We start from the raw sequence: 72,089 nt of genomic DNA on the forward strand, positions 1-72,089 counted from the left end.
GGTGATTTTTTCTTGGTTGTTTGTTTTGTTTTGGGGTTTTTTGTGTTTCTTTTGGCAAGACTCAAGTGGAAAACAGCTAAAGGTAAAAGTTTAGCCAAGGGACAGCTTGGTCAGAGTTTGCTTAAGGGAGCAGTTGGCATTTTCCATTTTCCCCAAAGACTGGAGGCATTAGGGAATATTTAGAGGCATCAGGAAATATTTAGAGACTTAGCCAGTAGTTGGGTCAGGGAGAGGCAAAGTCTGGACTATTGCTTGTCTGGATGGAAGCCAGCAGACCAAAGTGAGGAATTGGTTTCTGTAAGAGCTGCTGAGATAGAAAGTAGGCTTTCTTGGTGTGGAAAATGCCTATATCCATCCCATGAAGGTGTCCTCAAGCACCAGCAAGTATCTGTACCTGTGGACAGTTGGTATATGGGTGAAATCAATTTGCTAATCTACTTCTGGAAGGTTACCTTGAGCCTGATGGGTTGGGAAGGAAGGTGACTTCACATTAGTATTTGCATTTGCCCTTTGGCAGGTTTATGGCAGCGGCATGAGGAATTGTTAGTCAGCAGGGGTTAGGGGAAGGCACTGTTGTAGGAACTCCCTTAAGGCCCCTATCAGGGGTGGAAAAGATGGTGAAGGTATTTAACGATGTCTTGCCTAGAGGGAGAAACAGGATCCTCTGTTATTGGCAGTGTTATTGTCTATTGATTGATGATATAGCAACTCACTTGACAGTTTCATTGGCCAGGTTGTTTCCCCTGGTTCTTACTGAGTCATCTGACCTGTGGCCCCTGCAATGAACTACCCATGAACCTTCCCAGAGGAAGGAGCTACCATAAGTAAACCAGGTAAACTGGGAGTCCTTTAATGGCCTCTCACTAATGTGGTCTGGGTAAAGTAGCAGGTCCTCTAGGGTCTCCACACTGGGGTGTGTGCTGGCAAGGTCCCTGAATCTGGAATGGGTAATAGGGTAGAGGGGTTTAATGGAGGGCAGGACTAGAAGGTTAGTAATGGGGTCCTCTACCAGCAACACCTGAAGGAAGAGAATATGGGAGGGAGACATAGTTTGCAACCCCTTATAGGTTAGTAACTCAGAGAGGTTATGTTGGGAGAGGATGGTAAAGTTTGCACCAAAGGTTAGTGTTTTGACTCCTGTATCAGGACAGAAGAGGTAGCTATAACTCAAAGGCAAAGAGCCCAGCCCCTAATGATGAGGTTTAGGCATTTCAACAAATAAGCAGCCAGTGCAAATGAAGGTCCAATCTGTTGACCTAAAACTCCTAATGCAAAAACTCTTGTTTTCAGTTATATACAGAAGAAACAGGTGTGAAAAATCTGGCAGCCTGAGAGCCGGGCCTGTAATAAGGCCCATTGGAGTATCCTAAAGGGAGGAATAAGAAAGAGGGGGATAAAATGGTCCTTCTGGTGGCCCTTTGGCTGCTTCATATAAAGTGTGTGTTAGAAGGGAGTAGTTAGGAATCCAAGACCTGACATAGCTGGCTAGACCCAAGAAGGAGAAGAAGAGAAGCTCTGACATAGTGGGGTGATTAGGGTAGTTAGTAATCAGTTGTTTCCTGGGGATAGTGATAGCCTTGTGTGTGGGAGTAAGTTGAACACCCAGATAAATCACTGTTGAATGAGCTGTATCTTTGTGGGTGAGATTCAATATCCCAGGAGGCCAGAAAGTTAAGAAGTACCACCATATGGTTTTAACACAATTGTTTGGTGGTACTCCAGAGGAGAATATCATCTACATATTGAATAAGGGTGGATGGTTCTAAAGTTATGTCTCTTAACTCCTTTGCTAACGCTTGGCCAAACAGATAGAGACTATCCCGGAACCCTTGAAGCAGCACAGTAAGATGAATTGAGGTTTGGGTGACTGGGTCGGTACATGTAAAGGCAAAAAGGTCCTGGGAGGAAGTGGCTAAAGGGATATTTAAAAAGACATCTTTTAAGTCCAATACTGAAAAAAGGCAACTATTGCTGTGGTGGTGGAAAGCAGTGTATAAGTGTTGGACACCACAGGGTGTAGGGGGATAACAGCAGCATGTATAAGCCAAAGGTCCTGTACCAGGCAGAATGAGCCATTATTTTAGGCTACTGCTAAGATAGAGGTATTATAGGGAGAGTTAGTGGGGGCATAACAGCCCTTTTCTTAGTAAGTTTTTTATAATTGGGTGCAGTCCCAGAAGAATGTGGTAAGGGAGGGAGTACTGTATTTGTGAAAGGACACAATGGGTTCCTAAGAGAGATATGAATAGGAGGGTGGTGATTAACAATAGATGGGAAGTGGGAAAGTTTATTCCCAGTTGTTCTCCTAATTGAATGAGCTGCAAATCCATATTCATTTATCAGATCTTGAGGAATGGCAAACCAAATTAAGTTATCTTAATCCTAAGACTTCTGTGGGCTGAACCACTGATTCTGGGGATCATTTATTACAAGAAATACTTGTTCTTATTGTTTTTATTTCCTCCTCAATATTCTTTTTTCCCTTATATATATTTTTATTGTAAAAATACTGTAGAGAGGGGTTACAGTTACATGAGTAAGGAAATCAGTACATTTCCTATGATGCATTGTTACCTCCTCCTTTGTATTTCTCCACCATCCCTTCCCTCCCCTGCTCCCCAAATCTTCCCTTCCCCTCCAAAATTTTAAAAGTCGCTTTAAACATACTGCCTTGTACATCTCATTGTTAAAATGTGTTAACCTGTACCTTGTTTCAGCATTTTGTTATTTCCCTTCCCCTCCCCAAATTAGAATATTGTATTTACAAGATGCAGAGTACCAGCAACAAATACAGTGAAAACAGGGGTTATACCGGGGTGGGGGGAGGGTGGGAAGAACATACAAAACAAACAAAATCACATGGCACATTATAAATATGTTAAAACATCACCAAGAAAGATAAAAACCACTTGTGGGTATTAAGTGAAGAAGCAGTCCCAAAGAAACATAGGTTTCCCTTATTTGTAAGAACAAAATATGTCTTTGACAAGCAGAAAGCATCAAAAGCTATGTTACAACTTTCGTGGGGGAGGAGAGTTGAGTGGGAGGGATGGGGGGGAGGAAAGAAAGGGATGGGAAGGGGAAACAAAGGAGGAGGCTACAATGCTTGATAAGAAATGTGCTCATTATCTTGCCCATGTAATTGTAACTCCTCTGTACACTGTTTTCACAATAAAAAAATACAAAAAAAGCTATGTATATATGAGCATATAAGATGATGCTAAGTGAAATGAACCACAAGATAGGGGCACAAGGGTTTTTCCCTTCCCCTCCACAAATTATACCAACATAAAACACATTGAAAACAGGAGTTATACAATGGGGGAGCGATATACAAAGCAACAAAGAAATCATCTTATAAATATGTTAGAAACAATCGCAAGAAAGAAAAAACACTTGGGTCCTTATCTTGGGGTTCATTTTGCCTAACATCAACTTATCTGACCATTTCTGCATGTCTCAGACATATACTAGTTATTACAAATAAGGGTAAACATGGGATCTATATTTCTCTGGGCCTGGCTTACTTCACTTAAAATAATTTTTTCCAAATCTTTCCATTTCCTAACAAATGGGGCAATGTCATTCTTTCTGATGGAGGGATAGAATTCCATTGTATATATGTATACTACAATGTCTTGATCCATTCATCTATTGAGGGGCATTTGGGTTGGTTCCATATCTTAGCTATAGTAAATAATGCTGCAATAAACATAGTTGTGCTGGTACCTTTAATATGGTCTTGTTTGTGATCATTTGGGTAAAGGCCCAAAAGTGAGATTATTGGGTCATAGGAGAGCTCTATTTGGAGTCTTTTGAGGAACCTCCATATTACTTTCCAAAGTGGTTGAACAAGTTTACACTCCCACCAACAATGAAGTAAGGTTCCCTTCTGTCCACATCCCCTCCAGCATCTGTTGTTAATAGAGTTCTTGATTCTAGCCATTCTAACTGGGGTGAGGTGGTATCTCAATGTTGTTTTGATTTGCATTTCTTTTTTTTTTATTGTGAAAACACTGTACAGAGGGGTTACAATTACATGGGCAAGATAATGAGTACATTTCTTATCAAGCATTGTTGCCTCCTGCTTTATTTCACCTTCCCATCCCTTCCCATCTCCACTCCCCCCTACTCCCCCCTTTCCTCTCCCCCCTTCTAAGTTATAAAGTTCATTTTTTTACATAACGATTTGTACATCTCATTGTTGCAATGGGTCCACCTGTATCCCTATTTAAATGATTTGTTTTTTTCCCTTCCCCTCCACAAATTATACCAACATCAAATACAGTGAAAGCAGGGGTTAAACTGTGGGTGAGGGACATACAGAGCAACAAAGCAATCATCTTATAAATATGTGAGAAACAATCACCTGAAAGCAGAAATATTTGAATACTTATTTTGGGGTTCATTTTGCCTAACATCAACTTATCTGACCTTTTCTGTTTTTCTCAGACATATACTAGTAATTGCAAATAAGGGAAACCATGGGACCTATGTTTCTTTGGGCCTGGCTTAGTTCATTTAATATAATTTTTTCCGAGAGTCTTTCCATTTCCTAACAAATGGGGCAATGTCATTCTTTCTGATGGAGGCATAAAATTCCATTGTGTATATATGCCACATTTTCTCGATCCATTCATCTACTGAGGGGCATCAGAGTTGGTTCCATATCTTTGCTGTAGTAAATAATACTGCAATAAACATAGTTGTGCTGGTAGCTTTAGTATGGTCTTGTATGTGATCATTTGGGTAAAGGCCCAAAGGTGGGATTATTGGGTCATAGGAGAGCTCTATGTGGAGTCTTTTGAGGAACCTCCATATTACTTTCCAAAGTGGTTGACAAGTTTACACTCCCACCAACAATGCAGTAGGCTTCCTTCTGGTCACATCCCCTCCAGATGCGCTTATTACAGTTCTTGATTCTAGCCATTCTAAAGGGGGTGAGGTGGTATCTCAATGTTGTTTTGATTTGCATTTCTTTTATGGCTAAACAGATTGAGCATTTCTTCATGTGTTAATTGGCCATCTTTCTTTCCTCTTCAGAGAAGTTTCTTTTTAAGTCTTTAGCCCACTTATTTATTGGGCACTTTTTTCAGGATTTCTTGTTGGAGGATTTAATTTTTGGATTTCCAGGTGTATTTTAGGCATGAGACCCTTGTCTGTTGTATGGCTAGTGAATATCTTCTTTCAATCCGTGGGCTTTCTATTGATCTTGCTAGCTATTTTCTTTGCCATGCAGAAGCTATGCACTTTCATGCAATCCCATTTGTCCAACCTTTCTTTGATTTGTTGTGTTTCTGTGTCTGTTTTAAGAAAATTTCGGACTGTGCTAAGGAGACCTAGGGTTTCTTCTATTCCTTCCTGTAATGTATTCAGAGTGTCTGCTTTGACTCTGAGGTCTTTGATCCATTTGGAGTTGATTCTGGTGCAGGGTGATATATAAGGTTCTAGCTTTAGTTTTCTACAAGTGATTAAGCAATTTTGACAGCACCATTTACTGAAGAGGCTTTCTTTCATTCTATTTTTTTAGCTCCCTTATTGAAGATTAGATGACTATAGGTCTGTGGGTTCATTTCTGGGTTTTCAATTCTATTCCATTGATCCTGAGGTCTGTTCTTGTGCTATTACCAAGCTATTTTGATTACTATGGCTTTGTAGTAGAGTTTGAAATTTGGTATTGATATTCCTTCAGCACTGTTCTTTCTGTTAAGGATCTTTTTTGCTATTCAGGGTCTTTTATTGTTCCATATGAGTTTTTGGATTGCCTCTTCTATTTCCTTGATGAATGATGTTGGGATATTGATATGTATCACATTGAATTTGTAGATAGCCTTGGGAAGTATTGCCATTTTCACAATGTTGATCCTTCCAATCCTGGAGCATGGGAGCTTTTTCCACCTTCTAAGTTCTGTTTTGATTGGAAACAATTTCTTATACTATGTATCAAAAGCAAATGCAACAGGCAGACTTTGTGAAGGAACTTTTAGTTGAGAATGATCAGTCAGCTATCTGGAATTCACAAATGCAGAGTGAATGAAATCTGATGTGTATAAGATTAAAGGACGGTTTCAAAATTTAATAAAAATGTATAGCAAATGTACATAATTAAGAAAGCCCTAATTAAAAATAAGGGCTATAAGGATTGGGGTGTGAGAATGAAGAGCAATATTAAAGTACTTACTTATCACTTGAGATGCTCTAGGTTTAATCTCTAGCACAAAACAAAAAATAGAGTTTGTTAACTTTGACTGTGAGGTACTTACTTACCCAAGTATCCACAACATGTATTTGTTTCCTTTTTTTTCATGGAGCTCTGAGTCTCAAATGAGTTGTTTGCTTAATGAGTATTTCTCATTGGCTTAATGAGTTTATGCAACAGAGGAAGGGAATTCTAATAAGTTTTCCTTGACATTACCTTGATAATGAATGCTTTCTTTTAGCACAAGTATAGTTCACATCAAGTGAAATAAATGAGATTTCATTAACCTAAAAATGTTAGGAATATCAATGAAAATAATTAGCAACATTATTTATAGGTGACTTGAAGAGCAGTGAAAGTGTTTACAAACTACTTAGATGATACTGGTAAATTTTGCCAATATAAAAGGAATTAGTCAATTAAAAAATAAAATGAAAGAAATAAAGCAAAGATCTAAATACTACAAGATGTAATTCCACACCAACAGGCTTCCATCAAAGAGAAAATAAGCATTATTGGTGATGAAAGAAAAAGAAATGGAAAAGGAAGTCCAAGTTATGGAAACAATAGGTTTCTCTTTATTGTAGTTTTTAATGTATCATGAAGATCTTTTTCTTATTTTTTCCCTATCTTCCTTGTTGTCACTGTACTTGATATGATACCCTGTATTTTGTATATAAGTTCATCTGAAAAAAGGAAAGGGAAAAACAAAATGGTGAGACAAAGGACAAAGAGTGAACTGATACAAAAGCAATACCGAAGACAACATGTTCGAAATAATCTTTAAAACTAGGGTAGGATATTGGGGTGGAGGGAAATTGGGAGAAAAATGAGGGAGGTGGTAAGTGTTTGACAAGACCTGTGCTCACTACCTGAAGTACCTAACTGTAACCCCTCTGTACATAAAATTAAATAAAATTAAATTAAAAATATAAAAATAGCTGGGTGCGGGTACCTCACACCTGAAATACTAGCTACTCAGGAAGTGGATAACTGAGGATTGTAGTTGAAAGCCAGCTCTGGCAGGAATATCCATGCAACTCATCACCAATTAATCACCAGAAAATTGAAATGGCTCTGTGGCTCAAGTGGCAGAGCACTTGACTTGAGCTCAAGAGCTCAGGGAAAGCAACCAGGCTCAGATTCAAGCAAAAACAAACAAACAAATAACTAAATAGATACAAAATTATAAAAACAAAAAGAAACATACTTTGGAAATCAACTGTGCGAGTGCAAATGGCTTTGGTACTGAAATGAATGCCATGTCACCAATATAGCAATACTACTCACAACAGACTATGCTGATCATGGGCTTTTGTGCTCAGAGCTACTACACTACCATATGTGCCAAAGGGCCATTTCTGGCTTCTTGGGCTGGCATCCAACCCCAAACCCAGTTTTCATCCTTCTTAGTAGCTAGGCGTGAGTCACTAGTGCCTGGGTACATTCATCCTTTTGAAAAGACATATATGATGATTGAAAAAAAATGAAAAAGCCTATGATACTTAAAAAGACATAGACACAAAATGTCACATATTCTAGATATTATCAAGTATTCAAAACACACTATATTGGTCATTGCTTTGTCCTCAGTGGAACGGTAAAACTAGACATTATTCATTAATGGAAATATGGTATACTGGGATTGATAATATTGGAAACTAGAGGAAGATGATGGTTAGTATATAATACTGGAAAATAATGTCACTGCTTGTTTTACATTAGATATCTTTCTAAACTATGTAAAATTATATTCAATTTTTCTAAAGGTTTGAATTTTCTAAATAAGGGACTCCATCAGGCAGTGATTACTTTCAGTGCACCATGTACCTGGAGACTAATGGATTAGAAGGACTTTGATCAAATAAGTGCAACCTCAATATGGCTGAGAAGACACACAATCTAGGTGTGAGTGACTTATTTACCAGATACCTTAAGACACCGCAGGGCCATACTAGTAGGACATCCCTACTAAGGTTATACAGACACTCTGAGAAGAGCTAATACTCAGTATCAGAGTACCCAATTTCATGTAACACATTCCATGAAAACAATCCATGATGCTGAACCTATCTCAGAGAACTACAGAACACAAGATTTTAGTTCAAATCACAATCACACCACAGTACACTCTTTCTTCTCACAGAAAGGTACACATAATGCCCTTGGTACTCCTGCTTTAATGAGGAGGTCCTCATACCAAATCCTGGGAAGCCAGTCTCACTCAACAGAAGAGATCCTGGGTGCAGGAGCACTTGACTTCCATATGTAAGGCTGCAGGTTCCAGTACTGGAAACATAATACAGAGAGTGGCAACAGTAGAAACCCACTTCATTCAACTCTGCAAAACATGAGATCCTGTTTAATTAACATATACTATATTCCTAGAGAGCCAGCATCAGTGGCTCATGCCTGTAATCCTAGCTACAGAGGAAGCTGAGAGCTAATAATTCAATTCAGGGCTGGGAAGGTGGCTCAGTGGTAGAGCGCTTGCCTTGCATGCCTGAGGCCCTGGGTTCGATTCCTCAGCACCACATAAGCAAAAAGAAAAAAGCCAGAAGTGGCGCTGTGGCTCAAGTGGTAGAGCGCTAGCCTTGAGTTGAAGAGCTGAGGGACAGCACCCCGGCCCAGAATTCAGGCCCCAAGACCTTATTTCCAATTAGCTCTCAAAAAGCCAGAAGTTATTGGCATAGCCTCAAGTAGAAGGACACCAAACTTGACCATAAAAGCTCAGGGACATCTCAAGAAGAAAAGAAAGAAAGAGCCAAAGAAAGAAAGAGAAAAGAAGGGAAGATAGAGGAAAGAAGGGAGAGAAGGAGGGGAAAAGAGTGGGAAGGAAGGAAGAAAGAAGGATCCAGGTGCTGGTAGTTCATGTTGGTAATCCTAGCTACTCAGGAGGCTGTGATATGAGGATCAATGTTCAAAGCCCATGAAATTCTTTTTTTTTTAAATTCTTATCTCCAATAAACCACCAGAAAACCAGATGTGGTGCTGTAGCCCAAGGGGTAGAGTGATAACTTTGAGCTGAAGAGTTGAGGGACAGCTCTTAGGCCCAAAGTTCAAGCCAGGTGACTGGGAACAAAAAGAAAGAAAGAAAGGAAGAAAGAAAGAAAGGAAGAAAGAAAGAAAAGAAAGAAAGGAAGAAAGGAAGGAAGAAAGGAAGGAAGAATAAAAGAGACAGAAGGAAAGAAAGAAAGAAAAAGAGTTAAAGAGATGATTGAGGACAGGAATTTGGGCACTCTTAGTTTACATCTATAACCTTAATATCTCATGAGATAGAGATCAGGAGGACTGTTTCCAAGCAGACTCTGGGAAAAATTATCCTGAGACCCCTATCACAGCAGAAAAAGCTGGGTGTGCTGGGATAGGCCTACCAGCTCAGTGATAGCAGTGTAAATATAAGGAGGTTCACAGACTACACCTTCTCTGGTTGAAAGCAGAACACTATTTCAACAATAATCAGAATAAGAGGATTGTAAATGTGTTAGAGAGTGTTGTTGGAAACTGTAAAGATTTAATTTCTAACTCCAGCAGCACCAAAAATAAAAAGATGGATATCAAACAAGCCAAAGGCCCTTAGCTTAAATCCCAGTACATCTGCTTTCAGTCTTTTTGCTACATTTCTGATTATATTGTATTTGTCACTACTTTCATTATAATACATATAACCATCAGCACTTGTAATAGATCAGATTACATCATTCTGAAAATGCATCTTAGTTAATAGTTACTGTATGTCTTCATATAATTTTAAACAGTGAATTTGTGAGCAGATCACTATTCTGATTATCAGGTTTGCTATCCAAAAACTCCGGGAAAATATTGGCCAGTTTTCTATCTTAAGTTGAAAAACCCAACGTTTATTTCCTTAAAGGAATACAAGGTGAAAAAAAAAAACTACACATCTTACATTTTGAACACGAAAACAGATAATCTCTGTTGAAGGAAGAATGTGTTTTAAGTTAAGCACCTTGGAAAGAAAATATGGTAAACAAGGCAAAGTAGTAACCTTCATTTTAAATACATTATTCTGAAAATTTTCTAAATGTATAAAACTATTGACATTCTGTGTATTTTTTCACTGCTGGGTTATTTCTCTGAGGGAATAATAGTATTGATATCAACAAATAAGTGTAAAATGTAATAACCCGTAGGGCCCCGATAATCAGTAGGGCCCAATAATCAGGTTGGCCCAGTGAGTGTGGAGAGGCTGAATTCACTGTCCCAAATGCTGCGGGAGAGGCGGGGCATGGCATCAAAGAGGCAGGGTGTGCTGTAGGAGGGTGAAGAGTCAAGCCCCACAGGTAATGAAGTGATTGGACATTGGGTAGCTTGGGAAAGAGGCTGAATTGTGGTTAAAAACTGTACGGTCATTTCACAATTAAAAACAACAACAAAACCCCCCCCCAAAACAGGCCTATTGGAGTAGTGGAGGGGCGGAGCCTATGCATAGGCTGCGGGTTTGCAGCAACTAAACCAAGATGGGAAGTTGAGAGAGCAGGGGAAAGAAGGCAACAGGCTAATAGGAAGACCTGGTAGTTGGATAGCTGAAGGAAACTAATTGGGAGACTGCAGGAGGGGAAAGAAGCCAACAGGCTATCAGGAAGACCTGGAAACCTGGAAGGTGGATACTGGAAGGAAACTAATTAATAGACAGCAGTGGGGGAAAGAAGGCAAACGGCTACCAGGAAGACCTGGAAGGAAGGACAGACTTGGGAAGTGGAGAGACCTGTAAAGAAGGAATTGGTGGAAGGAAAGAAAGGAAAAAGCCTTGCACTTTGGAGCCTTAGAAGTCTAGGGCTGGTGGCTTGCAGACTAACTACTAGAGGGCAGGGCTGCCCCCTGGAGGGTTGGTGGTCAAGGCTGCTCTAAGTTCTGGGAATCTAGCCCAGGACAAGGTAGTCGAGGGCCCCGTCTACTGTAAATAAACATTCTTTTTATTTTTATTTTGCCAGGATGGATCATGTCGGGCTTCAGAGGTCATAATTTATAATTGTCCATATTTTAATTCATAACTGTGTTGGAATTCTAAGATATAAAAATGTGTTGAGATTCTACATAATTAAAAATTGGTGCTGATAAAAACTATAATGAGGGCTTTGTTGGCCCTCAAACCTGTAATCATAAGTCTTTGGAGGCTGAGATTTGGGAGTAAGGCTCTACATTGAACGAACGTGCAAACAGATAAGTTCTGCCAATGGCACTTGTACAGAAAGAACAGCCAACTAGAAGTTTAAAAAAAGAAATAAAAATACAAAACAAAAGGATCAAATTATTACATTCATCGAAAGAATAAGAACATTGGGAATTCAAACCTCAAGCTATGGTGAAAGAAACAGAAGCTTCGGATTGTTTACTTAGTTTGAGGCAAATGGGAAGACATAATGTCAATATTTAGGAGGGGGGACCTTAAAACTAGCACTTAGTAATAATCGTTATCTTCGTTAATATTTAGCTCCATTAAAACAATGACAATAAATAATTACGATAATTCACAATGACTTTTTTTTTACTGTTGCATTCCATCACCATGGATGCAACACTCCAAAATTACTTATTCGTGTGTCACCCCTTTCGCGTTTCGATCTTCCACCCTGCCAACTTCCGCCTGACCTCCTCTTACATCCGGAACCCACATCCCTCCATCTTGCTCGCGCCTTGACTCGGGAGGTGAGCAAGCGTGTCGTGCCGTCAGGACACAGTACTCTGGAAAGAAGGTAAGGAATATGGAAACTTCAACACTGACGTGACTTGTGAGCGTCTGCAGAGATTGTCGGAAGCGGAATCACCTCTCGTGAAGATAAAATAGCGGTAGCGCAGAAGTGTTTTTTACCTCAGGTTTTATCGGACGTCGCCAAACATCCTTTCCTCAAACGACACATTTATGCACATGTACGATAGGTGTGCGTGTGCGTGCGTGTGTGTGTGTGTGTGAAAAAATGTTGTTGTGTGCACCAGAGGGAGCTTGGTTTCGTATTGCTGGAAAGACGTCCGTCCGCTCCCTTGAAAAGGAAGGTGGCGGCCGTAAGTTTGTTCCTCAGAGGGGGATGGGCTTAAACTCTGTGGGGTCCGGGAGGAAGAACTGCAGAAAAACCTCTTTTGTTGGGGGGAGAAAACACAATTTCCATTTAATTCTTTGTCCTCCTCTGTGCCAGTTGGGCTTTGTGTGACTTTTCTTCCTTAGCGCAAAGTTTCTCGCTGGCGAAAGCTCCGGACGCCATTTTGATTCACGCGGACGTGTCTATTTCTCGGTTTCCTTCCAGTTTTAGTACCTACAGTCTGGATTAGAAAAGGAAGGCAGGATAGTCAAACGCTGAATCTAAAACCTGGCACTGCTGACCTGTTAGCAGCAAACTCGCCCACCTCACAGAAAAGCGAGAAAATTTGGACGTTTTAAACTTTGTCAGTTAATTTAGTCATTCGATACCTAAGAGGGCGAGAAAGACCTTCACTGTTTACCTCAGCGCAGGTAAAGGCGGAATTCTCTTGTGCATAACGCACTCTTCTGGGCACGTGCAGAACGTTGGCAAGCACAACATGAAAGCTGAAACAAATTCTTATTGGTGACTGTGATAAGTGGGGACAGAGGGAAAGTATTTGAAAATACTCGATACTTGTGCACCTATTACAAACCTTACCATAGTAACTGTTACATGTGTTCACATGCCCGTACTTGCCTTTCTTTAACATTTTAGGATAAAAATACCCCTTTAAAGGTGGTAGTGATGTTAGGCACTGGTGCCTCATACCTGTAATCCTAGATACTCAGGGGGTTGAAATCTGAGGTCTTGGTTCAAACCTACCCCAGGCGGGAAAGTCTCTTGAGACTCAGATCTCCAGTTAATCATCAGAAAACTGGAAGCGGTGCTGTGGACCAAGTGATAGACTGCTATCCTTGACCTCAGAAATTGAAGGACACACCCAGGCCAGAGTTAAAGCCCTGACAGACCAAAATAAAAAAATTTGGTACTGCATAAGTTATTATAAGTGATTGAAAGCAGTAAATTCACTCTATTCTCATTGAGGCATTAAATATGTGAAAAATGTTTGTATCAGTTACTTTGGTTTTTCTCAATCTGATCTTTCTTGTTTCCCACAGATATATTGTGTTATACCATAATGAAAACTTGAAATACTGTAATTTAATGAAAATTTAAAATGTAGTATGGCCTATAGTTAAATATTAAAAATATATTTTTATATGAAATAAATGATCAGAATCTTTGAAATGTGTTATTTTAATAGGCCAATAATACTTGTGTTTTTTATATTACAGTTTTTGTTGATTGGAGGTAATTATATATTAAGGATTCACTTGTCAGGTTTTTTGACTGAGTGTTAAACACATGGAAAAACTTGAGTTTTTTTGTCACTTAGAGCAAAAGGATGGAGTCTGATCAGCCTAGGAAACTGTTTGTAGGAGGCCTTAGTGCAGACACCACTGAAAAGGATCTTGAAGGGATCTTTTGTGAGTTTGGACACTTAGCAGAAGGTAATTCTTAGACTCAGTCTCTTGTCTTTGAAACAGGAACACTGAAATGCCTTTTCTTGAAACTTGCATGATAATGACAAGGTTTTTAAGAAAGCCTGATTTGCTGTAATGCCCTAAACATGTTATAACACTGAAAATCAACTAACAAATATGTTGTGGAAGTAGTGCTTGACATATAATGGGATGGGCTTAGTTTAAATGCTTTTATTGTTGATATAGAAAATACTAGTCAAATTGTAAAGTTTTGGGATGTTAAGAAAAAAATTTGAAATGCTGTTACAGCACTATGCCCATTATAATTTTCAAAAACTTTGTTCATGAACCTTTAATTTCCATGTTCTTATGTAAATTAAAATGTTTTCTGTATTTGGAGTTATTTTGCTGAAGCATAGGCAAACCAAGAGGTCGAGAGGCTTTGCTTTTATTACTTTTGAAAAACCTGAAGATGCTCAGTGGGCAGCCAAAGAGATGAATGGAAAAGTAAGCATCTTTTAATACCATCCTACTTCTGTTCAGCACTTTATAGTATTGGTGGTTTGATTTTTTTTTCTGTAGTTTCTAAGGTGATATGATGCCATCTTGAACCATTGATATTTTATGTTCTAATAGACTAAGAATTGGCTATAGGCCATGCACCTATGATTCATCCTAAAACCTGTGCACTTCGGCACTGAAATCCTCAGACCATTTTGTTAGAAAAGTAAGCAAACAAAACCATGACACCCTTATTATCAAAAACAGACATGGTATAAAGTTTAGAACATGGTCTAGAGGAAAGCTGGGCAATGTCCTTAGCAGTTTTGAGTTGATGTCCCAGTACTAGCACAGACCAAAATATAGTGAATGGAAGTAGAGGAAAACAACTTATTCAATAGATACATTCAGCTTCTTTCATGGTACTATTCCAATATTACTTTGGACAGGATGTTAGCTTTCCAACAGCTAAAACTTCCAAGGCATTAGTAGTTCATTCCAAGGCTTGGAGCTTTAAGTACCTGAGTCTCCATCTCAAAATCACCAGGAAAAGTCCTGGTGCTAGAGGAGTGGCTCAAGTAGTAAAGGTCAAGCCAAAGAGCCTAATGCGCCTAAGGTCTTGAGCTATAAGCCTAGTACCAGAAAATGAGTTTCTACTTAAAATCACTACCAGAAGGGGAAAAGAAAAAGAAAAGAAGAGAATAGAAAAACAATAAGGATAAAAATAAAAGGTATTATAAGTTATGGGAGGACTTCTGAGGATTTCCTTGGCGTTTAGGGTTTGAACTCAAGGTTTATGCCTGCTAAACAGATACTCTACATCTTTAAAAATTGTTTTAATCATTACTATAAAGATGATGTACAGAGAGATTAGAGGTATACAAATAAAAAGTTTCCTTTAGACTGTGTCACCCATATTCTACTAATGGCATCATACCTCCAGCCTCTCGCTTTTGTGAAGGAATATAAATATACTTCCCCTAGATGGAAGACTGATGTTAATTTAAAGTATTGACTAATAGTTTATTATACTTTCATGGACATAAAATATAAACAAGTTAGTTAACATTATTGATAAAATTCTTCATCTTTTCAGTGTTTGGATGGAAAAGAAATTAAAGTGGAACCAGCAGGCAAGCCTTCTTATAACCGTCGTGGTAGGGGGAGACAACCACCTCTTTCAAGAAATAAAATGACCCAAATAAGTCTGAGCTATGGAGGAGGAGGAAGTGTTGGAGCAAGAGGCCACTCCTCATATGAAAGGCCCTTTGGTAATATTTTAAAATAAATATGCAAACTTAGGATTGAAAGCCAGTAGGTTTATGTAGATAGTGTTGTTTGTCATATATTTCCTTCTGAGCAAAACATTAAATTTACTGCTAATAAGAAGTTTGTTCTAAGCATTTAAAGTATATTGTACAAATGCCTGTTGATACAAAATAGTGCAGTAAAGGAAAATTTTCCAAAAATACTAAGTGCCTTTACTTATTCAACAAGTTTTCCATCTTAATGGTCATTCAGAATGCCCCTAATCCTTCAACTAATATATAATATTGAGAGATTAGTCATGTAATTTATTTGTTCTTCCTAAAAATTATGTAAATATGCTCCATATAAATTTGGATTGGAGATTGAGCAACAGCCTGAAGAATGGATTTCCTATATGAATTAACTAGGGCATTAGTTTTCTCAAATATGCCTTTGCTTTTTGGGACCTACTTAAAACACTTTCTTGTGTTTTGTGACCAGAAGAGAATGAGCCATAAAAATGATATCACATACTATTTTCAGAGATAATTTTTTTTCTCTCTAGGAGAAGGGAATCCTTTTAATTTTGCTCTTAAACAGCATTGTGGCATTAAAATTAAATTATAAAATACATGTTGAATTTTTATTTTTATTTATTAATAGGTCAAGTATAGAGCTGTTTGTTTTGGTAATGTGATATTCACTGATTAAAACTTTCTAAAGTATGATTGCAGTATTTTTTCCAGTTTTTTCCAGGTTGAGATACATAGATTTAGATCTTTCAATTTGCAGTAAATTGACCTTAAGAATCAAATTTAAAAACTTGGTGTGTTTATATGAGTGTACATTTTCTTCTTTTCAAGGAATTTTACCCAGCCCTCACATACATACACATATTTCCAGGTAGAAATGATAGAAGTCATTCTTTCTGATGGAGGCATAGAATTCCATTGTGTATATATACCACATTTTCTTTATCCATTCATCTACTGAGGGGAATCTGGGTTGGTTCCATATCTTAGCTATGGTAAATAATGCTGCAATAAATATAGATGTGCTGGTAGCTGTAGTGTGGTCTTGTTTGTGATCATTTGGGTAAATGTCCAAAAGTGGGATTGCTGGGTCATAGGAGAGCTCTATGTGGAGTCTTTTGAGGAATCTCCATACTACTTTCCAAAGTGGCTGAACAAGTTTACACTCCCACCAACATATTTGTTAGGAAATGGAAAGAGTTGGAAAAATTATATTAAGTGAAGTAAGCCAGGACCAAAGAAACATAGGTCCCATGGTTTCCTTTATTTGTAATAACCAGTGTATGTCTGAGTTAAGCAGAAAAGGTCAGATGAGTTGATGTTAGGGAAATGAACCCCAAGATAAATATTCAATGGTTTTTTTCTTTCATGTAATTAACATATTTATAAGATGATTTCTTTGCTGCTTTGTATGTCCCTCCCCCATAGTATAATATAACCCCCTGCTTTCACTGTATTTGATGTTGGTATAATTTGTGGAGGGGAAGGGAAAAAATAAATTGTTTAAATAGGGATACAGGTGGACCATTGCAACAATGTACAAGTCGTTATGTCAAAAAACAAACTTTACAACTTTGGTTGGGGGGGGTGTCTGGGAACAGATGGGAAGGGGAAACAAAGGAGGAGACAATAATACTTGATAAGAAATATACTCATTATCTGGCCCATGTAATTGTAATCCCTCTGTATGGTATTTTCACAATAAAAAAAATATATATAATAAAAAAAGAAATGATAGAAGTTATAAAGGAATGATTTTTTTCAATGTAGGATGTATATTGTGTATGCATTCCATATATAGTACATTCTTTTTATGCATTATTTCTTTGTCTTATAGATGTTATTTGGAATTGTGTTATATGATACTTGGGTTTCTATCAGCAATGTGATTGCACACCAGACTTAGATGAGAAGAGATGCATTAATGTTCCTTATAATAATTAAAACATGGTTTTTAATCATCGCTGACTTTTCAGCATATTGAACCTGACAAAGTTTTGCTTCTTTATGCTTCATTTGTCTTCATGTGTCTTCAAATGTCTTTTGAGGCTTTAACATTTTTTCCCCAAAATTGAATTTGGACTTTATCAATATATTTTCATGACTTTTTGTACTTGCATAATAGAAGGTAATTTTTGTGGCTGGAGGTGCATAGATAATTTATTAGAGTGCAGCCAACGAGAAAATGTATCAGGTACCAAGTTCTAGTTTCAGTCTCAAATCTTAGAAAAAAGAAAATAAGATTAGGTAATTCTGAATCTTATGAGTTTAATGAAGCTTTATTCCTTGAGACTATGTAATAATTTTAGTATTAATAAATAGAAATTAAGAGATGGTAGTTAAAAGATTGCTTACTTAACTAAGATTTTGTTTTCAACACAGATGATGGCAAATCTAGTCTTAATTTCAACGTGAGTTCTTCTAGGCGATACTTACCAGTTAAAAGAAGTCCATCTTCCAGAAGTGGTGGTCCTCCTCCTAAAAGATCTGATCATTCTGTTCCTGTGCAAAGCCGTCGTAGAATGCGAGAAGGTATGTATTAACATGCTTAGTAAAAGATAGTTTCTTGAGAATGAATATAGAATCTTATGAATAAGATAAAGCTTTGTTGAAGGAATTACTTTTAAGAAACAAAACAGGTGGTGAGAATGGTGTGGATATCTTGATTGAACCATCAGTTTTGCTTTCCTTGTCAGGAGTTTCATGACATGTAAATACTTAATGATTGTAGATTTAAAAGCAGTATTTCAGGTTATTGGTGTAATATTCATATAGCTCCCATGCTTCCAGTTCTTTTGCTCTAGAATTTTTCTAATTTTCTGTCAGAATTCCCTGATCTGAAAGTGGAGCTGTTGTGATAGTTATGTTTCTATTTAGTAGGATATGGGAGAGATCTGTAAGGCAGTTTTCTTCTTTTGTAGCCCTGATTTCTAGTCTCTAATTCTTTGCCAGAAGAAAACTTTCATATTGGAATAATGATAGTTCTTTATTGAAATTGTTTTTAAAAAAACAAAAATGATAGGTAATCTAACCTTATATGAATTCTTCCTCTTAAAGCTCATCACTATCTTCCTGTATATCCATTTAAAAATTACAAGTTGGTTTGTAAGATGATAGTGATATCTAACATTCGATTCATTGATGTTGATTATGTAAAATTAGTGAGACATGAAAATATCAAAGTTTAGAATTGTGTCATTGAAAGGAATAGATAATGAGAACAAATGATACAGGGAAATGTTAATGTGAAACATGATTTGTCATTAGGATAAATGAATCATTGTAGGCTTAGCTAGTATTTAAAATGAAATTAAAAAGCATGAAAGTCAAACTTGAAGTGGTAAGTCTTTTTTTAGTTGCCTGTAAATCTGAAAAAGCAATTTATTTTGTCATATGAAATACATAAATCATCATGATCATACATATGACATTTCAAATTATGCCTGATGATTATTTTGAAATTATTTGAGGACAGAATTCAAAGAAAGCCTAAGATAAGTAAAGTAGGAAAAATGGAAATGATGAGTTTTAAGATGCAGATTCAGCAGATGAAATAAAATTACATATAAATGATTACTGTAAAAATTTTAAAGATAGCTAATACTTTGGCAGTCATAAATTTAAGATAAAGAATTTTTGTTTTGCTCTAATTAATGTTGTTTGACTTTTGAAATGGTAATAGTTTTACTGTCAATTTTGCATTATGTATGTAGAATACATAAATGACTTATTCCAATTAGATGATTAACACTGATTTAAATAGCATACCTCTAGGGATCAAGAATATGAGTTAGCATATGAAGATGCTTATTTATACTTAGGTTTAAAAGACATAGTATGTATATTATATATAAAATATATACTGTAAAGATATACTTATATACTGATTTAAAGACATTCTGTATATGCTATTTAATACTTATTGACATATATTAATGAACTTTGAAATAATATTGACAACATGTAATAGGAAAGTATATTAGCACAAAATAAGATTATGTTATTCTACAAGTTTAATATGGAGTCAGACAAATGAGTATGTACATGTAGAGGGTTTAGCATGTAAAATTCAATAACAAATTTTCCCAATGAAAACAAGTAATTTCTTTCCCTTAGCTGAGAAATGTACAATTTACATTTTAACTTACATAGAAAGTAAGTCAATGAACAGTTCAAAGGCCTTGCATTTTTGCTTTCTGCTCTTACATGTTCCATTACAAGTCATATAAAAAAACAAGAAGAATGGAAAAGAAAAAAAAAACTTTGTGAATCATTTCTTAAAAATTAGAATCAAGCATTAGTTTTTAGAATATAGATGAATATTTGTTTCAACTATTTCTGAAGCACTTACCTCAAAAGTAGTATAATACACCAAAAATTAAAAGAACTGATCAAATAGAAACTTATGGCAAGTTTGAGAAAGAAAAAATTAGGAGTGAAAAATGTTGTGTGGTCTTGAAGGAGTTATGTGTAACAAAATCTAGAAAACCAGTGGAGATAAGTTTTTCAGGAAAAGGAAAGAAAAATGTAAAATAAAATGTAGAATTTAAATTTTAATTTAAAGAAAATCAAATGGCAGCAGAAAAAAATTGTCTACCTACAAGGCTAGTAGTCTATTCAGCATCATTCAAATACAACTTCATCACTAGAATGTTCCCTAACACACAGGGTTATGATATTATTTTTCATAAATAGCTTACTGTAGGAATCAAGAACGTGAGTTAACATATAAAGATGTTTATTTGTATGAGTTTAGCAGATAAGACATCGTATGTGTAATATATGTAAAATATATATTAAAAAGATAAATTTATATACTGACTTAGAAGACATTGTAGGTATACTATATAATATGTATTAATATATTTCAATGAAATTTCAAATAATATTGAGAACAGGTAGTTGTCAATTTTCCAATTTTGTGAAAGAAACTATACTTTGAGGTTTGAAATTTGATTTTATTTTTCTGGACCAGCAGTATCCCTATGGATACAAAGCAGTGGCAGCAAGCCATAGCCTACTATCACACTGTAATAGGTATACAAAGCACTGTTGGTAAGCTAGGGTTGATGAGATTATTTTAGCAAGGAAAAAGTCTGTAATCATAGTGAGGCTTTAAATAGTACTTTGAAAAGGTAGATGACAGTTTAGGTAAGAACATGTATAAACTTGTTTTTTTTGAGGAGGTAGCAGATTTTAACCAGAATGGAATAACAATTTGAGTATTAGGAGAGAAGTTCAGATGTAGTGGAACTGCATTCCTCATTGCATATGAAGGATGTATTGCTTTGGAAAGTAGAGAAGTCTAATTACAACACTACTAAAGAAGGTGGGAGATACACATCTATACAAGGTCCTTTGTTGATGAGCTGTGGTTGGTGAGATATAGTAAGTATATTTTCCATTTAACATATCCTGATATGTATGTGTGTATCTTTATGTTTATGTGTGAATGAATATTATATATGCACATATTTTACATAATATTCCTGATAACAAGTAGATGAGAAAAATCTGAACATGTAAAAACCATGAGAAGCACAATTTAAAGTCCTAAGACATTTAGTTAATTTTGTGAGGAAGTATCTACTAGCAGTGGTGAAAATAAGTAATACATACTAGGAAAGGAGAAAGAAACTGTGTTTAGGAATTAACAGTTAAATGTCAGGGATAAGTGGGTATATTTTGGAATACTTTAAGGATATTTGTGACAAGATGTACCATTGTTTTAATTTTATTTTCTTTTATATATCCTCACCATGAAATGCTTCATGTAATCATTTTTAAATTAAAGGTTCGCTGTTGCATGGGGGAAAGAATTATGATGTTATGCCACAAAGAAACCCAGTCTCTTTCCAGAGAGATGACCATATATCACCAAGAGATGATATTTATTCTACTGAAGATAGGTAAGTAAGATAACAAATAGTTGGTCTTTTTTTTGAGGTGGAATGGTCCAGAGTATACAGTGTAGTTTACTTGGCATTGTACAACAAAGGTTTTCTGTTCCACAGCCAGTACCCTGCATAGAAATTGCCACATACTTAAGCATTTACTTATCCTAATGTGTGTTTTTCATGCTATGTAAGCAAACACTACTTAAGTCATGTTGTTTTTTTTCTGTAGTATGATGTTTATAAGATCTGGCTACATTAAAGTATAAGTCATTACTTTATTTTTATATAGATGAGTAAGATTCAATAGTATATATGTAATAATACGTATTCAGTCATATGCTTAGGGTGTTTCTACCATGAGGTGGCATAACATCATATATATATATATATATATATATATATATATATATATATATATGACACAAGTACTAATTTTCAATTCTCTTACTTGTTTAGAAATAGAATTGATATGCCATAGGACATTTTAAAAATATTGTGTAGTCATGAATTTAACAGTGTATTCTTTGATTTTCCTGCAAACAGTTCACTGTAGTCCCAAATTTTAGGCTTTTTAACAGATTGGAATGCATCTGATTAATTCATATTTTTATTTGCTTTTAGTTGTATTCTGAATTGTTTCATGTGTGCTTTGGTTTATCTGATTTGTAGAAATGTCTATTTAGTTCCTTTGGTCATTTTTACATTGGAATCTCTTTATCGTTTTTAAGAGTTGTTTGTGTTCTGGAAATATTGTTTTTAAGAGTTGTTTGTGTTCTGGAAGTTAGAAGTTGTTGTTTTTAATTTTCTACTTTAAATTATTCAAGAAGCGAACACCTGAATTCTCGAGACATAGAGGATTATGCTGGGGCAACTAGAGAATATGGATATCATGATTATGGTCATTATAGTTCACGAGATGAACGTACTTCCAAAAGCTATAGGTATTACATATTCTATTAAATATATTGCTGAAATTGTTAATGCTTGCATTAATTATTGGCTTTGTTTTTAATTTAGTGTTCGTGGTGGCTATGATGGGAGTCATTCCAGTGGAGGTTCATATAGAGATGATAGTTATGGTAAGAAACCGTTCCATCTAGTTCTTCTGGTTAGTTTGAGCATGTGTGCATTGTTTTTAGCACTCTAATTTGAAAGCTAAATAAGGTCTCACACTTTGTTACATTGAGGAAAATTGTTACAATATAGTGCATACGTGTGTATAGCACTCTGGCACAGGGATAATGTGAATAGTTAGATTTCAGTCAGGTTTCATCAAAACAAAACTCAGTATTCCAAAACATGTGGTACTTAAAACTCATGATACAAAAACAATGTTATCAACAGTATGCTTGTTCATCTTTCATATTGTAGGTAATTACCAGAGTGCACCAACTACACAAGAATTCTCCAGGATCTATGGTGGAAACAATCGGTATGATGATAACCGCAGCTCACAACATGAATATAGTAGAAGTGAAAATACTGCAAGCAGCCCAAGTGGAACCTATTACCATGGTCGTGAATATGGTGGGAGACGAGAAAGTGGTCTTGTCTCCTCTAAGGAGAGGGGTTACCATGCTCCTCGTGAGTCATAAAAGTAGCTCCAGGTGTGTAGGTTCCAGGGAGAGTGCAAGATTATGGTGGAAGCCTTGTAAAGAGGAATCAGAAGATAATAAAACGGTATTTTTCAGTTGTCTACCAAATTTCATTTTCCAACAGAAAAATAGAATAGTACTTTTCTGTCTTAACGATATTTCTAAAACATTATCATTTAGAGGAAGGACCATATCTTTACATTCACTTTAAAAGAGGTATTTTTCATCTCAACCAGCAGTAAGTTTGAAGTTCATGTTTATTGGAAAAGAGAAGTTAGGATTTGAGATTAACTGTCAAAATAGTTAAGAACTTTATTGTTAAGAGTTACATAAGAGATTACAATTCATTAAGTCTGGCCTGGGCACTATCCCTGAGCCTTTACCAATGCAAGACAAGAGCTGTGTTGGAAATAAGAGTCTTGTGGACTTTACTGGCCAAGCTGCCAGGCTGTCTTCACACTGCTCCTGAATAACAGAAGTTATTAGTATTACAGAAGTGAGCCAGCAAGCCTGGCAAGTACAGTGCAGCTTGAGCCATGTTGCCCCTTCCACTCTTTTCACCCATTTTCCTCATTACATCCCTCCTTTCATGTTAAATACTCTTAATTTTCACATAATGTGTATTGAATATGACTGCATTTTTTCCCAGCTTTCCCGAGTCCATTCATGTTTCTCCCTCCTCTGAATGTGTTTCTGCTTACTGCTGTTCATTTTGTTAAACACTTCACTAGTTGTCCAGAGGAGTTACAACTTTGGACTACTGTCCTAACTTCCACTTGTTTGTTTGTTTTGATAGGCATAAATCCTATACAGGCTACTATGTTGACATTTTCACAAAATAAAAGTCTGTGCATGAAGCACCATTTTCTGTCTGAATTTATTGCTAAGTTACACATACAGGAGAAAGTTTACTTAATTATAGTACAAAAATTTGAGTTTGAACCTAGGACAAAATTAAGTATGAGAGAGACAATTGAGAGTGGAGGGGGAAATGAAATAAAAAAGGGATGGCTGAGTATGATCAAAGTATCTTATATTCATGTATGGAAAAAATAATGAAGCTTAGTAGAATTGTTTTGGGGGAGGAATAAAAAAAGAGGGTTAGGCAGATTTGTTAAAAATTCACTGTATACATGTAAGGGAATCAAATACAAGATGAAAAACCAGAAGAGTTGGTAATTGAAAATAGAAAGTTCCAAGTTAATGGTTGTACCTGTGAGATTAGAAAGAGGAAGGGAAGAAGGGAGGAGCAATTAATAGTGGAGGACCAATGGAATGTTTATATTTAGGTAGAATGCTAATTTTGCAAGAGAGTGAGGAGAAGAAAGCATAAAGCAGTTTTCTTTGTTCTAAATTAGGTAACCTAACATTTTTTTTTCTTTACTAGATCTTCACCACTAGATCTACTAAAGATCACTTTAGAGGACCTAGAGAATAAGGGCTGTTCTCAGTGATATTTTTGCACATTAGGATTCCAGAGTGCTGTCCCTCTTCCACCAGTAGTGTCCAGAAATTTGCTATAAGTTAACCTGCATTGGATAGGTTCCACTGTAGAGTACAATAGGCACTAGATGAATGTAACAGATTCTGGGAATGCCTGTTTTTTTTTCAATTCTGAATAACTGAAGGGCAAAGAACTCATAGCTCAACTCTCAACCTGCTACCCAATGTGGAGCTCCAGAAGATATTTTCTTTTGGTTGTGGGGCATGAACTTTGACCCTGGGCACAGACCTTTAGCTCTTCAGCTCAAATCCAGTTGAACCACAGTGCACCATTTCCAGTTTTCTGGTTGCTAATTGGAGATCAGAGTCTCATAAACTTACCTGCCCTGGCTGGCTTTGAACTGCAATCCTTGATCTCACCTCCTGAGTAGCTAGACACTCAGCTCTCTAGAGGATCTTTACAGAAGTGTTGTTATCAGTATACAAGCCAAGGCTACTTTGACTAGGGAGAAGAATTGGTCATCATTTTCCAGAAAGTGCTTTCTCTTTGAACGCTCATGAAGCAAGCAGGACCACAGTTCACTCCAAAATATATTAGAAGCTGGATACTGTGTGGAGGTGGGGGAGGGGTGCAGGTAAAAAAATAAGTACATGGCAAGTTTCTTAGAATTAGGAATGGAGAGATATCAGGAAACTGTCACATGCAGTGCAGGAATTTCTTCTCCATAGACATGCATATCCTAGAACTGCTAACCCCAGAGTCAGGAGAAAACATGTATGAAATATGCCCTCTGTGTGTGTTTTTTCTTTAAATGCCATGTTACTTAATGGCATCAAAGTCCTAGATTTTGCCCATTTTCTCTTGTCATAAGATGAGGTTAAGAATTTACTCATTGCAGAACATCTTGAATCTACATATACTCCAATGAGCAACATGCTGTTTTCCTGATCAGTGGACTTCCCTCTGTCGAGCCAGAGTAATAAGCCCTACAGAAATCTTAGTTGGGAGTGTGGGTGAAGATGGACAATATACATGGTTTCCAACAAGGTATAAATGGGGATGCTACACATGGGCATGAAAAAGTTCACATTGGTTGTTTTCTTGTCTGCTTGTCTTTAAACTACATAAACTCTATAATTTGCAATTGTTCTCAAACACTAGATGTGACCAGGAGTGCTCATACATACAAGCATTCTTCTGATTCTAAGATGGCCATACGTGTTCACGTAGGTACTCTTGAGGACTTTAAGGGCCCCCCAAATAAACTGCCTACACAGGGTAGCAAAATTTAGTGGCTGTGTTTGTGAGAATCTGTAGCTGTGTATTAATATGGCTTACATTCTTCTTGGTCAATCTAGCACATTCTCACAGAGGTTCTTCCTACAAGGGATCCATTGATGCAGTGGAGGAACCCTAACATACTGATTGCAAGCTCTCCTATCTATTTCACAACAAATACCAAGGAATAATGATTTATGTGCATTTCTTATACTTGATATGGCATTAAAATATAGTTAGTGTTCTCTGGCATTCTGGCAGCATTAACTTTCTCCTATTTCTTTCCTGTCTGAGAACCACCAAGATTACTGATTAAGGTACATGGCAGGTATGTGTATACACAAAAGCAATCTATAATTACACATGTGCTTATATACAGTAGCATTTACATCTATGTACATATATATGTATTGTGTGGACATATGTATACACATGCATATATACATATATTCACATAGAAGGAGAAATACACAGGCAAAACAGAGGCAGATCTATGTATAAATCCAGGCAGAACTTTATTTCAAACAGCAAAAGTTCTGTTTGTAAAATTAATAACAGACACTGTAAGAGATAAATGTTTTGCTGTCATTTCTATGGATGGAGTATGCAGTATCACTCTATGACATCCTGAAATGCCCTCCATTTGGATCCTTAATGCCTCCAGTATTCTGAGTGATTACTACTGGGTTCAATGTGTTTTCAGTGTTAATAGGCCTTTTCTCATTATGGACTTGAAACATAGGATGTGTGAAATTATTTGTAGCATAATGTGTCGATTTAAAAATTTGTCAGGATCCCATGAGGAATTGGCGCATTAGGCCTCAAGGCAAAAGTCACATGAGAAGTAAAGGAACAGCATCCTATCTCATTACTTTTGACCATATATCACCACAGGGTACTAATAATTTCTGTTTTTAACCTTGAATTATTGAATCTAGAGCATGAGAGCATATATTATGCCCATAATCTCAGTTTATCCTCTAGGTTTACAGGAATTAAAGAAGGTGGAGTTGAGTACTTCTCAGCTGGAATGCTGACTGTTTTTAGCCCTGATAACTATGTCCTTAAGGTTGTAGAACAGGTAATTGAGCCCTAGGTTCTGGATAATGATCTGGAAAGTAAAGCTGGAATGGACAGATTAGGGTGCTTACTCCATATACCAGGAATTGTAGAATCAAAAAATAGCATAGACAATAACTTCAGAAGAGACACCACTCAACGATCCAGATAGAACTTGGCCATTTGTGGGCAGTTAACCAGTTGAAGAATGTCTGGACATTAAACAAATTGCAGCCCTGCTAGCAGCTGGCAAATTACATATACATTTCTCATACCACTGCATTTCACTAGATCCAGCATTTTCTCCTAACCATGAGCTTTGATGTGTTAATTGTATTTCTGGTAGTGAGACAAGTGTTTGATGTCCAGTTGCAAAGACATCTTATGTCCAGGTCTTCCCTGCTCTATGAAAACCACACTGCTTGGGAGCAGACTGCCTCTGGACTCCCTCACCTCTGCTTCACAATTGGCATTGCTTGATCATGCAGACTGGCCTTTAGGGTTTGTACCTTTATGTTAGTGGTGGCAGCTGAAGAGGCATCCCAGAAAAATATTACAACCCCAGAAATCTGGAAAGTGCTGATTTTCTGATATCTCCCAGCATGATGTAAAATTTTATAGTTGCCACTTGACACAAGGGGATATTACAGGGCGTTAAGGAGATATAGTGTGTATGGCTGCAGAAATTTTTTTATCTTTTTAGCTTAGTGCACTTCAATTCACTACTTAGTAAGCTGTGAGAATTCTGTCTATGGTGTCATAGGGAGGATAGGGATAGAAATGACTTGTAAATTACAGCTGTGCCAAAAGCCCTACCTAGATGGAAGGACTGTTTAGAATTGCTTGCTCCCAAAGGTAATAATTAAGTTATGGATGGGATAGGTTTTACATTCCACTTGCCACTGTTCACCTCTTTTTATCCTCCCTTGGAGATTCCTTCAGGAGATCCATCTTAGACAGGATGCAATCACTGTATTTTGAATGTATCTATCATGCAGAGGATGGCCAGGTCTTTGTAATCTATCTAGAGCTAACCTGTAGGACAACACTCAAAGCACTGTCCCCAAGGTTGCTGCAGGATCTTAAAAGACAAAACAAAGTAGTTTTGAGAAGTATTCCCTTATAATGTTCTGAATCTTGGATGTTTCTGTGGTGATGTTTCCATTCTCATCTTTGAGTTTATTTATTTGGGTGTGTTCTCTTTTTTTCTAAGATTTGCTAAGGGTCTGTCAATTTTGTTAATTTTTTCAAAGAACCAACTCTTTGTTTTATTGATTCTATGTTTTTTTTGGATTCTAATTCATTTAATTCTGATTTAATTTTAATTATTTCTTTCCATCTACTGGATTGAGGTTTATGGATCCATTGTAACAATGAGATGTATAAATTGTTATGTGGAAAAATGAACTTTACAACTTTGGTGGGGAGGGGGAGGAGGATTGGGTGGGGGTTGGGGGAGAGGATGGGAAGGGGGAAACAAAGGAGGAGCCTACAATGCTTGATAAGAAATGTACTCATTATCTTGCCCATGTAATTGTAACCCCTCTGTACAGTATTTTCACAATTAAAATAAAATAAAATAAAACAAACTTAGCTATTTAAAAAAAGACAAAACAAGCCGGGCGCTGGTGGCTCACGCCTGTAATCCTAGCTACTCAGGAGGCTGAGATCTGAGGATCGCGGTTCAAAGCCAGCCCGGGCAGGAGAGACCGTGAGACTCCTATCTCCAATAAACCACCAGAAAACCGGAAGTGGCGCTGTAGCTCAAGTGGTAGAGCGTTCGCCTTGAGCTGAAGAGCTGAGGGACAGCGCCCAGGCCCAGAGTTCAAGCCCCACAGCCGACAAAAAAAAAAAAAAAAAAAGACAAAACAGTTATGAGTCCCTATCAGTTATATCCCTATCAGTAACAGGATTTCTTCAATTTGGAAGTGGCCAGGGCCATGATTTTCTGAGAAAGGATGAATGAGGAAGTACTCAGGTTGGTAAAAAAGATACCTAGGATTTCCTTTTGTGCACTCATACCTAAACCCAATGAAGCCCACAATAATAAAGGCAGGCATACAAGGGATAGCCTCAAGAATCTTTTAGTCTTCAACAGGTAGCCCCTGGCCATTCAAAGAGTCAGGAGAGTATGAGTACTTTCATGGTTTCTCAGTATTGGTGATGGTCTGGACATGGATGTGAACATGTTTCATGATCAAGTATTATGCTTCCAGTTTCTGCTCACATATGGCTTTAACTAGGAGATATCTAAGTTGCACATGAATGAATAAACCTGGAGATCTTGCTGGCAGCTACAGAAGCTAGGTTTTCCTTTTAAAAAATTCTAATGCTAGATACAAAGCCAAAATTCATAATTAAATTTTATCACAGCACATACATATATTGAATAAAGTCTTTGTCTGGACGTCCCTAAAATATCATGGTTACTGGGACTCTCAGAAGTTACTTTTACTAACTGCTAAAGCTGGAAATTTCCAAACAACATACTAGGCTTTCAAGCATTGGCTTGAAAACTTACCTTTTATCTTTGAAAGTTCAGGTTGTATCTGAGCATCATTGGAAAAGATGACATTCCAGGGAAACTTTTGGTCCAACATACAGTGTGTTTAAGTAGAATAAACTATTCTCTGTATCCAAGAAGAAAAACGATCTTAATTTGTGTTTTAAAGCAATTACTGATCAAACACATTTGTTAAGGCCCAAGTGTTGCAAAAGTCTCGAAACAATATATATTATGGTTACTTGTTTAAAGAGGCAAATTTTAAGATTTTTTCTTTTACTATGGGTTTTAAAATGGTCCTTTCCCTTTTACTTGAGCAAGAGTTCATTTCTGAATGTCCATATTTTGGTTACAGCTAATTAGCCCTTCAAGGGTGTCAACAGGAGCCCCTGGTGCAAAGGAAGGTGGCAGCAGTAGCAGCGAGTGTGACCATGGAAACTGATTCTCTTCAAACATTGAGGGACTTTCACACAATGAGGGTCCACAGTTGCATATCAGGTATTTCTCCTCCACAAACAACTTCCTAGCTACTTCCCAACTCACCCTGACAGGAAGTAGGCAGCCCTCAGCCCTTGGCTCAGTGTACTCTGGGGGAAGAGTAGCTGCCTGAGCCACCAAGACCTGGAATTAAAGCACCTTGCTGTGACCTGGAATGCCTAGGATCCTGTGAAACTCACCCTCAGCCAGGGTGCAGATTAACAGGTGACAAAGTTAAATCTGTATTACACAGATGATGGAGTCCAGCTGCATTTGTCCTGGGAGCTGGCACCCACTGCACTCCTACAGATCTACATCAAGAGCATAATAATTATTGTAGCAGGTAGGGTTGAAAGGTTGTCTGCTAAGCAACTAAAGGAATGGTGTGGCGGTTATGATAATCCACAAATGGCATAGATGAGAGACTGCTGTAGATTGTGGTGGTCTTGTTAGGTTTCCTATTTCTGGACCAAATTGTTGTATAGCTTCCAAAAAGTTCAGATCCTCATTTCACCTTTCAAAGATCAGAGGACTGATATCCAGTCATTCAGTGTTGCAGATTCAAGTGAAGACCTGGCAATCCATATGATTTAATAGATAAAGCAGTAGCCTAGATAAAGATACTGGGGCATGTGTGCTCCAAGATGATGTTTACAATCACATTTTTTCATAGATGGAATTGCTACTATTGCCCTTGTGGATATAAAGAAATCCTTCAAAAGTAGGAGCTTTTCATAAATGAATCTTTTCTCTCCAAGTTTCTTTAAACTATGACTTTGAAATTTTATAAACAAAACAAATGAATTATAGCAGAAGGGTTAGCCATTTGTGGTGATATGGAAAAATGCATAGGTTTAGGGTTGCACAGAAATGATATTTCATCCTTGAAATGCCTGCATTCGTGAGGCTGAGTCAGGAGGAATGTAATCACCTAGACTGAATACTGAGACGGTCTCAAAAACAAAAACAAAAAACAAAAGTCCAACACATTGGTGTTTAACATGGTGGACAGATGGGAAAAAAGGTCTTTCCTGTCAAATGAAAATGCCTTTATCTTGTATACTAATACTTCACAATGTAGATATTTCTGAGAATTATGTGCTTTTTCTTTTACTACAATTTTAACAATTATCAGCACTGTATATGTAAAGCTACCATGTTAGAAATATGAATCATATTGAAGGAATTAAAAATAAATTGTAAAATGTGATATGGCTGCTGTAACCAGCTAGCCATATTAGGAAAATTAATTTTCATGAAATAAGCTAAAAGAATAAACTGCAAGTAGGAGTGCTTGTTTTTGTTTTTTAAATTGCCTTCGTGGGCATGAACTTTGGGTCTGGGCCCTTTCACTGAGCTCTTCAGTTCAAGGCAAGTGCTCTACCACTTGAGGCAAGGTGCCACTTCCAGTTTTCTGGTTAATTGGAGATTAGAATCTCACAGACTTTCCTGCTGGGGCTGCTTTTGAACCACAGTCCTCAGATCTCAGCCTCTGTAGGACCTAAGATTACAGGCGTGAGCCACCAGTGTCCCACTAGGAGTGCTGCTTTTTAGGAATACATATTTTTATCAATTGGATCAAACAGATTGAGACTCCTTTTGAGTGGGAGCTTTCCACTGACCTCTTTGGTTTCTTGAAACTGTATCTGTCATCCACCCCACTGCTAGCACCACTATCAACAAAGTAAACCTTTGATAAGAATTAAAGAATAACCCCCTTTCTAGCTTTGGTAATCAATTATAACTAAAACAAGAGCTTAACTCATTGATGAGAAGAGGCAGTTTAACCTGGGATAAAAAATAATCCTCTCTTTTGGGTGTGCTTGCCCAACTCTGGATAGTGTAATAATATTGCATACTCTGCTGCAAAAATGAATTACATTGACAAAAATCTCCCATATCTTTTGTGTATCAATTAGCTTGTGACACAGAAACTTGTGATTCTAAGAACATCAAGCTATTGCAGGCAGCAGCAGTGTCTACAAAGTCTATCTTTTCATAATTCTTAATAGAATCTTTTGAAATAAAACCTTTTCCTTTTGCGGAAAAGGTTTGACCTGTTAGTAATAAAAATTTTGGTGTCATCTAAAAATCCTAGCTTATGTGTTTCTGACTCTTGGAAGATGCAATTTTCTATGTGAAAGTGTAAGGAAAACCTTGTAAGGTATAGGTATAAACAAAAATTTCCTGAGTACGACTTCAATAGTTCACCAAATAAGAGTAAGAATTAACACATTAGTTGTATCAAATTAAAAAGATTATTCACATCAAGGGAATACAATGGCCAGAATCAACAGATAGAAGAAAATATTTTCCAGCAATCCAGTTGAGAAACAATAGAATATACAAAGAGTTAAAAAATGATCAGTATAAGAAGAAATAAACCAAATAAAAATAGAGTCTAACCCAGATAGAGATGGAAAGATATGTTTGCTTTCTGTAGAAATAGGTGGATTGGACATGTTATAAAGTGGTTGTAGAGTGCATAGTGGGTCAGACACAGGGGAATCAAGACATTTGTTAAGAGGGAGAATAGGACCTGGATTTTGAGCTGTAAGGAGCAAAGGGACAGAGATTGGAGTTTATTAGTAAGGAGCCAGAGGATAGAGTTTGAAGTGCTAAGAGAGACAAGGAGGGGTAATGGCTGAGAAAGCATGTCTGAAGTAGGTGCCTGGAGGGAGGTGAACTGAGAATAGGGAGGAGACAGAAGAGGGAGCACATGAGGATGGTTGGCACTGTGGAGCCTTGTGAAGGGAAGTGCGTGTTTGGATATCTGAGGAGGATGACTGAGAGTTTCCTTGGCAGGACAAAAGTCTGAGAAATACCATTTCTGAGAGGCATAATTAGGTAGAGCTGTTGTTTGGGGAGCTGTTATTCAACAGGAGTTTATATGACCTGTAAGAATGGTAGAATGAGAATTTAAAGCAGACATAGACAAATGCTTGAATATAAGGAACCCCATACTATTCTTGATAGTACTGAAGAAAGCTTTTAGGAATTTGCTGAGTTTGGAATTGAAAGCACCCGTTGTTTCTATGATCATGTTGAATTTCAAGTGCAAAGTTCAAGTCATTTTGAATCATTATCTTATTTGCATTTTTTCTGTCATTTGTATTATATTATTTATTTGTATAATCTGTTACTTTGAAGTAAAAGATGACTCACATAAACTTTGCATTACCCAAGTGCCATATTTTCTCAGGTTGTTAAGGACATACTAGTGAATGTTCTTTTGAGGTTTACATAGTTATTGGCATAATTTGGATGGTGAGACTCTCACAAATCAAAGGGCTTAGATTGGAACAGAGCATCCCAACAGTCTGCTGTTAATTCCTGTCTCTGGAAAGGACAGACTAGTTGGATCCATTGAACCATACTTGTAGCCATCCCCAGCATTGAACCTGTTAGTATGCACTCCTGGGCATTTCAGAGAAGAAATATGTCATGAGAAGTTCATATGACTTGTTCCTGAGTGAAGGGAAAGTTTCTCTGCCTGTTTCTAGTAAACCTTGAGAAAAATAAAAGAGAATCCCAATGGAAAGACCAGAAATAAAGACCAATGTTGGATAGAGGGCACAGCAGTAGGGTGTGATTCCTTATAGAGCTGTTAAAATGTGCAAAAGAGAATGACAGAGTGGAGGGGGAGAGGGAGACTTGAGGAATGGGAGACAATTTAGCAGAAACTAGTATAGTAGTCACTGAACATCATTAGAAAGGGAAAGTGGAGGAGGCAGAAATGAATAGGAATAAAAAAAAACACTCATTTCTTCTAAAGATCTGAAATTCAGGCCTATATACAGAAAGAAAGAAGGAAAGAGGGAGAAAAGGGAGAGAGAGAGAGAAAGACAGAGATGGGGAAGGGAGAGAGAGAATAGGAGCTAAAGGGAGGGGAAGGCAAAAATCAAGTATATATTCTCACTGTAGATTAGGCAATAAACGTATGTTCAAAGAGTATAGAAAATGCATGGAGACAGTGCAAGCCCAATATGGATTAATTCAGGAAAATATTGTCCATAGGAGCCTCCAGCAAAACTATAGTCACTCCTACTTTTGGCTCTGATATTTATAGTGAGTTCAAGAGAGTTCTAGATTTGTAATAAATGCTAGACCTTGGTAACAAAAGCAACTGGTGATTACACGTTGATAATGCAAAATGGGTTATAGCCAGAGAGGGAAGTACAGGGGGGATGATCAAAAACCTAGTCTGATTAAAGAATCTGTGGGTTCAGTGCTAAACAGAGGGATTAAAGCTAGTCAAGGAGAGAAGGAAGGTAGGGTAGGAATATTTCTAAAACAACGCACAATATAAGAAAAGTTAAGGCACAATATAAGAAAAGGTAAGACTTTAATTGTATGATAGAGCTGTGTCTAGGAATAGGAAGTCCTTCTGTACCTAGAAAGAGCATACAACCAAACCTCATTTGCTTAAAAATTGATAATTTATGACCTTGACTAAATACAGCACAAACATACAAAAATGTCATGTGTAATGATTATCCACTGACCTAGTTTCTAAGAGAGTGGTACAACAGAGAAAAATTGTTGTAAGTGCTGTAAATGAAGAGAATCAAGATCTTCCTGTAGCTGCTTTTCAATTTTCATTAATTTGGTGGCATCTATGTTGAGGATTTGTTTGGAGGAAAGCTAAAATTCAGGTACCAATAACCATTTGTCTTGCTCCACTCTTCTTGATACACTTTAATTTCTGAATGCCTTTCTTCAACCTCTGCAAAGAGAATTGAGAAAGCTATAAGGAGAAGTAAGAGGGTGTTGTACAATAGAAAAATAGTTTTGGGATTAGAATTCATATGGGTGGAATCAGGCCAATTTGGCTTTCCAGGACTGGGATTATACACATTGCTCTTAGTGGATCCATTGCAAAAATGAGATGTACAAGTCGTTATGTGGAAAAACGAACTTTGGTGGGGGGGGAGGAGAACTTGGTGGGGGGGAAGGGAGAGGATGGGAAGGGGAAACAAAGGAGGAGGCTACAATGCTTGATAAGAAATGTACTGATTATCTTGCCCATGTAATTGTAACCCCTCTGTATAGTATTTTCACAATAAAAAATTAAAAAAAAGAATACTTAAAAGAAATTCACCTGTGAGTGGTAGAGAAACATGATGACCTAAATCTTCAACTTGTACAAGAGTACATAGGAAACTGAGAATGTGTGTACATCTTCCTTTGCTAGCTCATCTGCAGTGCATACTGGTGTCTCTCCTAGAGGTTATTATTCCTAGGGGAGTACTTTCTCAAGATTAGCAAGTCAGCAAGCTAGTTCTCAAAATTTTCCTACAAAGGGAAATAAAGATATCCTTGTTCATGTAAAGATAAACCACAAATATCACAAATGGTGGTTGTCTACAGGAGACATATCATCTTAACTTCTTTACAGTTGTGGACAATATACTAGTTAATATAAGTTGGACCTTAGTTCCAGCTGAGATTTTCAAAGTGTCATTGTACAATTTAGAAACAAGTAAACTGAAAGCCACTTCTGTTCTTTTGCTCTGTGAATGAGAAGAACCCAAAAACACAAAAGGTACTTAATTCTGAGAAGGGAAAAGAAGAATGGAAAAGGAGTATCAGGTGAGCCAAGAATTGACACTTAAGTAAACACAGCAGAGGAAAATGGCAAGGAGTCCTAGACCAGCCCCTGGCTCACCCAGTGGGAGGAAGACACTCTGTAGATTGCAAGACTGTCAAAATTAGTTAATCTCCACTAAGAGATCATCAAATACAGTTCAGACAAAAGTAAACACAACCTGAAATCCTTACTTCCAAGTCAAGATCTAATCTGTTGTAGGAGGCTTGGCTGTGGAGAAATAAGACATTCTTTGTCCTCCTTATCATGGAGAGTGATAGAATGTTGTCATAATGAGGAAGTTTCTCTGGGAGCACAAGATTCAGAAGTAATCATAACATAACAATGCAGGTAGGCTTGTTGTTAGAATATCATGCAAAAAAGAATAAAGCAAAAGAAACTCACCTGCAGGAATCTGGAGCCTGAATGTTGCAGTTCTATTTCACCCTTTTCAGTGCAGTATCCTGAAGATATGCCACTCTGTTGTTTCCAAAACAAATTAGCAGATCAAAAATTATGTTTATCAAGGCACATAAAATATGCACATAATTAAATGAACTCCTGGAACTTGATATCACTGAACATAACAATTGCTCTGTAGGCATGTGTACTCATTCCAAATCATTTCTCTTTTCTTTTCTTTATGTAGAACCATCCTGAATTATGTTCCTAGGTGGTAGCTTATTAAATAGTCTTTTATGGTTGACTTTCTCAATTGCTTTTACTATTCAGGTAAAGGGAAGAAAAACAGGCATAGAGTTAAGATTGAGACTGAATGTCAGGGAAGAGAATTGGTGTTAAAAAGCATCAACAAGGTAAATAAGACTTTTAGACTGCAGCTTCTTGTATTAATGATATTTTTTACTGATATTATAATAAACATAGATGCTTAGTGTAAAAGGATCTGTACATAAGAAGAAATTCAGGGTACAGAATGATATTTGAACTCAGTGAATATGATTGATGAGAAACACTATACAATCAGGATCCATATCCCTAGCCCTTTACTTTTAGTAAGTAGAATCTTTCTGTATTTTTTCTGTTTTATTTCTTCTTTATTATTATTATTATTATTATTTTATTTTATTGTAGAGATACTGTACAGAGGGCTTACAGTTACATGAATAAGGCAATGAGTACATTAATTGTTGACCCTTTTACCCCTCTCCTTGTTCACCCATGATATCTTCCCTCTCCCACCTCCTCCACGCCTCTCCAAACCACACCCATCTCCACCTGCAGTTGTAAAAGTTCGTTTCCAATATACCATCCTGTGGGTATCATTGCTGCAATTGGTCATCCTGTGTTCTTGTTTCACCATTTTGTTATTCCCCTTCCCCTCCCCAGGTTAGACAAATGTATATACAAGACACAGGGTACCAAAATCAAACACAGTGACTTCAGGGGACATTCCGTAGGAGGAAGAACATACAAAGGAAACAAAAAAAGAATCACTTAGTACATTTAAAACAACAGCATCAAATACATACCTCTTGCATCCATATCTTGGGACTCATTTCACTTAGCATCATCTTATTTGATTATATGTACATAGTGTTTGAGCTTTTCAGCTCCTCTGATAAGATTATCCTAGACATATACTAATTATTGCAAATAAGGAAAACCATAGGACCTATATTTCTTTGGGACTGGCTTACTTCATTTCATATGATTTTTTCTAAGTTTTTCCATTTCCTAACAAATGGGGCAGTGTCATTCTTTCTGATGGAGGCACAGAATTCCATTGTATATATACATACCATATTTTCTTGATACATTCTTCTACTGAGGGACATTTGGATTGGTTCCATATCTTAGCTATTGTGAATAATGCTGTGATAAACCTAATTGTGCTGGTTGCTTTAGTATTGCCTTGTTTATTTTTATTTGGATATATGCCCAAAAGTGGGATTGCTGGGTCATAGGGGAGATCTATGTGTAGTCTTTTGAGGAACCTCCATTCTGCTTTCCAGAGTGGTTGAACAAGTTTACATTCCCACCAACAATGCAGTAGGGTTCCCTTGCGTGCACATCCCCTCCAGCATCTGTTGTTATTAGAGTTCTTGATTATAGCCATTCTAAATGGGATGAAGTGGTATCTCAGTGTTGTTTTGATTTGCATTTTATTAGACATTCTTATTTCCTCTTCAGACAAGTCTCTCTTTAAGTTTTTAGTTCACTTGTTGATTGGGGGGGCAGGTATTTCTTTGAGGATTTGTTTTTGGAGGATATACTTTTTTAATCCTAAGTATATTTTAGATATAAATAAATAGATATATAAATAGACACATTTATATAGATAGATATATTTATATATATAAATAAGTAGATATATTTTAGATCCAATAAAATAAAATTAAAATAACAATAATAAGAAGAAGAAAGGAAGTAAGAAGAAATAAAACAGAAAAAAATCCATTCTATTTTTTTGGCTCCCTCATTGAAGATTAGGTGGCTATAGGTCTGCAGATTCATTTCTGGGTTTTGGTTCTATTCCATTTGTCTTCAGATCTGTTCTTGTGCCAGTATAGTACCAAGCTCTTTTGATTACTATTCCTCAGCACTGCTCTGTCTGCTAAGGATTATTTTTTATTATTTTTTTGTGTGAACATACTGTACAGAGGGGTTACAATTACATGGGCAAGATAATGAGTACATTTCTTATCAAGCATTGCAGCCTCCTCCTTTGTTTACCCTTCACATCCCTTCCCAGCCTCCCCCTCCCTCCCCCTGACTAAGGATTATTTTTGCTAATTAGGAACTTTTATTGTTCCATATAAATTTTGGATTGCTTCTTCTATTTCATTGAAGAATGTGGTTGGGCTATTGATAAGTATTGCATTGAATCTGCAGATAGCTTCAGGCAGTATTGCCATTTGCACAATGTTAATCCTAGTAATCCAGGAGCATGGCAGGTTTTTCTAGTTCCTTAGTTCTGCTTTAATTTCCTTGTTCAGGTTTTAAAGTTTTCATCATAGAGGTCTTCCCTTCTTGAGTTAAGTTAATTCCTAGGTATTTTATTTTATGTGGGGTTATTACAAAATGAGATGCTTTCCTGATTTCAGGGCCCTCTTCTCATTATTGGCATACAGAATAGCCATTGATTTTTGAGGCTTAATTTTATACCCTGCTACTTTGACAAAGTTTTGAATCAGCTCAAGTAACTTGTGAGTAGAGTCCATGGGGTACTTTAAATATAAGATCATGTCTTCTGCAAAGAGGGAGGGTTTTATTTCCTTTTTCCCTATTTGGATCCCCTTTATGTTTGCATCTTGTCTTTTTGCTATAGCTAGGTATTCTAATGCTAAATTGAAGAGGAGTGGAGAGAGTGGACATCTTTGTCTTTTTCTTGAGTTTAGAGGAAATGGCTTTAGCTTTAGCCATTAAGGTTAATGATAGCTATTGGTTTGTCATATATGGTGTTTATTGTATTGAGAAATGTTCCCTAGATTCCTAGAGGTTTCATCATAAAGAGGTGTTGGATCTTGTCAAATGTTTTTCCCTGTCTATTGAGATAATCATGTTATTCTTATCCTTGTTCTTGTTGATGTGATGTTTTACATTAATTGATTTGTATATATTTAATGAGCTTTGCATGCCTGAGATGAATCCTGTTTGATCATTGTATATGATTTTCTGATGATTTGTTAAAGTGGATTGGCCAGAATTTTGTTGAGAAGTGATACATCAATGATCATCAAAGAAATGGGTCTAGAGGTCTCAATTATTTATTTATTTATTAATTATTGTGAAAATACTGTACAGAGGAGTTACAATTACATGGGCAAGATAATGAGTACATTTCTTATCAAGCATTGTAGCCTCCTCCTTTGTTTCCCCTTCCCATCCATTCCTATCCTCCCTCCGCCCCCCCACCCAGTCCTCCCCACCCCCACACAAAAGTTGTTTTCAACATAATGACTTGTACATCTCATTGTTGCAATGGGTCCACCTGTATCCCTATTTAAACGATTTGTTTTTCCCCTTCCCCTCCACAAATTATACCAACATTAAGTACAGTGAAAGCAGGGGTTATACCATGGGGGAGGGACATACAAAGCAACAAAGAAATAATCTTATAAATGTGTTAGAAACAATCCCATGAAAGAAAAAAAAACATTTGTATATATATATATATATATCTTAGGGTTCATTTCCCTAACATCACCTTATCTGACCTTTTCTGCTTGACTCAGACTTTGATAAATACCTGTCTGGTTTTAGGATGAGGGTTATGATGGCTTCATAGAAGGAGTTGTAGTGAACTTTCATTTTTCATTTCATTGAAGAATTGGAGGAGTATTGGTGTGAGTTCTGTTTTGAAGGCCTTGCAAAATTCAGCAGGACTAATCTGGTCCTGGGCTTTACTTGGATGGGAGGTCTCTTAGTGCTTGATATAGGTCTGTTAAGTTGGTTTATCTCATCTTGGATTAGTTTAGGCATATCAATATCTGCTAGAAATTTTTCCATTTCATCCAGATTCTCAAGCTTATTAGCATAATTTTTGGTGAGATCTTGATTACTTTTTTTATTGTGAAAATATCCTACAGAGGGGTTATAATTGCATGAGCAAGGTAATTAGTACATTTTTTATCATGCATTGTTGCCTCCTCCTTTGTTTCCCCTTACCATCCTAGCATAAAATTTTGGAATACTTCATGAATTTGCATGTGATCCCTGAGCAGGGCCTATGCGAATCTTCTCTATATCATTTCAGTCTTAGTATATGTGCTGCCAAAGAGAGTACTATTATTATTGTTTTAAACTAGGGTTCCCCCTTATTGCCTCCTGTGTAATTGGGCCATAAGGACTGGCCCCATTTTTTATGAAGTGGAGAGAGTCTTCCTAACATTTGTCATTCTGTGATGAACCTTCTCATCTCCCTTTCTTTGTTTTTTGTTGTCACCCCCTCTTTTGGGTCCTGATGCTTGAACTCAAGACTTGAGTACTGTCTCTGAGCCTCTTTTTCCTCAATGCTAAAGCTCTACCACTTGACCCATGGTGCCACTTCCAGCTTTTTTAAAGTAGTTTATTATTGAGTAGTTTATTGCCCTAGCTGTTTTTGAACAATGATCCTTAGATCTCAGCCTCCAGAGAAGCTAGGATTACAGGTGTGAACTACCAGTGCCTGGCTTTCCCAGCTCTCTGGTAGCTGGTTAGTGGGAAAATTTCTACCACAACCAGACATGAAACAGATGTTAATCATAATTCTGAGTGGTTGCCCATATTTCTATTTTGGAGTTCTTCAGTTTCTCATCATATATAATTTCCCAGAAATTTTATATAAAATGTCTTTATCCTATCTCTCTCTCTTTCTCTGTTTCTCACTTCCTCTCCATAACCTTTTCCTTAATTCTTTGCTTTTCTTTTTGCCAATGCAGGGATATAATCTAAGTTATATCCCTGAGCATTTTTGCTCAATGCTAGCATTCCACAGTTTGAGCTACAGTTCTACTTCTGGGTTTTGGGTGGTCAATTGGAGATCACAGTATCAGAGATTTCCCTTCCAGTTTGGCTTCAAACTAGATTCTCAGATATCATCAGATATCATTCTTCTGAGTAACCAGTATCAACCCTAGATACTGAGTAGCTAGGATTGCAGGTGTTAAATGTCTTGACCAGATGACACATACCACACATGTCTGAAAAGGAAGAACAAGTTTAATGCCAGGGAGATGGGCAGTCTCACTCCACCAAGACAAAGAGGATTAGTGGTGATTAAACTAGGGAAGTAGTTATAGGGGAGGGGGTCTATAAGAATAGGAACACAGGAACTGCATAATCAGAGGGATAGAATAGAAAAAATTATGGTAAGGGAGTTGAGGCTTGTGATCAGGCCAGGACAAAAGGATCTTGAGACTTAGACACTTCAGGCAGAACAAGCTGCAGACCCAAGCAAGTCATCTACCTGCCAATATTTCCCGCCCCCCTTTTTTGTTATTAGTCAGGATAAGATCTGGTGCTCAATCTTCTGAAGCTGCTTTCTGCTGAGAAGGGGCAACAGCTCTATGGGGTGTTTTCCTAAAGGTCTGGACATCCATTGGACTTGTAGGTAGAAAGTTGGCTGTAGCTTCCATACCTGCCTGTGTAGAAACATCTGGTTGATGAAGAATTTGGCTCATTCAGAAGCACATCATGTAAGCATTTAAAAGGACAGGGTAGCAAAAATGCCAGTGTTAGTAGGGCCATTAGAGGGCCAATGAGTGGTAAGAGCCAGGAAGCAAGGAATCTAGCAGAGCCGAAGGCCTAAAACCATTTTTTCATCCATTCCCACAACTCCTTTGATACTGAGAAGGTCCAGGGCCCTTTGGCTTCGTACATCTGCTAAAGAGTGTAGCTGAGTTTGTAGTAGGTTAAGGGGCACTGTGGTCTTCACAGCTTTAGCCTGTAGGCTAATGGTTGTTGTAAATTATTCAGTGTTATAGACCTTCTGAGACTATTTTCACAGATGTTACAAAAGTTTCCAGGCTTCCTCTTACCAAAAGAGGAAGGAGGAGAATTACTTCTGTCTGGGAACTGGGGTTACTACAGTACAAGTGTATGCTAGGTCCCATACAGAATAGTAAGAAGTATTCACACCAGAATAGTGTTCCTGATAACTGATATAACTAAAACCTTGGTTGAACACAGGATAGAAATGGAGAAAGCCTTCTCAATTTTGGACATATAACATAGTATATAATTCCCTGTACACTGTAGGGAGAAGTGAGACTTTTTCAGCTTTGTCTTAGGATCACAGGAACCTAAGGAAGAGGTAAAAGCAATATTTAAAGGTACCAGAGCCAACAGGAATCACAATCTTTTTTTGCCACTTTCTGCCAGCCTGGGGGCACTGCGGAATCCACAGGGTCCAGGTCTATGCTGGACTTGGCAGGGTAGTGTATGAAGTTTCTGGTTGGCCTGAAGTAATAGGGTGACCTAAACTTGTTCCCAAGTGGTATCCTGAATGAGAGCTATTATCCTGTTAAAGAGACTTTTGAAAAGGTGAGATCATGCAAAAGGCTGACAAGGAGGTAGGACCAGTTGATATGAATGACACAGGAAAACACACTTGGGCATAAGCAAGAAAAGTTTTATTTGCAGCATGAATCCAGTTGTGGCCTATTAGAGGGAAGGAGGAATTTCCATGTAACTGGACTGGAAGCAGGCAGGGAGTGCCTAGGGTATCTAGCAACTGGGGTAAGGGAAATATGGTGGATTGGTGGAATATAACCAATCAGTCTAGGACTGGATTTGAGTGGATAAGAGCCCAATGGGAGATCTAGGTAGATATTTGGATTATAGAGTATGTATGGGGAAACCTGGGAGTTTACAGATTAACTGCCCTGAGTTGAAGACTCAAAATAAATGGAAATAGTGCAAAACAAGAACAAGAATGTAAATTCCTATGCAGTTAGAAGGTGGGCAGTTACAAACATTAAATTGGCAAAGTTATTAATGTTATTAATGTTTTTCTCTTGCTCTCCTTAAATGATGAGCACAAAGTGACGATTTAGGATGTGACACCATGCCCTCTTCCTCCATGATTCCTTGTTGACAGAATTGGCTTTGTCCTGCAGGTCTAGCTGCTTGTTGCTGGTATGGCTTGGCATGGATGCTGTCCCTGAGCTCTTTTTCTCAAGGCTAGTGCTCTAACACTTTGAGCCACAGTGTCACATCCAGCCTATGAGAGTAAATTAGACTTTGCCAGAAAGCCACGTAGACATCGAGGTACAAATATCAAAGAAAAGGTTTATTGCTCATAAAGGGACAAGCAAGACCCTTTCTCACAACGGAGAAGTGAGAAGAAGCACCAGCTATTGTCTGAGGTGACCTATATAACCTACTGAGCCTAGGAGAGGCTAGGAGTTGGATATCCTGGTGGATGCTGGTGTGAAACTAGGGGCTTCATCATGGTGGGCTAGGACTGATGGCTGCTGCCCAAGTACTAGATAACATGCTTTTCAGCTGCCCAGACCTGAAAGTCATTCTAGGGGGCTACTGCTACCTTATTTGGTGGTAGCTGCTCCAGAGGAGTGCCATCTCAAGGGAAAGGGGTGGGGGTTGGAGGCTGATTGTTTACTCACTTTATTAAATGGGCCTAGTGCTATCTAGGAAGGGAGAATGCCAAGCTGTGGAAGTGGGAAGGAGCATGCTAAGCTATTGGAAGGAGCTCATTGGGCTAACACAGACTTTTAAATCCTTAAATTTGTCTTTAAAGGAGAAATTAACAATCCAGATTCTGAAGTGAGTAGATGTAGGAAAGAAAAAGGACTGGTTGGTTTTAGATATGCTATCTGTCTAACTGCTCCCATTATGAGATTTTTGGGTGGGAAAAGGAGAGAGAAGTAAAAGGGAGAAGGTGGTCTCAGTGTGTGCCAGCCAGCCACTGTCAGGGATGGAGTTCAAGCAGAGTTCTTAGCTGGTTTCAGTGACTTCATTTGCAAGACAAAGAAAGTTGCTTTAGATTTTGAGGCTTGCACACACCCCACCCTGTATCAGCCACACAGGCATGGCAGGAACACACAAAGGGAGTTTGCTTTAAAAGAATTGACAATTTACCAATCCCAGAGGAGAAGCAAGTAGTCAGTAGAGCAAAATTGGAAAAAGGTTTAGAAAAAGGAGAGAGGAAGACAGATAGTTTTAGCTAAGAGAATTTTAAGCCAGGATGGAGATCCTTGAGAGGGAACCTAGAAGGGAGGTCCTTAGGACATTGCCTGTGTCTTCTATCCAGGCCATACTTAGAGAGGTAGAGAGAGAGAAAAATGCCTATACATGGATGTTTTTCTTCCATTTGCCTGAGAACTTGCAGATATTATTATATAGGTCCCATAAAACAATGGGGTCCATGTCCCATGAAGGGGGTATGTGGAGTTATTGTCCGGTGAATATTGGGGCCAAATTTGATGACATATGCTTATCTGTTCATGAAGCTTAAGATTGGACAAAAGTTTAAGGGCCTCTATGGTATAAAAGGCAGCCCAGAGGAGAATCCTGGGGTATTTGTGACTGGGACCCTCCTGTAGTGAATGTGCAGAGTTGACACTGAAGATCTACACTTCAGCCCATAAAATCTATGGTCAACTAAACAAAGGGAGCAGGCAGAAAGAAGGGTTATACCCACAATTGCTGGGTCCTCAGTACAAAGGGAGGCAATAAAAGGGGTTGTCACTGTGCAATTGCTGGATCCCCAGGCTATTGTGACCAGGTAGTGGCCCAGGATTTGAGAAGTGCTCAAACTTGGCATCAAGATTTTCTAACCATTGGAAAGTGAATCTCTACAAGAAGGTGAAATCTGAGCCTGAACACTGAATGGTCCTTCACCTGGGAAGAAAGGCAGATATCTCATGGTGGATACAGAAAGAGCACTCAGGCAGAAACTGCCTCAGCAGTTCTCTGTGTGGGCTTTAGCCTAGCATAAGGTCCCCAGGGCAGCTGAAGTCCTCAAGGGGAAGAACAAGGACCACCAGGAGATCTGAGTTGCAGAACCAATAAAAGTTGCAGACCAGGAAACCATGTGGACATTGAGTCACATAGAACAAAAGTTTATTAAAACGGGGGCTGACAGGCTAGCACTCATGAGAGAAATGGGAGAGAGAGTAGCAGCCTTTGTTTGAGGAGCTTTGGGAGTGGGGATGGGAAGGACTCTGCACTCTGGTTCCTGTGAATGGTGGGAGTGGGGATGGGAAGGACTCTGCACTCTGGTTCCTGTGAATGGTAAGAATGGGGATTCCATTGTGATCAGACTAAGATTTAAGGCTACTGCGGCAGGCTGTAGGAAGTGAAGTGTGAGGAAAGGCCGGGACTGAAGGGTCAGTTGTGATTAGGCCTGGTCAGATCAGCAGGTTTTGGGAGGGGCCTGGGTAGCTGAGATGGAGTATGTCCAGTCAGAATGGAGGAGGGCATGCTAACAAATCCTCATAATGTATATTCAGTCCCTTTCAGAGGCTCTAGTCTAGGGATCTTAGGGCATGGTAAGGCCAAGAGGCATGGAAATTTCCCTTGAGGGACATAGCCAGGTGGACATCTGAGTAGTCTCTTCTTTCAAGGAGCTTCCATCCTTTGTTTGTCTTTTGTCAACAGTACAGGGAGAAGCCAGGTGCAAGGTGTGTCAAGCTTATAATACTAGCTACTCAGAAGGCTGAGATCTAAGAATGGTGGTTAAAGCGAGCCTGGGTAAATAAGTCTGTGAGACTCTTATCTTCAATGAACCACCAGAAGACTGGAAGTGGTACTGTCGCTCAAATGGCAGAGCAGTAGCCTTGAACTGAAGAGCTGAGGGACAGCATGTGGGCCCACAGGTCAAGCCCTACAACCAACAACAAAAGAAAGCAAGGGAGGGCCATACAGGTTATAAAATTAAGGTTGGTCACAATTGTTGGCTGAATTGTTGACTTCTTGCCATGGGAAACAATTCATCACAATCAAAACCCACAATCCTAGATTGTTCCATGAAAATTTTCAAAAGATACTTCTCATAGAACTATGGGGTAAAAATGTCTCCAAGAAGTGTTTTGTGCTTTGAGGTTGAGTAACCCTATTTCAGGGTCAGTTAGCACCCTGAGTGGACCTTGTGTATGGATAAAATCTATGCAGTATATTCTGTTGTGGCTGGACTGCCTGGGCACCTAGACTAATTCACTTGTATTGATCCTTGGCCCCACATAGCCTATGTATTTGCCTGTGGGTGGATCAGGTTCTGTCAGTACGGGAAGGAAAAAGCAGGGATTTTGTTGCCAAGCCCACTGGTTGAATTAAAAATATCTGAAACATCCTCCAAAGAGACTCAATGAGTCTTTCATGCCATCACCATATGTCATCAGTGTACCTTCCCCACAACCATAAAATCCAGTTGGCCTGATTCCTGCCACCCTTAGTAAACCCTCCACCTATTTCTGAGGCCCCAGAACATCCTGTACTGGGACTGAACATACCCACAGCACGTCCAAAGTGCCACCTGTGGTCAGCACAGCTATTGGTCTCTGATGATGCAATTCACATGCCACTCAGTACAGTTCAAGACCAGCTACAGGTTGGGGTAAATGAAACTATTTAAGCATGTCATATTATCCTTCATTACCAGCCATTTAGTATCAAAGGTTTTCTAACTGTAAGCACCACACTCCTTCCTATTCAGAGAAGCTCCAGGCCATAATGGAGATCTTCCAGACTCATCAACCCATGTGGGATGCCAGCTGCTGCCAACATTTTCCAACTCTCTTTAGTACAGACAAGAGTCAAGAACTACTCACAGATGTCCATGCTAGCACTGGCTCTAGCTCCCCAAAGATCCTTAAACCCTGACCCTAGGCAGCAGAAGCTGCTCCTTAAGGCTGGCCTGACTGTAATGTTAACATTGAAGAGGGATATGGATCTCTTAATACCACAGTGCCCTCCTCAAGAGCCCAGGGTAGAGGTGAAAAAGCCAGCCAACATGTCTAAGACCACAGTAGCTTCCAGAAGCCAGATGAAGCATCAGCAACTTCTAGGAGAGACTGTGAGTTCTTTCATTTGTACACTGTAGCCCACCCCCTTCCTTGACACTGAAGCTCCTGATAACCAGCAAATGGTCAATGCTGCATTTATAGCCTCATCATATCCTAACGTTCTGTGAAAACTCCAAAAAGTAGAAGATTTTTCCAGAACAAATACCACCCAACTGACTGACGGAGCAATTAAGGTTTTCCTAAATCATGACCAGGCAGATAAGCAGAGATCTGATAGGAGGATTAAGACTAAGACTAAAACTCAACATGGTACTGTGAAATCCAAATCCAAGTAAGCCCTAGACTTCCTCTCAAAGGGAAGAGTAAAACCCTCATTTAAACAAACAGTGTGCTTTCTGCAGAGAGACTGAGCTCTGAAAGATGGAATGCCCCATCAAAAAGAGCCTGACATCAGAATCACATGGTAATGCTCAAATGGTAGAGCGCTAGCTTGAACTGAAGAGCAGAGGGAAGTGTACAGGACCCAGGTCTGACAAAAAAATCCAAGGCAAAAAAATAAAGCAAGGAGAAAAATATCTTCAAAGATGTAGAGATAAATTGAGTACAATTAAGGAAGAAGATTTAAAAGTGAAAAGAAAATACTAAGGGAAAGGAAAGGAGCAAGAATCTGGCAGTAGATGTACATGGTTGAAATTTTCAGTAATGGGGAGGCTGAGATTAAGGATTGGGGTTCAAACCATGTTTGGTAGGTTACCTCCAGTGAATATTCAAAAATTAGACATGGAAATGTGTCTTAAGTTGTACATACTTTTCCTCAAGCAAAAAGGTAAGTAGACATCACACATGTTTTATGATTTGGCACAAGACTGACAAAAAAAAAGAAAGAAAAGAAAAGAAGAATAAACGTAGGATAAAAGAATGTTTTGAGGTACAGAATAAAGGAAAAGAAGAATGAACGTAGGATAAAAGAATGTTTTGAGGTACAGAATAAAGGAAAGTAAGAAGAAATAAGTAAGTTAGTAATGAGGAAGATTAATTAGAAGGAAAGAAAGAAAAAGGTAAAATACATGGAAAAAACAGCAGGAATATATTAAAAAAATAAAAGCAAGAACAGAGGTGTTGGGAGGAAAGTAGAGAAATAAAGAAAAAAATCTAAACTTTCTTTGATTTGTTGTGTTTCCGGGTTTCTATTAAGAAAATTTCGGCCTGTGCCAGGGAGACCTAGGGTTTCTCGTATTCCATCCTGTAATGTTTTCAGGGTGTCTGCTTCTTGCAATTGTTTCTAACATATTTATAAGGTGATTTCTTTGTTGCTTTGTATGTCCCTCCCCCATGGTATAACCCCAGTTTTCACTGTATTTGATGTTGGTATAATTTGTGGATGGAAAAGAAAAAACAAATGGTTTAAATAGGGATACAGGTGGTCCCATTGCAACAATGAGATGTACAAGACGTTATGTTAAAAATGAACTTTACAACGTTGGCAGAGGTGGGGGGGGTGGGAGGGCAGGGATGGTAAGGGGAAAGAAAGGAGGAGGCAACAATGCTTGATAAGAAATGTACTCATTTCCTTGCTCATGTAATTGCAACCCCTCTGTACGGTATTTTCACAATAAAAAAGATTAATAAAAAACTGAACTAAGCAAAGAACTAAAAGTAAACTCAGGGAAAGAAGAAAATCAAGCAGAAAAAATAACTGTGTTAGTAAAGTGGTGTGTTAGGATTTACTTGTCATTCTTTTATCAATATAAGGTTGGCCATTGAATGAGATCAAGAGAGGAAAAAAACAGTACCAGAATATTCCACATGGAAAAGAATGTAAGAACACAGAAAAATAGGGATGGAATGCAAGGTTGATCTGGAAAGAAAATCTACTTTTTGTCCTGGCAGTAGCCATGGAAAGGAAGAAGTGCAAATAATAGGCTCTTCTGTAAACTTCCAAGTTTATTCACTATGGTTTCAGGAACTAAATCACAATTGGGAATGTTGCATGTCACCCGCTTCTCCAAGGTGCCATTGGTTGTCCATATGTGGAATCTGACTCTTCTTTTTATTATTGCTAATAGTTGGGGACATCCTTGTTTAAAAATTGGATTATGGTAACACAGCAGCTAAAACCAGAGGAGAAAGTTATATAGGGACAGTTTAATAACCAAATATCAGTGTCAAACCTAGTCGATTACATCAGAAACTACAATGTAGCCCAATTGGTAAAGATATGTATGCTTTACTTCCTTTAAAGTACTTTACTTTCTTTAGTAAGAAACAAATATGTAAATTTTTTTCTTCAAGTGAAAAACATGCTGTGTTTTGGTAGTAACAATGACTTCCTTCTTAAGGGTCTTTATTCCAAGCTTGCTGGTAAGATTCAAAGTTGCTAGTAAACCTTTAAATCCTAAAGGTTTCAGGCTTAATTTGTCCTTAAGTGATTGAAAAATTATAACTGTAATTTTTAATATGGTTTTACTTTTATATATTAACATGTAAAACTGGTGTACAAAATAAGATTAGCAGTAAGGGGTTAAGAGGAAAAATGTATATAAATACTTTGTTAAAGTAGAGGCTTCTAGGCCGAGTACCAGTGGCTCACATCTATAATCCTACTCAGAAGGCTGAGATCTGAGAATGGCGGTTCAAAGCCAGCCCAGACAGGATAATCTGTGAGACTTTTTTTTTGTCGGTCATGGGGCTTGAACTCTGGGTTTGGGTGATGTCCTTGCGCTCTTCAGATCAAGGCTAGTGCTCTATTGCTTGAGCCATAGTGCAATTTCTGGTTTTCTAGTGCTTTATTAGAGATAAGAATCTCACCGACTTTCCTGCCCCGGCTGGCTTTGAACCATGATTCTCAGATCTCAGCCTCCTGAGTAGCTTAGATTACAGACATGGGCCACCGGTACCCAGCCTCTGTGAGACTCTTTTCTCTAATAAATAGATCTTAGAGACATAAGTACAACAGCAGACCACCAATATTCTAATAAAGACTCCCCAATTGACCTCTCAAAAATGGTTTTTCTGTCTTCTCTTGATTGATTCTTGATTGGAGTGACCTTGCAATACTGTACCCCTCAAATATAGTAGATTTCAACCCACCTGTAAGATGTCCCCTGAGGCACTCACCTACCTCCCAAGCCTTGCTGTGTTTGAATGGCCTAAGAGATGCACATCCTCTGGAGATGGTTTGCCAGAAAAATTGCAGGTGCAAAACTAAAAAGGAAGACATGTGAGTGAACATTTCCTAAGTTTAGTGGAAAAGGATTTATACAGAAAGTCAGGTAGAAAAATTCAAAGAAGGTTACATTTAAAGAGGTCCCTAGAGAGATGTATTTTAAAACTGTTAAGAGCCAGGTACAAAGTGGAGTAAAATCAGAGAGAAGTTCCTCTGGACACACAAGAAAGTCTCAATGACAAAGCAAGTAATTTCTCATCAGAAAGCATGAAAGCCAGAGGTATCAAAGTGATGAAAGTCAAGAACTGTCTCACAAGCAACCATTTTTTAATCCTTAAAACTGTCTTTCAGAAATGAAGGCAAAATTAGGACAATCCAAGACATAGTAAAGTGACATTGCCAAGAAAGCAGGAATGTGGAAGGGAAATAATAACCCAATAACCCAAAAGAAATCAAGTACCAAGGTAAATTAAAAAAATCATACACTATTTTATGTGTATGTTTGTTTGGAACTGTTGAAAGCTGAATAATTATCCCCAATTACTCTATGTCCTAATTCCAGATTATATGACTGTTGCTTTCCTATAACAAAATGAACTGACCATGGTTGCCCGGGAGTCCCCAAACTGGTCTTTATTAGTTGGTGACACAAGTGGTCAGAGTCTAAGGAGAAGGCAATATGATGACAGGAAGAAAGAAGGAAGTGGTTTGAAACTAGAAGGGCTGAGCTAAGAAATGTAGGCCACAAATATTCAGGAAAGAGTGGATGTATGTTGGTTCCATTTTCTTAGTGGCTACAATAGCCAACCCAAGGCTGGTAATCTGCAAAGAACAGAAATTAATGTCTCATAATTCTTGAGTCCAGGAAATCCAATATCAGCATGTTGGCATGTGGAATTTACTTCTTTGAAACTCCATAGCTGAAGGTGATAGAACAGATAGGAATAAACCTTGTCTTCTTATGTTGCAGAAGATTGAAGCAAGCAGACCTTCCCTCTCAGGAGCTTTGTATTTGTATCAATGACTGACATGAAATCTTTATCCCCATTGACACTAACATCTAAGGTTGGAAGTTATCAAGTAGCTCTTCATTCAGATATTTTTTAAGAGTAACTGAAATCTGTTTTATTTTGTCCCAAATGTACTGTTGAAAAGTATGAAGAAAAATATACTTGTGTTTCAAAGAAATGCACTTTGCTGCTTACTAATGCTCTGGGGGGGAATTAAAATTTATATTCCTATTGTGTAGACCCCATGACAGATTTTGTTTATATCTAACAATGTGCAGCTAGTGATATTTTCCATTAGTGCTGCAGTATAGGAATGAAGATGTCCAGAGCTAGATCATTACCTTTTTTTTTTTTTTGAATGATTAAGACTTAGTTTACAAGGGTCATTCATTTTTATCAATCTGAACAACAAGTCACAGAAATACCTACAACAGGGCATCCTACAAGAAAATCACAATTCAGTATCTGGATGGATAAAGATTTCCAAACTCATTCTCAAGATATTCAATAAACACACATATTCTTTGGAACAACCATAGAATACTAGTACTATAATTTATCCTCATAAGAAATTTAAGGAAGACTTTCACTAAAATTTTTGTGGAAATTTAACGTTAGTACTGTTATACCCATGAAAGGTAGAAAACTGGTAAGAAGAGGATTTAGTGCCAACACAGATTTACTCAGGAGAAAGGTCTGCTCTCTCTTGACTTATTTTGCTCAGGTCTTAGACTCTGCCATTTGACTCACAGCTCCACTTTTGTCTGTCTTCTGCTAGTTAAGATAGGAATCTTAAGAATTTTCCTTCCTGGTCAGGCTTTGAACTAGGATCCTTCAATCTCAGTTTCCTAAGTAACTAGGATTACCGCTATGAACCATTGTCATCCATCTCCACTTGGTTTTCTATAGCAACAAGGGGACTTGGACTAGGTCACAGTTGTCTATCATCCTCTTTCTGGGCTTTTGGGGCTATTATGCTCAAAGGATTAGTCACATTTGTTGTAAGGTGAATCCAGTTGGGAATCCAGACAGGAGAAAATAGAGAAGACACATTTTGAGAGGTCTAATTGGAAGTCTTTATTGGAAGCCCATGTCTGCAGATGAACTCCTGTGTCAAAAATCTGTAGCCCCAAACAGATCATACACAAAGCTTGTAAAGACAAAAGCCATATGTTGGGGTAGAGACAATCTCAACAAAAGCAGACCATATTTGGACATACAAGCTCAAGTACCAATCTGTTTGGTCAACATAAGATAGACCTCAGCCTTTCCATATAGGGGCAAATCTTAAAGGCTAGTGGGAGGTAGATCATTCAAGGCATTTAGGGAGATAATGAAGTCGTAGAATCAGAGTATTCTCTATGAAAGGCTTCCCCAAGGATATGACATCTGCATCTCTGAAGCCGGGGTCTGCCAGCTCACCTTGAGCTAGGTATCTACAATTCAATGACTGGCCCCTCTCACCTCTAGGCTTTCCAGTGGTGGGTGGAGGGAATTCTCTACCCAGCAAGAGGCACCAGAATGGCTGAAAGAAGTAACTTAGACTCAGCCTCCTCAATTCTCCTTCTTGTTACCAGTATTTCCTGACAAGACCTTAAGTGATGCTTGTCTTTTCCTAAGGGCAGAGAATTTCCTCTATCCCCTGTGTAAACCATCAGCAGAGATCAGGTGACAAATAGAATCCACCACCACTTTTTTTCCAATTCTATCATTTGCATTTGATTCCCAGCCCCATGAGCAATATACTTTTTCCCACTGTGGATCAGTGTGTCTTTTCTGGAAATGTGTGTATGTCTGTGTGTGCATACACAAGTGCATGTGTGCGTGTCTGTCTGTGAGTGTGTCTGTTCTGGAGTTGGATTCATGGGCTCTGGCATGCTAGGCAATTGTTCTATTGCAGAGTTTTACCCATCTCCTACCCAAACCCTCCTTCTCCCCCGTGATTCCTGAGATCATTTGAAATGCCACAGAACTGTATAACATTGCCTTAACTGCCAAAGTTTAGATAAGAATTTTCCTTCTGTCGTATTTGAGGTCATTGGAGAAAAACTCTCCTTTATTTTCTCATCAACAGAAGGATGTGGAAAGTTTTCAGGCTGTGAAGATATACATAGTTAATCTTGATAAAGGAAGCAAGGTGTACCTATCCCCAAATGCACCATTTCCATGGCCGTGTAAATCTTGAAAGAATGTCTATGTATGTACTGAGAAGACTATTAGGAGGAGAAAACATTAGCTGAGCTCCAGTGGCTCATGCCTGTAGCCTTAGCTATGTACAAGGCTGAGATACTCAGATCTAAGTTCAAAGCTACCCCAGGCAGAAAAGACTTCTTTGAGATTCCAATTATCAACCAAAGAGTTGAATTATTGCCTGAATGGTAGAGAGCCAGCCTTGAGTGGAAAACTTAAAGGATAGTGCCCATGTCCTGACTTCAAATCCTAGAAATGAATGAGAATTGACTATTTAAAAATTCTTGCCAATATTTGTCAGCCTCCCCAGTGCTGCTTGGCTCCTGACTTCCAACACTGGCAGCTGGAAGCCAAGTGGTGGTGGGGGCTCCGGGGTGGCACCCCCAGTGGCATCCTGGATCCCCAAGGGTCCCTGACACCTGTCCACCTGGCCCTCAGTATCATGCAGGGTAAATGCAAAGCACTGAAGTTGAATTTTGCATGTTTACTTTCAATCCCAATATGACAGGAGTCCAAAATCCACACAGGGAGAGACTAAGAACACACAGTATTATTAGAAAAACTGAAGATCTTTCTCCCCCAAGCAACACTGGAATTTCACTGCAGAGGATTTGAAAGACCTTGGAGAGATTGGAGAAGAAATATATGGTTCTCTCAACAAAATGATCCACAAACCAAATGGCCAGATAATGGCAGTTAATAGAATACCTTAAACTGTGATGAAAAGGTAAAAAAAAAACTTCTAATGGATTTGGATGAGCCTTCTTATGATATGGAAAGCTGTATGATTCAGCTTGTTGACTGTGATTAGATCACATCTGAAATCCATTTCTAGACTTGAAACTGGGAGATGTAGCTATTGGATATCTAGAGACTCCTGGGTTTGAGAGACAAGAAGAGATTGGGCAGCTGGTGAGACACATTGCCTTTCTGGAGCAGGGAGCCAAAAGAGGAATTTTACTTTTTCTTCCCCAAGTGCAATAGATTTACTAATTTGATTGATATTCTGTTGCTTTAACAGAAGATGTTAGGGACTCTATGTGCTCAGCCACATTTCCTGTTTAAAACATCTTGTTAAATTGTTGTGCTACAGGAGGTTAATGTTAAAATATCAAGACAGGATAGAATGTGTCATTTCTTCCTTTACCAGTCCTTCTGCTGTTTGTTGGGAAGACTCAGAGTTTGCCATTTGTCAAAAAATGTGCTGATCCTAACAATTTTTCCTTGTTGGAATTTGATCTGCTGCCAACTTCATGTTCCTCCTGCCACAAACCACCAGGACTGAAAAAAGAAAAAGTTCCAGAGGGCAAAGTTTAGAGATTTTTTAATTATAGTAACTTGTCTGGAGTGTGTGTGTGTGTGTGTGTGTTTGTGTGTGTGTGTGTGTGCATGTGTATGTATGTGTATGTGTGCATGTGTATGTGTGTGTGCATGTGTGTTTTTCCTATTGGCCCCAAGCCATATACTTTAGCCATCATAACTCACTAGCAGGAAGAAGGAGTTGGTAGCTATTGGTTAAATAATTTTTTTTCTTTTTTTCTCTTTTTTATTGTGAAAATACTGTACAGAGGGTTACAATTACATGGGCAAGATAATGAGTACATTTCTTATCAAGCATTGTAGCCTCCTCCTTTGTGTCCCCTTCCCATTTCTTCCCATCCTCCCTCTGCCTCCCCACCCAATCCTCCTCCCCCCCCCACCAAAGTTGTAAAGTTTGTTTTTTCCACATAACAACTTGTACATCTCGCCGGGCGCTGGTGGCTCACGCCTGTAATCCTAGCTACTCAGGAGGCTGAGATCTGAGGATCGCGGTTCAAAGCCAGCCCGGGCAGGAGAGACCGTGAGACTCCTATCTCCAATAAAACCACCAGAAAACCGGAAGTGGCGCTGTAGCTCAAGTGATAGAGCGCTCGCTTTGAGCTGAAGAGCTGAGGGACAGCGCCCAGGCCCAGAGTTCAAGCCCCACGACCGACAAAAACAAAAAACAAAAACAACTTGTACATCTCATTGTTGCAATGGATCCACCTGTATCCCTATTTAAAGGATTTATTTAAAGTTTTTTCCCTTCCCCTCTACAGCTTAAACCTACCTCAAATACAATTAAAGCAGGGGTTATACCATGGAGGAGGGACATACAAAGCAACAAAGAAATAATCTTATAAATATGTTAGAAACAATCACCTGAAAGAAAAAAAAGACATTTGAATACATATCTTAGGGTTCATTTCCCCAACATCAACTTATCAGACCATTTCTGCTTGTCTCAGACATATACTAGTTATTGCATAAGGGAAACCATGGGACTAAAGTTTCTTTGGACCTGGCTTACTTCACTTAATATAATTTTTTTCCAAGTCTTTCCATTTCATAACAATGGGGCAATGTCATTCTTTCTGACGGAGGCATCGAATTGATTAAAGATTTTTCTATAGGCAGCAAAGGACCAAATCTCAGTTGTTTGCTTCTTGTTATCTCAGCTCCAAGTCTTCCTGTTCTAAAGTCTTCAGTTTCTTTCCTGTGGTCTGTTGCCACCATGTGAATTTCCCTTAATGCAGGGTTTTGCCAGCAGCCCCTCTACCCCCAGAACATATGTATGATTAGAGAATCATGGTTCAAAGCCAGCCTGGGCAGAAAAGTCTGTGAGACTCTTATCTCCAATTAACATGCATAAATAATGAAGTGGAGGTGTGGCTCAATTGGTAGAGTGCCAATATTATAGAAAAAGCCAAATGACATCAAGAGACACACATACACAAGAAAAGGATAGGTTCCATCTGATTGCTAAATTATTATCAGTTCACCATCATTTCTTTCCATTGGAATTCTCCTTTACTCCCTTCTCTTACCCCCAATAAATAAAAGGCAAAATTAAAAACACTGGATATCATAATTTGCTCTTTGTCTCCACCAGCCAAGCTCTTAGTAAGTTATGTTTCAGCCTCTGGCACTGAACAATAGGCTTTGCAGAGCCATTGAGACAGCACTATGAGTGGTCCAGGCATACTGGAACCCAAGACACTTATTCCCAAACCAAATCCTATGTGTCCTATGTCTCCTCCCTGAATGACAATTGAAGAGAGCCTTAAGAAAATAAGAGGAGACTGGTGCTATTTCAGTTTAAATCCTGTGAATTGCAGAATTCAGAAATGGTTTGTGCCTGGTACATTGGACTGATTTACATGTGTCCTACCCACACCGATGACAACCTAATCTTCAGACTTTACAGTGATCTGAAAGGAAGCATTACTGTGTCTTCCTGGAACCACACCAAGCCACCATTTGCTTGTCCACTGTCAACTTCCTATCTGGCTTGCTTGTCATTGGAAATTAAGGTAATGCTGACTGTTTTGTTGTGTGGTTGACCACAATAAAAAAGGCAATTTTAGTGCATTAATCATAGATGATTATAAGTTATACACTTAAGGCAAGGAGTTTATTACAGAGTATCTTTATTAAAACAAAAGAGTGAATAGTGTTCTCCAGCTGTGAAAATAGACTTAGAACTGTACATTATGAGCTCTGGTTATTTTTCTCTTGTACCATATAAAAATATATAAAATTATCAAGGAAGCTAACATGCAGGGATATTGACTTATTTGTAAAAATGGAGCTCAGTGACAACTGCTGCTTAGAGCTTTGGAATATTTTATCCTATATCCTTTTTTAAATTCCTCCTCTATTTAAGATACATATACAAAGCTGAAGTGTATATAATAGTTCTATCCTTTTCCCTGCAATAAATCTAGAATGTGATGAGATTGTAATTTGCTTTTCCCAAGTCAGATTCTAGATAGTCAGAAAAGTCAACTAATGATATAAAATTATTGGTACATTTCACATTGGGGATAATTTATCTCCTTACAAAAAATTCTTGCAAATATTTGACAGAAAACAAATTCTTTCATCCCATCGCTTAAATCCATTAGTGTTGCTGGTATTTTCACAGTTGCTAAGTGAAAACAGATTCAAGAGTTATATAGAATTCTTTCTATTCTGAACTGTTACAGAGTTCAAGCTGCTATATATCAGAGAGTCATAGTAGAAAAAACACTTTTTTTCTTTTTTTGTTACATACTCTTTAAATCTCACATTCATAAATAGTTTCATATTACAAAGGAAAAGGCCCTCTATAGAATAGTCAAACATTAGTTCAATAACATCAGTTTTATGGGCACATTGGCTCTTTAGGATGCACGAAACATAGTAGATATTTGGAGCTAGGATGGTCTCTGGGCATTTTAAAAAATTTTCACTTTATTTTCAAGGTTATGTACAGAGGGGTTACAGTTACATAAATAAGGCAGTGACTATATTTCTTGTCTAACTTGTTACCATGTCCCTCATTTTTCTGTCTCTTTCCCTCCCCTATATCCCTCCTCCAAGTTGTATGGGTCATTTCTAACATATTGTCTAGAAAACCTGCTTTTCATTTAGTGAAAACTGTATTTGCTGCAGAAAAGGAGACAATATACCAAAGTACCAAATGTCTGTTGGACTATATTTTTATTTAACACATTTCCATAACAAATAACTAACTTTCAAGAAAGCAGATAAATGCTGAACCCAACTTGATTTGCAAAATACAGTTTCTCTGTAGGTTTACTAGAGGGAAATTCAATTTTTTTGTAGTTTATTATTTGTTTTGTCTGAAAAAAATTTGTATCAGAAAAACAGGCTTTAGTTTAAGTTTTTCATAAAATAAATCTTTGGTAATGAGGTGGCTGTTATTAAAATTTCATTCTCTAAATTATTTCATTATTTAGTTTTTACTTTTTTGTTTCTTGGAACAGCTCAGCTCAGACAGGCCTAATGTTTCACTACAGTCAGTCCATTTATGTCTGGGTTATGAAGATAATAAAGCCTGCCTTCCTTACTCATTACTACTGTTAATGAACGTTCCAGTTGCCAGGTATCTTTCCTCTCCAGAATGGTCATGTATTAACAAAGTGTCATAAAACACAGAGAAGGAATTGCAACCGGATGTGTACTAATATTTATATAATTTTTCCTCTTTTTTATGTTTTGTTTTTATTGTCAAGTGATGTACAGAAAGGTTTCAGTTACGTGAGTACATTTTCTCCTCCTTTCCCACATATTGGCTTGTGAGTATCACTGTTGCATAGGTTTCCCCTACTTGTCCTTTATCTCACCTGTCCTTTATCTCATTCTGTCCTTTATCTCACCTTCCCTTCCCTGATTCTAATAAACATATATAAAGTACCAGTGACATACAAAAGAAACAAGAAATCACACAGTACATTAAAAACAACAACACAAAGAAAAATCTCTTGTATCCTTGTCTTGGAGTTCATTTCACTTAGCATCATCTTATATGGTTCATATGTACATAGCTATTGAGCTATTATATTCATCTGCTAAGATTATCCTAGACATATATTAATTATTGCAAATAAGGGAGACCATAGGACCTATAATTCTTTGGGTCTGGTTTACTTTATTTATTATGATTCCTAACAAATGGGCCAGTGTCATTCTTGCTGCTGGAATCATAGAATTCCATTTTATATAGATAGCACATTTTCATCTACTAAGGGACATCTGGGTTGGTTCCATATCTTATCTATGGTGAATAATGCTATGATAATCATAGTTGTGTTGTTAGTTTTCCGGCCTTATTTGTTTTCATTTAGGTAAATGCCAAGAACTGGGATTTCTAGGTCACCGGAGAGCTCTACGAGAAGTCGGTATTCCTTTGAGGAAATTCTATACTGCTTTCCAGAGTGGTTGAACAAGTCTACACTCCTACCAACAGTACAGTAGCATTCCCTTTTGTCCACATCCCCTCCTATTGTTATTAGATTTCTTGATTATAGCCATTCTAACTGTGAGGTGGTATTTCAATGTTGTTTTGATTTTCATTTCCTTTATCACTAGAGATACTGAGCATTTCTTCATTTATCTATTGGTCATTCTTATTTTCTCTTCAGAGAGAAGTTCTCTCATTAAGTCTTTAGCCCACTTATTAATGGGACGGTTGTGTCTTTGAGGATTTTTGTTGGGAGATTTAATTTTTTGAGTTCGTATATTAGATATGAGGCCCTTCTCTGTTGTATGGCTAATAAAGATCTTTTCCCATTCTGTGGGCTTTCTATTGATCTTGCTAGCTATGTTCTTTGCATGCCAAAGCTCTGCAGAGTCATGCAATCCTGTTTGTACAAACTTTCTTTAATATGTTGTGTTTCTTGATCCTTATTAGGAACATTTTGGCCTGTGCCAAGGAGCCCTAGAATTTCTCCTATTCCTTCCTGTAGTGTTTTCATGGTGTCTGCTTTTACTTTGAGGTCTTTGATCCATTTGGAATTGATTCTGGTGCAGGGTGATAATCATGATCTAACTTTAGTTTTTTTCTTCTTCAACTTGAAACACAGGAGTTTCTCCATTTATAGTGATTTCTATACAATTTTAGAGTAGCTAAGAAGGCAAAGGCTCGGGTATCTATCATGATGGAGGTATATGGGATCACACTATAAAACCAAGCAAACTTTCCTGGAGAAATGCATGTTTTTCCATATTATCTGTGAATTTTCATTGACATGTATAATGAACTAGCTAGTCACTGAGGGTTCCTCTCCTGGAGGTCCAGCTTAAAATTTCAGTGAACTCAGATGGCAGATTCATATAGCATATCCTTTATCAAGGCATCTACTGGTGATACTTCAATTTCCACTATACTTCCACAAATTACTGTACTATTTCCCAGCTTCATTAAAGCATAACCAGCTGCTGTAGTAATTTTATCTGTGTTGACTCATGTAGTTCTACATTTATCATACTCTTTTCCATCTGGATGGCAGTTTTCTTTCAAATATCTCCTATAATTCTCCAGAGATTGCCACCATCTTCCCATCTGCTGAAAGAAATACTTCTGAAACCTGAAATATTTCACTTCTTGTTGAAAAAAATATTTGTACTGGCACGACCATTAAAATAGTATAATGATATAGACAGACTGATACATAGATAGACAGATATAGATGTACAAATATTTCATAGTGCATAAAGTCCTACATGTGAACATTGTACAAATCCTGAAGCTACAACTCAAGGCCTTGAGCTCTCCTTCATCTTTTTGCTGGAGGTTGGTGATTTACCACTTCAGCCACAGATTCACTTCCAGCTTTTAGCTGGTAAGCTGGAATCAAGTGTCATGGCCTTTTCTGCTGGGCTGGCCAAAATCCTCAGATCTGAGCTTCTTGAGTAACCAACATTACAAGCATGAGTCACAAGCATATCTTCAAATTCAATTAGGAACTTTAGGAGGATACATGATGTTTTCCTGGGTATACCTCCTGGGTTTGATGTTGCGGTTGTGTGATATATTGGGATGTTTTACAGCTTTTCATTTTTATGTGGAGTGTCTTTCTTAAGTCTCCATCCATGGTACCAAATGGGAAGATAAAGCAGGTCAAAGTCACAACAAAATCACCAACATGACACTGACTAAGATACATTATATTATTAAAATGCTTTGTTAAATGATGTTATAAAAGTAACATTGTTTATTGCAGCATTATTTACTATAGCTAAGATATGAAACCAACCCAGATGACCCTCAGTAGATGAATGGATCAAGAAAATGTGGTATATATACACAATGGAATTCTTTGCCTCCATCAGAAAGAATGACATTGCCCCATTTGTTAGGAAATGGAAAGGCTTGAAAAAAATAATATTAAATGAAGTAAGCCAAGCCCAAAGAAACATAGGTCCCATGGTTTCCCTTATTTGCAGTATCTAGTATATGTATGAGTCAAGCAGAAAAGGTCAGGTAAGGTGATGTTAGGGAAATGAACCCTAAGATATGTATTCAAATGTTTTTTTTTCTTTCATGTGATTGTTTCTAACGCATTTATAAGATTATTTCTTTGTTGCTTTGTATGTCCCTCCCCCACAATATAACCTCTGCTTTCACTGTATTTGATGTAGGTATAATTTGTGGAGGGGAAGGGGAAAAACAAGTCGTTTAAGTAAGGATACAGGTGGACCCGTTGCAACAATGAGAAGTACAAGTCGTTATGTCGAAAAGGAACTTTACAACTTTGGTGGGGGGAAGTGGGGAGGATTGAGTGGGGGAAGGGGGAAAGGAACGATGGGAAGGGATGGGAAGAGGAAACAAAGGAGGAGGCTACAATGCTTGATAAGAAATGTACTCATTATCTTGCCCATGTAATTGTAACCCCTCTGTACAGTATTTTCACAATAAAAAGTGAAAATTAAATAAAAAAATTAAAAAAAAAACAATAGAAAAGAAAGGATACATACTACTAGTATTGCTAATGGAATGTCCTCTAGGTTCTGGGTATTCGGTTCTGGCAATTGAGAAATTTACTGTCTTCGAGTTGCTCCACTAACCCCATTGGGTGTGGTAAATGCCCGACAAATGTGGCTGCATTTCCATCAAAAATCCCTGGAGCCTTGAGAGCATAGAAAACATTCCAGTCACACTAAATGATGGCCAGACATGATCAGTGAGTGATTTTGATGGTTGTGGCTGTGCCCATCTCTATCTCTGCTGCCATTCAAATTTCCAAACTGAGAGTTAACCTTTCTTACCAGAGAAAAGTGGCATATGCCCAAACAGAATGGCCTTTCCCTGTATCACCATATAGACCCAAGTCCCCAGCTCTTCATCCTATTTTCTTAAACTGACTGTCCCCAATTCTTGGAGGTTTGATCACCTGAGAGGTCTTACCATATACACAAATATCAGAATACTCACTTTATGAAGATAAACTTTAGATATTCCATTTTTCTCTTTCCATATCAACCTCTATCTTGGTGTGTTAATATTATTGATGATATTTTTCATAAATATGTGCAGTTTTTAATTTACTAATAATTATAGACTTTAGAATTTCAATTGGATAGTTTGATTATTTTTTATGTAATATCATATTGAAATTAAGACAAAACTATTTCTATCCAAAGGTGGCAGGATATTATGCCTAAAAGACCCAAAAGACTCCTGGAAATCTCTTATATCTGAATATTATTTTTGGTAAGTTTGTAGGATATCAGATCAACATATAAAATCTGGCTGCTCTTTCTATACAATGAAAAATGAAAAGATTGAGAAAAAAACAAAAAAATAATTGCATAAACAGTAATATCAGAGTTTTCAAAAACATTAAAGAAAGACAATGAAAAGGCATTAGAAGATGGAAAGATTTCCATTGCTCATGCATAGAATCACCACTGTAAAAATGGCTATATAACACTAGAAAACAACCTGAAATAAATTCAAGGACCATCTTCTTCTTCCTTCTCCTCCTCTGCATTCTTCTTTTGTCCATTGTTGGCCTTGAACTCTGTATTTGGGCTCTTCATCCCTTCAAACCCTCTACCACTTGAGCCATAGCACCACCTGCAGTTTTATGGTGGTTAATTAGAGATAAGAGTCTCACAGACTTTCCTATCCTGGCTGGCTTTGAACTGTGATCCTCAGATCTCAGACTCCTGAGTAGTTAGGATTATGAGCATGAGGTACTGGCACCTGGATCAAGGGCATTCTTCTCAGGAATGAAAATATCAATCTGCAAATTCATGTGAAAACATAATCTCAAATCACCAAAGAATTCTGAGCCATAGAATACTGAGGTATTATAATAAAATTACTTAAATCCATCCTGCCTCAGTGTAATGAGGATAAACAGCCTTGCAGTAGCACAAAACCATCACATGGCCAAGGGCCCAGAAATATACTGATAGAGCTGCAGCCTTTTTATTTTGACCAAAGACTCAAAAAAAAAAAAAACAAACAAACATATTTTGGCAAATGCATATAGCCTCAGGAACAAATGACATTGGGACAACTGGATGTAAACATAGAGGAGACTGAAACTAAGTCCTGTTCACCCTATACAAAACTCAGCTAAAAATTGCTCACAGATGTTTATGTAAGACCATTACAGGAAGACACAGGAGATACACCTAAAGATTTAGACATAGGCAAGCATTTTCCAAACAGATCTCCAATAACCCATGCATAAGACCAAGAATTGACAAGTGGGGTTGTATCAATTGAAAAATCTATACATCAAAGACAAGAACTTCCAGAGTGAAGAGATAATCTCAAAGAGTGTGAGAAAAATCTTCCCAAACTATTGGTTAGGAAGAGGATTAACATCCAGAAACTATAATGAATTCAGAAAATCAAAAGTATAATACAACTAAGGAATGGGGGAAATGACCACTTGTTTTTAAAGAATAGCTTTGTTGACCATTTCAACAACATTCTGAAGAAAATTTCATAATTAGTAAATGTAACATCTTTATATACTGTCCTAATCGAGAAAATTCCATAACTAAAGAATGTAATAGGTGACCACAAGAGGGGGCCAGACTTGAAATTTGCTGCTGTTGAAAAGCACACAATGCTTGCAATTTTCCTTTTAAATAGAGAATACCAGTAGTTTGTGCTTATTGTGACTACCAGAAATATTATAATTCCATCATGTAGCAGTTATGAGCCTGATTAGTTTTATATTTTCAGTCATAATAATGTAAGTAGTCAAAGTTCAAAACATGTGGTTTCCCTCCTGAACACTGATCAGATGATATACTGGTAGAAATAGTTTGTGTGGGTTTGTATGAGTTCATCTTTGCACTTAAAGCTACTGTACTAAAAAAAATTTTTGTATTTTGATAAATGTATATTCATAACATTAATATTTATATATGTTATATAATATTATATATCTTACATTATATATATGTGCTACATTCTATATAGAGATATTATATAATGTTATTTATATGAGAAGTGAAATGAAAACCTAGGCAATCATTTACCCAAAGAAATGACACAATAACACTTCTTTTTTTTTTTTTCTTTTTTTTTTGTCGGTCGTGGGGCTTGAACTCTGGGCCTGGGCGTTGTCCCTTAGCTCTTCAGCTCAAGGCGAGCGCTCTACCACTTGAGCTACAGCGCCACTTCCGGTTTTCTGGTGGTTTTATTGGAGATAGGAGTCTCACGGTCTCTCCTGCCCGGGCTGGCTTTGAACCGCGATCCTCAGATCTCAGCCCCCTGAGTAGCTAGGATTACAGGCGTGAGCCACCAGCGCTCGGCTCACAATAACACTTCTAAACACAGTAAACATTTAATATTACATGGTACAAAATCTACTTTATACAAATTTAAAAGTTCTAACTATCCAAAAATTATACAGTTGAAAACAACTGATACTTGTGCCAGGAGAGTTGAAACTTGCATGACTTAAAAAAAATGAAAATGTGGTAGGCGCCAGTGGCTCATGCCTGTAATCCTAGCTACTCAGGAGGCTGAGGTCTGAGGATTGTGGTTCAAAGCCAACCCAGGCAAGAAAGTCTAAGAGATTCTTATCTCCAGTAAACCACTAGAAAACTGGAAGTGCCACTGTGGCTCGAAAACTGGAAGTGCCACTGTGGCTCAAGCAGTAGAGTGCTCACCTTGAGCTGAAGAGCTGAGGGAGAGGGCCCAGGCCCAGAGTTCAAGCCAAATGACCAACAAAAGAAAGAGAGAGAGAAAATGTGAAAATAATGTTTAGCATAATCACTGAGCTGGTGTTGATGAAAACTATAGTGGAAGAAAGATTCCAGTGGCTCACATCAATAATCCTCAAGAGACTGAGATCACACTTTGAATCCAGCCCAGGCATGTAAGTCTATGAGATTACTAAATTATCCAATTAAATTCAGAGATCTATAAGCAGAGGTGGAGCTGTGACTCAAATGGTAGGGCAGCAGTTTTGAGCACCAAAGCTCAAGGATAGTGCTCTGGCCCCAAATTTAATCTCAATGACTAGCAAAAGATTATATACGTGTGTGTGTGTGTGTGTGTGTGTGTGTGTGTGTGGTGTGGTGTGGTGTGTGGTGTGTAAATATATATATAGTTGACAAAATGTGTTCTTATAGAAGTATGTTCAGAACCATTTTAATTCATTCAAAATGTTGACAAATTATACTGATGCTATGTAACCCTAAAGCATCTGTCAGCTTGCTTCATTACAAAAGTAAAATGAATTCTTCCCCATACTATGTGGTTTTATCTATTGACATTTGCCTATCCCTAAGGATGATATAGAAACAAATGATTCACATCCACAACATATGGCAAAGCCAACAAAAGTTTAAAAAGTGCCCAATATCCCATGAGGGGATCTCTTGTCATCCATTAACATCAAAATGTTCTCAGTCATTGCTTATATTTACAACACTCATCCTCCATAGAACATTTTCTGCTTGGAGTAGTATGTAGAAACTAAATGAGATCATTGTTTAAAGGGTTCTCAAATTATGAATTCCTTAACATTTAAAACTTTCAAAGCTTCTTAGCACATGAACATTGTCATTAACTGTGAAGAAAGCTATTTTTATCTTGATGTCTTCCACTTCTAAAATTCTCTCTTTGATTTGCTGAGTCCCTGAAAGAACACTAAAAAGATCCTGTTTATTCTAATAAAAGCAAGTCTTTGGGCCTCTTTGTGTGTCATTATTGTTTTTGTTCCTGCAGCTCTATAGTAAAGATTGAACTCTGGTGTAGTTGGTACCTCCAGCACTTTTCCTGCACCCCCAACCTTACAGATTATTTTGCAAGTTGGGAACTACTGTGATCCTGTATGAATTTTTCTATCATTGTCTCTAACTCAGTGAAGAGTGATATTGGGAGATTGATGCATATGGCATTCATGGATATTGCCTACATAACAGGAGAATTTTTTTTACAGTGGCCAGTAGCCTGATTTCCAGATTATGCAAAGATGTCAGAATTAAATTGACAAAGAATCAGTAATTAATAAATGGGAAAAGGAGTTGAATAGAAACTTTTCAGAAGAAGTAAAGAAGGCCATTAGTACATGAGGAATGTTCTGGGAATAAAGAATATGCAAATCAAAACAGCTGAGATTCCATCTCACCCCTAAGAATGTGTGTCATCAAAAATAGAAACAACAGATGCCTGCAAGGACATGAAGAAAAGGAAATCTAATACACTGTTGGTAGGAATGTAAACTAGGGCAACCCTGTGGAAAGTAATTCGGAGATTCCTCAAAATCTAAGCATAGAACTACTCTATTATCCAGTCACTACCAGGCATTTATCCAAAAGATTTCAACACAGGATATAATAAAGCAAACTGTATACCATGTTCATTGTTGAACTACATTAAATTGCCCCACTGCCCTGTACTCTATGAATGTACCAACACCATGTCTCTCTCTTTCTGTGTGTGTCTCTCTCACACACATATAGATGGATATAGATACAGATATGCATCTTTCTGAAGCTATCAAGATCTCTATATCCATATGTATCTCTATACATTGATTTATATCTCTAGGTATGTATCTCATAAGTCTCAATATAGATATATACATTCATCTATTAGGAAAGATATGTCAAATGAAGAGAACTACAGAAATGTTCTCTCTCATTTGGATGTTGGATCTAATTTGTAAATATATAAGTAATTGTATTACCACAGTGTGATTATACATAGATATATGATCTAAAACATGATATATTCAAGGGAGAACTGCAATGATGTAACTCCTTTGAAAAACTAACATGATCTAACAAAAAATACAAAGAAGATAAAATTTTAGGTGACATTGCTGGAGTAGGGGGATTGTAAGGTCAATAGAAAAAGGGTAGGACAATGAAGAAAGAAAGCATGAGAGAATACAGGTATAACATTCAACATATGGGTGTGAAGAACTAATTTAAAAATTGAGAGGATTGTGGATTTGAGAGAGACATAGGAGTCTGATGGAAGAATTGACACTATCATCATGCACTGTACTTAGAGATATTGAAATGATTTTAGAAGTTATAATTCAAAATGCAACAGGGAACATGAAAAACAATTATAAGCCCAGCCAGGAGGAATATCAATGCCAAACTTCACACTCTACTACAAAGCCATAGTAATCAAAACAGCTGGTACTGACAAAGACCAATGGACTAGAAGACTAATGGAATAGAACTAAAGACCAATAAATGAACCCACTTACCTATAGCTACCTAATCATTGATAAGGGAACTAAAAAATACAATGGAAGAAGGACAGTCTCTTTGCCAGCAAATGGTGCTGGCAAAGTTGGCTAAAAACCTGTAGAAATTAGCTTTAGTAGCTAGATCCCCCTATATTACCCTGCACCAGAATCAACTCCAAATGAGTCAAAGACCTTTAAGTCAAAGCAGACACACCAAAAACATTACAGGAAGGAATAGGAACAACTTTAGGTCTCCTTAGCACAGGCCAAATTTTCTTAAAAAGACCCAGAAACACAAAAAAATCAAAGAAAGTTTGGAAAAATGGCCCCTATAAATGTTTACCTATCGAGTCTGGTGGAGTGCTAGAAAGCAGGAGACCATTCCTTTGATTTAAACTGTTGCATGTGCTTTTCTCCCTAGAAGTATAATCACAACTAACAGTCATTGCCCTATTTTCTATCTTGCTGAGAAATATGTCTGTCCCTATAGAGTTTCCCATTGGATTTACTAGCTATTCACATAGTCATTGTATAACAAAAAGGTTACCATTAAATCCAGTGTTAGATTTCAGGATTCTTTTCCTTCATGACTGGAGAAATGAGGTAGGAAGTGAGCGTGTGGTCAAGAGAGCAGGCAATGCCTTAAACCTCCAGTCTTCAGCATGTGCTCCCCCAGTATAATTGCTCTTCTTTTTCCTCCTCATTCCTTTATTCTCATTTTTGGTTAATTTTCTTTAGTATTTCCTGAAGAATAGTTCCCATAAAGATACATTTTCTTAACTTTTGCCTGAGATTGCTCATCCTTTGGTCTCCTTAATATCCAAAGCATAGCTTTGCTGGCACATGATTTTCAGTTTTTGTGGTTGTGGATTTTTGCTTTTGTTTTCAGTATGTGAAAAATCTCATGCTACTTACCTGATATTTAAGATTTCTGCTGAGAAGTTTATTTCATTAACTAAGACATTCTTATGTAATGTTTCTTTGTTTTCTGGTGGGGCCTTAAAAGTTTCTTTATCATTCACTATCAAAAGTTCATTATAGTATATCTTGGAAGACTTAGTTGAATGCAATGAGACTGTGGCCATTGGGCTTTTTCTATCTGAAAAACTGTCTTTCTGTAGCTTAGGTTTATTTTGTGTTATTATTTCTTTGAGTAAGATATACAGTCTGTTGGTATTCTCAGGTATTTCTTGAACTCCTGCCTTACAATGTAATCTTCTAAATAATTTTCCAATGCTCTTAAAATCTTCTCTTACTTTAACTTTTTTTTTTTAATATTATTTTATTTTATTGAGAACATACTGTACAGAGGGGCTACAATTACATGGGCAGGATAATGCATACATTTCTTACCAAGCATTGCAGCCTCCTCCTTTGTTTACCCTTCACCTCCCTTCCCAGCCTCCCCCCTCCCCCCACCCAATTATACCCCCCTCCCCCCCACACCGACATTGTAAAGCTGGTTTTGACATGACATTTTGTACTTCTCATTGTTGCAACAGGTCCACCTGAATCCTTAAACGACTTGTTTGTCCCCATCTCCTCCACATGTTATACTGACATCAAATATAGTGAAAGCGGGGGTTACACTGTGGGGGAGGGACATACAAAGCAACAAAGAAATAATCTTGTAAATGCGTTAGAAACACATGCATGAAAGAAACGAAAACATTAAAATACATATTTAAGGGTTCATTTTCCTAACATCACATTATCTGACCTTTTCCGCTTGACTCATACCTATACTAGATATTGCAAATAAGGGAAACCATGGGACCTATGCTTCTTTGGGCCTGGCTTACTTCACTTAATATAATTTTTTCCAAACCTTTCCATTTCCTAACAAATGGGGAAATGTCATTCTTTCTGATGGAGGCATAGAATTCCATTGTGTATATATACCACATTTTCTTGATCCATTCATCTACTGAGGGGCATCTGGGTTGGTTCCATATCTTAGCTATGGTAAATAATGCTGCAATAAACATAGTTGTGCTGGTAGCTTTAGTGTGGTCTTGTTTGTAAACATTTGGGTAAATGCCCAAAAGTGGGATTGCTGGATCATAGGGGAGATCTATGTGAAGTCTTTTGAGGAACCTCCATACTGCTTTCCAAAGTGGTTGAACAAGTTTACATTCCCACCAACAATGAAGTAAGGTTCCTTTCTGTCCACATCCCCTCCAGCATCTGTTGTTGTTAGAGTTCTTGATTTTTGCCATTCTAACTGGAGTGAGGTGATATCTCAATGTTGTTTTGATTACTTTAACTTTTTACTTGACTTGGTTATTTTCTATAGAATGTTCCTATCTCACTAAATCTTCTGTTTGACCTAACATGTTGTGGCTGCCTTTTCCTATATGACAAATCTCACTATGTGTATTTTCAATTTAAAAATGTAGGTTAAATTATTTTCTTTCTTGGCTGGGCAATGGTAGCTCAGACCTGTAATCCTAGATATTTCAGAGCTGAAACATGAGGATTGCCATTCAAAGCCTGCCCAGATAGGAACATTTGCGAGTCTCTGATCTCCAATTAACCACTAGGAAACAGAAAGTGGCCCTGTGGCTCAAATGGCAGAGATCTCATCAGTGCCCAGGCCGAGAGTTCAAGCCCTATGACTCACTAAAAAATGTGTATATATATATATATATATATATATACATATATATATGCACAGATATATGCATAAATTTATATGTATGTGTATATATGTGTTTATATATTTATATATGCACACATATTTTTCCATGTCTCTTAAATATGTCTTGGACTGTTTCTCTCTATTAAGAAACATTGAGTTTCCTCATAAACTTTCATTTAGTTCACTGATTTTCTTTAAAACAAGTAATTTAAGTTCTGTCAACATTTCTGTGTCCTGGTCATTTCCAGCTATCCTATGTTGAATATTAGAAGATGTGATAATTTTCACAGCTGTTAAAGGTTTTAAGGGATGCATGTCATATTGCCTCAGTATTTATTCCAGATTTCCTAAGCTGGATTTGTAGCTTTGTATCAGACATTTCAAACAAGATTCTTATTTCTCCCAGTTCTATAGTTACTTCCATTACTGCAGCACTTGGTGGAACCTACCTGCAGGTGTACTATGAGCCTGCCATTGGTTTTATCTATTTCACAATTGAGAATTATGCAAGTTCATACCTGAACTGTTCAGAAAGAAACAGAAGAATACCTAGAAATGGTAAGTATCTATGTTGGGTCCAGCAAACCTAGAGGTCTTATCTTCAGTTACCAACCTAGGATAGGCACTGCAGGACTCTACTGAGAATTGGGCATAGAGAGCCAGACATGAAACCCTATGTCATACCACAAGCCAAAGTCCACCAGTCCAACGCTGGGTCAAGACTAAAGCCCAGAATTTTCTAGGCTACCTATTGCTGAAGTGGACTTGTGGCCTAAGATCACTATAACAGGCCCTGCATAATACTTTGGGAATACAAGTCTTACATTCTCAGGACTAGTATAGAAGTGACCTGCAGCTACAACAGATAGTCAATCCATGTGCTAGTCTTGTGATGAGGGCACTGCCACACCACATACACTTGGTTGAAACTTTTGGAATGAAAGGTTCTGGACAGAAGTGGAGCCTGGCATAGACTCAAGCCCCAGGAATCCCCCAGGAGTTGGTGGAGAACTGGATTCCCTAGAAAAGACAATCTGGTCAGACTTAACCCCTTGTTCTCTGAGAAAGAGAAGTTCCAGTGTGACTGCTGCTCACCATAGTGACCCAGGGCCCAGTGGCAGGATGCCTGCCCTGTGCCCTGACAAGTCCACCTGGGAGAGCATCTGTCCTGCTCCAGGCCAGTTCAGGCCTGCCATTGTATACAACAACTCTTGTTTCCTCCTCTAACAAGCAGCTCAGGAGAGGAAGCTGCTGAAACAAGCGTTTGGAAAGGAGCAGAGATCACAGCAGGCAAAGCAGCCATGAAGATATGTCTGCAAGGAGTCCTTAGCTGGGTTCAGCAAAGAGAGGCCGGTGCAGGTGGGCGGAACACTTCCATAAAGCTGCCTGTGGTGGATAGATGGCTTCTGATTTGACATCGACAACAGAATAAGGGACTGCAAGTTCAATGAATAGTCTCTGGCCAGAGAAACAAGGTCAAACACTAAAGTTTCCTCACTTCCAGTGGTTCCTGGTATTTCCAGCTGAGTGGACATCTTTCTGTGACCAGTGGGTGCCACGCCACCTTCTGCAGAGTCTGCATGAGAGATCGCATTGGACAAAGAGCTTCAAGGAAGCATGCCCCCAGGAAGGGGGTGTTGGTTCAAGGCTTCCCATACACTTGGCTGCACCTTTATAGCCTCTACCTTTATTCTTACTATATTCTTCTTGGCTGTACATTCGTTGCCTTTATTCTCATTTTGGCTATTTTTCTATTGATCCGCGAACAGAGCATGTTGTATTTTTCCAGTCCAATAGAGATGGCCTCTCTAAGTAATAAAGACTAAGGCCAAAGATTAAATGTGGGCAATCCCCCAATCAATCTATCATCTGATGTGACGTTGCCTCCAGAAACTCCTACAACTTCACAAGCGGTTTTGCAGCTCACAAATAGTAAATATAGAGACTTAAAATTTCTAGATATGTCCAACAGACAAAATCACTGAACTAAACTAAGTTAAAAAGAGTTATCCCAGTAGCTCAGAGAGTTCTAAAAAAGAAGGGACCTCTGCTTATAAAAGAAAAAGAAAGATTCTCCCAACAGTTATGATTAAGTTTAGTCCAACTTACGTTATAGGGAATAGATGGTGTTTTCACACAAAATATAAAGTTAGTAACATATTTCCTGAACCAACCAAGAACCATTTCCTTATACAGGAGTTTATAAAGATGAAATTAGTTGGATAAAAATTTTAAAAAAGTATAATGTAAGTACAGACCTGTCTTAGGTTTGTTAATAAACATAAAAAGGCTGAATAGATGACGTATTCTATTAAACAACATGCTAGACTTGTTTCGCACCACTTAGCTTAAACAGTTGGTGGGATAGTCATCAATTTTC

The 72,089-nt window shown here is 37.8% G+C and overlaps 1 protein-coding gene and 1 non-coding gene across 3 annotated transcripts; one reads left to right on the plus strand and one right to left on the minus strand.

Annotated features, from left to right (window-relative positions):
- Positions 1-11,821: 11,821 nt before the first annotated feature.
- LOC138823776 (RNA-binding motif protein, X chromosome-like) lies at positions 11,822-23,744 on the plus strand. 2 transcript variants are annotated; one of them, XM_070017334.1, is made up of 9 exons: positions 11,822-11,916; positions 13,577-13,691; positions 14,065-14,171; positions 15,262-15,436; positions 17,828-17,977; positions 21,240-21,354; positions 22,167-22,283; positions 22,360-22,421; positions 22,714-23,744. In XM_070017334.1, the coding sequence occupies exons 2-9, from the start codon at positions 13,586-13,588 to the stop codon at positions 22,935-22,937; spliced, it is 1,056 nt and encodes a 351-aa protein (XP_069873435.1). In that variant the 5' UTR covers positions 11,822-11,916; positions 13,577-13,585; the 3' UTR covers positions 22,938-23,744. The 2 variants fall into 2 exon arrangements, with proteins under 2 accessions (XP_069873435.1, XP_069873436.1); XM_070017335.1 differs by lacking the exon at positions 22,167-22,283 and having other exon boundaries at positions 13,579-13,691.
- Positions 23,745-39,925: 16,181 nt separating this feature from the next.
- LOC138823816 (U6 spliceosomal RNA) lies at positions 39,926-40,032 on the minus strand. The gene has a single exon (XR_011370908.1). It is a non-coding gene; the product is annotated as a U6 spliceosomal RNA (small nuclear RNA).
- Positions 40,033-72,089: the final 32,057 nt, after the last annotated feature.

The sequence above is a fragment of the Dipodomys merriami genome, unplaced genomic scaffold (genome assembly GCF_024711535.1).
Source record: "Dipodomys merriami isolate MVZ:Mamm:240054 unplaced genomic scaffold, mDipMer1.0.p SCAF_123, whole genome shotgun sequence".
NCBI classification, from domain to species: domain Eukaryota; kingdom Metazoa; phylum Chordata; class Mammalia; order Rodentia; family Heteromyidae; genus Dipodomys; species Dipodomys merriami.

What these genes read in the sequence shown, in the direction of transcription:
- LOC138823776 (XM_070017334.1), top strand. Translation starts at nt 13,586, where the DNA reads ATGGAGTCTGATCAGCCTAGGAAACTGTTTGTAGGAGGCCTTAGTGCA. An exon ending in CTCATATGAAAGGCCCTTTG is followed by an intron (nt 15,437 to 17,827) that starts GTAATATTTTAA and finishes TTTTCAACACAG; the next exon opens with ATGATGGCAAATCTAGTCTT. An exon ending in CCGTCGTAGAATGCGAGAAG is followed by an intron (nt 17,978 to 21,239) that starts GTATGTATTAAC and finishes TTTAAATTAAAG; the next exon opens with GTTCGCTGTTGCATGGGGGA.